The 72,089-nt window shown below is 36.1% G+C and overlaps 2 protein-coding genes across 2 annotated transcripts; one reads left to right on the top strand and one right to left on the bottom strand.

Annotated features, from left to right (window-relative positions):
- Positions 1 to 35,930: 35,930 nt before the first annotated feature.
- Positions 35,931 to 36,984, top strand: LOC132273653 (probable calcium-binding protein CML44). The gene has a single exon (XM_059774638.1). It carries the CDS (start codon positions 36,257 to 36,259, stop codon positions 36,728 to 36,730), a length of 474 nt encoding a protein of 157 aa, XP_059630621.1. The 5' UTR covers positions 35,931 to 36,256; the 3' UTR covers positions 36,731 to 36,984.
- A 2,267-nt stretch (positions 36,985 to 39,251) lies between these two features.
- LOC132273652 (BTB/POZ domain-containing protein At4g08455) lies at positions 39,252 to 57,017 on the bottom strand. The gene is made up of 2 exons (XM_059774637.1): positions 56,664 to 57,017; positions 39,252 to 39,910 (listed from the first exon to the last, which is right to left on the bottom strand). The coding sequence occupies exons 1-2, from the start codon at positions 56,967 to 56,969 to the stop codon at positions 39,443 to 39,445; spliced, it is 774 nt and encodes a 257-aa protein (XP_059630620.1). The 5' UTR covers positions 56,970 to 57,017; the 3' UTR covers positions 39,252 to 39,442.
- Positions 57,018 to 72,089: the final 15,072 nt, after the last annotated feature.

Raw genomic sequence — 72,089 nt, 5'->3', positions numbered from 1 at the left:
GGAATATAGCTCCAAAAATATCTAATCACGTACTATGTGGTAGGTGGACTTTTGGGCGCGCACGGGAATAAGACAACTCGCTGCCAGCAAAAGTTCGATCGATTAGAGAAAAAGTTCGATCGATTAGAGAAAAGTTCGATCGATCCAACTTTGATTTTCGATCGATCCAACTTTGATCGATCTTAGAAAAAGCGATCGATCTCAGAAAAAGTTGGATCGATTCAACTTGGCAGTTTTTCAGCATTAGCCTCCTTTTGCTCCAAATCAGCTTCCTTTTGCTCCGGATCCTCACTAAGACTTAGTTTGACTCCAAAAAGGCCTTAAGAAACCATTTTTAGCCCATTTTAACATTATTGACCTGAAATAGACAGAAACACAAATAAGTACTAAAACGGGAAAATAAGATAGATAAAGGTCCTAGAACACTCAAGCTTAAGGGGTTTAAATATGTACTTTTCAGCGCTCATCACACCCCCAAACTTAAATATTGCTAATCCCTAGCAATGAACTACAAAGTAAAGGAATGAAATGAACAACTAAACAACTATAAACTAGAAAGCAATAAAAGGATAACGCCACTTTCGTAGGGAACACGATTGCATTTAGCACATTCAACAAGCCTTTTAAACCCCTAGGTTACCCCTAGTAGACGAGTGAAATCTCGTGAGGGTTTCCAGAAATGATACCCACAAACATTAAGCTCATTCTTTCTAAAGAGGCACCAATATTGCAAACAAGTATTTGGAGAAAACTACCTCAAGTATGTAATTTTTCAAACATTTCTAAGCAATCTCCCAAAATTTCAACATCAAGCAAACAAGTATGGTCCTCCACACATCAAGAAAATGATCATGCAAATCAAAACAACTCTAGAATCCTTTTTGAGTGGACCGGCATCAAATATGTTGCTATGTTAGCCAACTAAAGAAATGATCACATTCTTACCCTCAAATTAGCACACAAATCTAGTACCGATCATCAAGACAAAAAATAGACCTTTTATTAAAGCTTTATTGTTCAAGGTACGCTTATTCTTTTCACTCGATTTTTTTTTTTTTTTGGATCAAAGATGGAAGCATGGTGCAATGTGTTGATCTATTAAGCTTTCTAGCGATTCAAGAGGTCGAGCGTTAGGTCAATGACTCCCAAATCAGACGGCTTTAGGGCATTAGGCGTTCAAACACCCCTACGGACTTACAAGCTCAAATCAATTAGGCTACAAATCAAGACAACCTCCATTTAATCATTTCCCACTTCTCACCATTTGGGAGAAGTCCTCACTTTTTATTACTTTTGCTTTTGCTTTTTTTTTTTTTTTTTTGGTAGCAAGTTCAATTATTAACCTAGAGTTTGGGCCCTCCACCTTTCAGCGCGAGAAGTTCAGTGCTTGATGAGGCTAGAATCCCGGCTACTTAGTGAAAATGGGTTGTTATCCACCTTTATCAAAAATGAAAGCTTTCAATGCGCTACTAGCCTAATTGGCATATAACCAATTCAATAATCAACAAAGCACGTACCCCACAAATGAATGCTAGTGTGCACCTGTGCTAGTGTAGAATCCTAGAGTGAATCTCAAAACAATCACAAAATCAAGATGATGTGGACCACAAGTGCAAGCATGATATCAATCTTTCGAAAAATTTACTCCTAAATGGCATCCACAAGGCATACACGGAGTATTGGACTCTCAAGTCAAGCAATTTTTAAATTTTAAGCAATATAGTCCTTAAAAGATCAAAATCATCGCTAAAATAGATCCCAAATCTCGATCATGCAATTAAGTCTCAACTTAAGTAGAATGCAACAAAACACCTTACCCCCAAACTTAAACCGCACATTGTCCTCAATGTGCAATGAGAACAATGGAAAAGATGGAAAGAGTATACCGTGGTGATATAGACATGAAGCCCGGTAGCGATCCAATTCGAAAGAGGTCTCCCTCAAACTTGGAATTAACAACATACTTGAATAACTACACTAGCAAACTCACATCAAATATCAAATGGGATAAGAATAATCAAATCATGCAATCTAAGGCAATATAGCACAATATGAAAGAAAGATATGAGATCAAGCCCTAGCTAAAGCATGAAAGTATGAATACATACAAGGGCACAATGGTGAAACTTTTTTTTTTTTAATATTTTCATTTAATGAAAACAAGTATATATAAAATGCAAGAAAAATAAAGAATAAAATGCATGAACAAAATATAAAAAGAAAAATAAAGATAGTAAAATGTAATGAAAGAATATATATGATGTAAGAAATGAAAAATAATATGTACAATGCAAGTATATACAAAATTTTCTTACTTTTTGTTTTTCATTTTTTTTATTATTTTTTTTTATTTTTTATTTTTTATTTTTTATGACATAACAAGTATGTACACACACACAAAAAGAAAAGAAATAAACATGCAAGGAATGAAAATACAAGGAAATAAGGGATGCAAAAAAAAAAATATTATTATTTATTATTTATTATTTATTATTTTTTTAAGAAAGTATGTACAATGAAACAAAATGCAAGAAAAATAAAGAAATAAAAATGAAAATGAACATGTATGAAACAAGAGATAAATGACACAATGTGTCATGTGGGTGCTAAGTTTAACGTCTCTAGCAAGACGGAATGCTACTTTGAAAAACCGTCTTTCTTTTTTTTTTTAAATTAAAAATGAAAAATTGAAAATATTTTTGAATTTTTGAACGATAAAACAAAATAAAGAAAAGAAAATATTTTCAGGCTCAAAATTTTTCTAAGTGTTGAAACTGTAGATCGATCGAACTTGATGTTTGGATCGATCGAAGGTCTTCTGATCGATCTAACTGAGAACTGAGATCTGAAGAATTTCTTGGATCGATGAGACAGAGAGTGATTTGGATGCAGGTTTGCTGCAGGAATGAAGTTCGATCGATCGAACTCTCATTTGAAATTGATCGAACTTATGCAAAATACTCAATTTTTAAGATGAAAGTGCAGAAAACCCTATGCTAAGCCCCAATGATGGTAACAAAAATAAAGATTGAAAAATGGATGGAAGAATGTACACAAGAACGAAAAATAAAAATAAATAATAAAAAGAAATGGGAGAGGAATAGAGTTGAAAACTCTACGAATACTAGTGTTTAACGTCTCTAACAAGACGTTAGGTCAACTCACTAATCAAATGAATCAAAAACCGGATATGAAACATCCTTATTAATCCTCTTTTCACTTTTCTCATTTAATGTCGCACTTACAACAATGAAATCATTCTCCAAAAGAATGACTTGAAAATAAATGAAAGAGATGATATTGTTCCTTTCATCTACGGTCTTGAAAACAAAATCAATCATGGTTAGCCTTGCCTCAATTTTGTGCTCTTGAAGCGTATTCAAAGAATCACTTCCTTTGTGAATTAAAAAGTCAATGTCTTTCAAAAACTCATTTGGAATATCAAGGAACACCTTCTCTTCATCATTTTTCCCCTCCTCAAAAATCATCATATCCTCACCTTCCAAGTTAGCTAAGGAGTCCATTAGAGAGTTCACTTCGTTTTTGGAGCTTTCAAGGTTAAAACCACAATTTTTATACATTTCAAAAAGGCATGTCTCAAGAGGGTCTTTGGAGATAATAGAAGGAAGGCCCTCTTCAACAAGTTCCTCCTCCTTCTCTCCTACCTCAAGTGTGGTCAACGTCTCCTCACTCTCTAGAGTAGCAATGTACGAGATAAAATCATAATCAAAACAAGGAAAGTCCTCATTAATCATGTTATACTTTATTGGATTAGCCACTAACTCACTTGCCACTTCCTCCTCTATACAAGATAGAGTGCTAGGCATTAGCTTACTTATTTCATCCTCATCTATATACATTGAAGTTCTTGTCATTTTTTTCATTTGCCTCTTCCTCCTCCTCTTGACGAGAAAGAGTACTTGCAATTTGCTTAACTTGAGCTTCAAGATTTGCTAAAGTTTGAGAATGAGAATTAATAAGTGGAGTTTGTGAAATATATACATCAAGTAAAGCTAATACTTTTTCTTCAAATCCGGGTGAGTACCTAGAAGGTGGTGGATTTGGTTCATCATAAAATGGTGGGGGAGGGTAATAGTCATAAGAAGGATTAAATGAGTGATCAAGTCCATAATAAGATGATGCATGAAATGAATTAGACGCAATCTCATAAGGATTAAAATATGATGGAGGGACATAAGGTGAAGGGATATAATTTCCTCCCAAACTTGGATCAAACAATTCTTCCATTCACAATTAATATCCAAATGCAAGAAAATATTGGCCTCAACAAGGGCCTATGCTTGGACTTAAAATAAAGCAATAAAATAAGCCTCAACAAGGGCTATCACAAGCATGCAAAGAAATGAAATAATTAAACTACAAGATTTTCAAGAAATGCTCACAAAGGTCCTTAAGTAACTTCAAATTCTAATATTAGCTTTAAGCTCCAATTATTACTTCAAGTTTCAGAGTTTGCCTTCCTTGTAGTCAAGTACCTAATTGAACAAATAATAATGAGAACAAGAGAAAAGAATATACAATGGAAAATAAAATAAAAATAGAAGTAATCAAATGAACTCTATTGTCTAGTTTAATTCCAACAAAACTGTTAATCCCCGGCAACGGCGCCAAAATTTGACGAGGCCACTTGATATACGCCAAAATAATGTAGTGAATGTGTGGTTCAAGAAAAGTCTTTGGGTCAATTTTAAATTTATAAAAACCACTACCAACACTACTACTAAAGTAGCAAGAGTGAGTAGGGATCGTCCCAAGGGATTATACGTGTTAGAATTTAACTTCAACTCTAGCGTATCACAAGATTGCAAAGAGAGAGATTGGTTGATTAAACTAAGATGCAAGGAAATTAAAATGCAATTAAAATAAACTAAGTTGAGATAGGGATTTAAGAGATATGAAGAGAGGTCTTAGGGTGTTGGAATCACCACTAAACTCATGTAATTAACCACTTGCTTTCCATTAATGGGGAATACATTGTTGTGAACAAAATGCGACTACCAATTGCAATATTAAACATGGACCATCTAATTTATATATAAATTGTCTACCTAAACTAAGTGTAGCACAATCCATCAATTTTAAGCATGACCTATCTAAGTAACAACAATTGTAGCACACATCAATCTAGAGAATCATGGAATTTGCAATAATAAGCCATAGAATATCTAAACAAGCATAGATTGTCTACCTACCTACAAGCATGAATTAAATTATAGAACAACCCATCAAGCATAAGTATAAAACATCAAATTAATTGACAAACCCATTCAATGAAGACCCATGCTTAGCCATCACTAAATCCTTAATTAATCACACATAGACATGCAACCAACATAGAGAATTTAGTGTAGAGATTAATTCCCAAATAATCACACATAAGATAACATGTAATCAAATAGAAAATCAATAGAAAGAATTAATCTATATGAATCATGTAAGAAATAATTCATAATTTAATAACACATGGACATGTAAATAAACTAGAGAATTAATAGGAAGAATTAAACCATAAAAATCATAAAAATATGCCAAGATTCATTAAATTCACAAGGGTAGAACACTAATCACAACAATATATATAAATCCCCAAAAATAGAAATAAAAGGGTTTAGATAACACAAGACTTAGGGCTCATCCAAGCCCTAAGTGTAGATCTAGCCAATCATGGAGGAGGTAGATGTGGTCATGGAACCCTCAAGGGTAAGCTCCAAACATGGCTCCGTCTTCTTCTTCCTCTTCTTCTTCTTTTTCTTTTAAGCTCTAGAGATGGAGAGATAGTGGATCTAGAGATGGGTCTTGAGATGTGCCTCTACTTCCTTCTTTTTTTCTAACCCTAATCTCTAACTTTTTAAATAGAGAAATTAAAATTACAATGTAAAAGTAAAATAATAAAAAGCTTCTTTACAAAATTGGTAACTTCCCTTTATATAGAAGGTCCTTTTCTTAGTCACTAAGTCAGGAATATAGCTCCAAAAATATCTAATCCCGTACTATGTGGTAAGTGGACTTTTGGGTGCGTACGGGAATAAGATAGCTCGCTGCCAGCAAAAGTTCGATCGATCAAAGAAAAAGTTCGATCGATCAGAGAAAAGTTCGATCGATCCAACTTTAATTTTCGATCGATCCAACTTTGATCGATCTCAAAAAAAGCGATCGATCTCAGAAAAACTTAGATCGATCCAACTTGGCAGTTTTTCAGCATTAGCCTCCTTTTGCTCCAAATCAGCTTCCTTTTGCTCCGGATCCTCACTAAGACTTAGTTTGATTCCAAAAAGACCTTAAGAAACCATTTTTAGTCCAGTTTAACATTATTGACCTAAAATAGACAAAAACCCAAATAAGTACTAAAACGGAAAATAAGATAGATAAAGGTCCTAGAACACTCAAGCTTAAGGGGTTTAAATGTGTACTTTTCAGTGCTTATCAGGCACCCCACACATTCTTGGTGGAAGAAAATGAATTGGGAAAAGAATACTCTTATTGTGTGTAAACTTGGGTGCAACTCCGATAGGTTAGGCAGGTTTGGGATATAATTTGAGTCTAATTTATCATATGAAATGTTAAATTCAAGTTCAACTCTAACCTTATCATCTAATATTAAATTTGGGCTTGCAACTCTGGCTTAGATTTCGGGTTACTTGACTAATCTTTATACCGAAAATTTAATATGATCTGAATTGGTTTTAAATTAAATTACTCTTAAATAAGAAAAAGTTTTTGTAAATTTTTAATAAATTACAAATAAATTTTTAAAAACTTAATTCTCCTAAATGTTAACATACAATAAGTTACGATTTAACAAAAAAAAAAAAAAAAAAAAAAAAAGTTGAAAAGAAAAAAAAGTAATCATAGTTTAAATATTATATATAATGTATTTAAAAGTAAAAATATATGTGAAAATAATATTAGAATTTGAGTTTGGGTTGGCTCGGGTCGCTAGCACTTCAACACAAGCCTAACCCTAATTAAATTCGGGTTGAGATTTTTCAACCCAAGCCCAACCCTAATTGTAAAAATGATTGCCCAAGTCCGTAAAAAATCGGTCTGGGCTCGGGTTGGATTCAGGTTACAAACCCAAGTTGCATCCCTAGTGTAAACACACCACGCACACATACATTCCATATCTATTACATGTATGTTCCTTTCCATCACTGCACCTTCCATGAAGCTTCTTCATTTCTTTCTCAGCCACAATTGTTTGTTGAACCGTACAAAAAAGGACAACATGAATATCGTGTGCATACCTTTACACCCTCTGTATATAGCGTTCAAATGTGTAAGGTTGGTCATATATATTGCATCACATATTTTGCGTACACATTTAGGTAATTTTTTGTTGTAGCTAGCATATCTCCTCTTAACTCCAATGACCTGCACCGGATTTTCGAGAAGCTTAACCAAAATGGCGATGGTCTGGTGAGCTTGGAGGAGCTCAATTGATCATTTCTTGTATAGGAGTATGATTAGTAACTTGTTGTATTTGGCAGCAATTAGGTCAGATATTTCATTTAGTGTAGGTATTTGTGCTAGATATCAGGCTGATCCTAGAGAACAACACATTCTTGCAGTCAAGCGCATTATTCGTTATGTCAATAGTACATTAAATTATGGATTGCATTATTCTTTTGAGTCTAACTCTGAGGTTGCAGGCTATACTGATGTTGATTGGGCTGGTAACAAGGATGATAGAAAGAGTACTTCAGGTGGTTGTTTCTATGTTAGTAGTAATCATGTTTCATGGTACAGCAAGAAAAAAAATTGCATATCTTTATCATTTTGTGAGATTGAATACATTGCTGCTAAAAATTGTTGCACACAATTGCTCTGGATGAAACAGATGCTTTTGGATTATGAAGTTGATCAATGTATTATTGCTATCTTTTGTGATAATACTAGTACAATTACTATTTGAAAAAATCCAGTTTTGCATTCTAAGACTAAGCACATTGACATTCGACATCATTTTCTTAGGGAACTTGTTGAACAAAATGACGTGTCTTTGGAAAAAGTGCATACTGATCAGAATTTGGCTGATATTCTCACTAAACCATTAAATGCTCCTAAGTTTTCTCATTTTAGGAAATCTATTCATGTCTGTTGTTTTGATTAGATGCATTGCAAAGACATAGTCTAGAAGGGATTTTCATGCATATAGTGAGTGTCCAGATTATGTTTTTGGAAAGTTCAGCAAACCATATCGATTGAGTATGTTGAACACAAGGAGTTTAATGACACATGGATTATCTGTGGAAAGCATGCAATGGCTATAAATTGATGAAATTGATTTTACTTACTTATTTTGTATAGTAAATGAATCATTGATAGTACATTTACTTGAGATATCATTGTTTTGGTCAAAGATAATGTTGATATGATTTATCATTGTCTTGAAATTTAAACTTGATTTATGTGTTTTAGACTAAAAGAGTGAAAATAAAATAAAATTGAAAAATAGTTTGGAATAAAAAGTTTTTGAAAAAGAAAGAAAAATATTTGTTGTTTTGAAAAAGGTGAGGTGGAAAATGCTACTTTTGGGATTTGTCCGAAAGCTACCTTAACTCCAAGCAAATGAGAATAAGGGAAAGAGTTGGCTGCCCATAAGCGTGAAAGCCGCCAATGTACAAAAAGAAAAATATAACACAAAGAGAGAGAGCGAGAGAAAAAATAAATAAAGAATAAAAAAATAAAAAATTGTCTTTTGCACATGTTGATTGTTTAATTTCTAAGGATTTGTGATATCATTAATTTATTATCTGAAATCTGAACAATTGATAGATTATATGTTTTTGGAACTTGGTGGTTATTTTACTACACTTACTAAGTTTGTGGAACTTAAAAAAATTGATCTTGGTTATTTTTATTGATACATATAATCTTGTGGAGTCTACATTTTCATTGGTTTCAATTTACAAGATTTATATGGTTGGTTGTTTCTTACTTCTATGATTTTTCTTCCTTGCGACCCTTGTTAATTTGTGACAAAAAGGGGGAGAGAGTTTACAGTTTTATCATTCAGGGGGAGAGATACTTTTGCATTAAGGGGGAGAACTTTTTGCATTGAGGGGGAGAACCATTGATCATTGCATGTGTTTACTTTACGTTGATATTCAGGCATTAACATTTATTATTTTATGCTTATGTTTATTTTCTTAATTAAGCTTCATGGGTAGTTGTGTTTAAGCTAATATATAGATTACAAGTTGCTACATATGTTAAAGCTTCATGAGGTTCAAAAAAAAAAAAAAAATTGTGAACAAAATTCTGCGGTTTATTTGCTTTAACAATCAATGTAATTTACTTTCCTGCTTGGGTAGATTACTCAATTGTTTTTAGACTTTGGTCACGAAATTGCCAAAGGGGAAGATTATGAGATATATATATTTGTAATTGGCTAATTTCATTGTCAAAACAAGTCCGATCAAGTTGTAATTTTTCGGTTCAAAATTTCGAAGATTAAAGATCGGATGCGGATTTGAAGAAATTCAAGTGTTCATGTTATACTACACTCCGAGATGATGAGAACAATACTCTAAGAAGTTTTGAGAGGTAGTGAGAACATTTAGGAAGGATTTTGAAAGGTTTTAAACAAGATTTTACATTTTGTCCATCTTGAACTGGTTCAAGATTTATCGAACAGGTTCAACTTCAGCAGAGTGGGGAATTTTTTAAGACTGGCAATCTTAAACCGGTTCAAGGGGGCTAAACCAGTTCAAGAATCAAAGAGAGGAATTTTGAAAATCCTCTGGTCATCTTGAACCGGTTTAGCCCCTTTGAACCGGTTCAAGAAGTCCTAGCAGTAGATGGTTTTCAGTTTCCTTTTTGTTGTTTGATTTCTTTTTGATCCCAACTTCTTTCCAAGTCCTATGCACGAAATTTTTCTTTTTTCCTGAGGATTAGGACTTTCTAAACTCTATATAAACCTTGTTAGTCTTCTAGGTTTATTCACGGCTTTAGGGAAAATCAATTCTATATTTTCAGAAAGCCTTTTAGAGAGAGAAAATTCAGAAAATCAAATCTGATTATTCTAAATTTATTTATGAGAGCACATACATATATTCATGAGTGATTTATTAGTGTTATTCTCCATCTCATTGGAATTGGAGCTATATTGAAGACTCAGAGATTCTGTATGAAGAACATGATTTAATTCTTCTACATTGAGTTCAGATCTTGAAAAACATAAGTAAAAGCGATCACACTTTGAAAGGGTGGAGCATTAGAGGAGTGTTGTCTGATCTACCTGCTACTAATCTACAAATATTAAGTATAAGCCTGAGGTCAAGTTGCTGTTGGACAGGGAGTTGCTAAGTCAGAGGATTGTCAGCAATTGGTGTTTGGTAGAATGATAGGGTGTGAGATAGAGTCAAAGTTCGGTATACTTTGTTTCAAACATAATGGATCGGTTTACTTTGGACTGAATAGTCCACGAGATTTTTTCTATGCAAATAGTTGACGTATTTTATCAACTAGAGTTTCCTCGCTAAAAATTCTAGTGCAATCTCTCTAAACTTAACTTGCTTTACTTTTCAGTATTTATATATATATGATTGTGGATGTTTAATTGATCATACAATTTAATCAATCATAAATTAAGCAGGCTGACCTAATAATCAGATCTAGGTCATTAAAAGAGTTAATCATAATTAAAAGCAACTAACTATTTTCGCACCCCGCATAACTCTATTTTCACACTTTGGTTTGAAGAATGATATACCAAAAGGATATGCCATTTTCCTCCAAAGGTTTGACCTCAAATGCGTCCACAATATATCCTTTAGTTACATCATGCCTACATTTGATTGTCGTATTTTATTTTTATTTTTCAAATAGTGTGTCTCGTTTCTTAGAACACTCTATATTTTTAACACCACACATATGCAACTCCCATCCAAGCAATTATCAACAACAAAAAAATTTTCTAAATTGGAAACATATGCTTGTGTAAGTACAAGGACGATCCCATGCGAGGTCCAATGGGGGCACTTGCCCCCACCTATGAAGCACGGACACGGACACGGGACACAGGTAAGATACAACACGGATACTGCGATACGGCAAATTTTAAAAAAATAGGACACGGACACGGTAAGGATATGGCAATAAAATATATATATATATATATATATATATATATATATATATATATATATATATATATATATATATAAATTTACTCAATTTCTAATTTATATTTAATAAACACAAATTTTAGGCCCATTATTTAATAAATTTTTTGCCCAACAATATAGCCCAAACATCATTGAGCCCAAGCCCATTCACTAAGATAAACCCAAATTGTATAGAAAAACAAAAGTCAAATGCACTAAGTCACTAACACACTTTGTATGCCACCAGAGTGTGGTGTGTGAGAGAGAAAGCGACAAAGCAGAGAGAGAAAGCGACAGAGCAAATCGATCCAAAGCATCATCTTGCCGATCATTTCCTAGAGAGATCCAAGAGCAAAGTGTTCAAGTTGATTAAACTCTGAGAGTATAATAGACTGTTAGGATATGTGTACCCTAGCATAGTAAATTCTAATTTTGGATTGTAAAAGTCATGGTTTCTTATCTGGATATTATTATTAAAGCATTATACAATTGGTGAATGGAATGTATTACTTGTTCGATTCATTATGGAATTGATTGTGTCCACTTGATTACAAAATATATTTATATGTATGTAATGGCTGTCAATACTATGTTATAAATTAGTAATCATAAATGGTTTAAAGTCGGTAATTATGGATGGACATTTAATTAGTTAAGACTTAAACCGAGTCCACGATATATTGAGATATATTGCGAGAGCTGTCATATGCAATTGCTCTCTATCACAGTCATGGCTTTTGACTCTCAAGTATGAGAGAAGTATAGACTCTTTTATTAATTAATAATTACTTTGATTTGTTCGGCGAATACCTCGGGATCCTTAGATCGACACTTTGGGTAGTTATGTAATTAATAATTAGAGGTCTATATTCTCAATATTTGCATCAGTGCTATTTGTATTTATTTTGTTTTGATTATGGTTGATCATAAATTAAATTCGAAGGCCTTCGTATGTTTTAGATAAATGTTTTCTATATATATTTATTTAATAAATTATTATTATTTTTTGTCAAATAAATATTTTATTATGATCGAGCCGGAAATAATCAAAGGTAACAAAATAATTATATTAATTATGTTGTCGGATTGATGGCTTTAATTATCCGATAAATAATTAAGCATAGAGGGGTCAAAGTGCAACATTGACTTAGAGGTTATTTACTATTTAATTGGAGTGCAATTAATTTCTTTTAGTGGAGTAGAAATTAATTTATGAATTAATTGAATTGGGTCCATGGTTTAATGGACCGGACCAATTATTAATTTATAGGAGCCAAGAAAATAGTAAGCCCAAAAGGATTCTCACCAATAACCCAAGTTGATATTGGAGTCATGTTAGAATTGAGAAAGTTGAATTAGAGATGGAGAATGATTTATTGTTTCCTTATTCTTATTTTTATTTTGCCTATATATACATGAGTTCATGTATATTTTTAGGGGGACTTGGAGAACAAGAAAAATGAATACACTTTCTCTCTCTAGATTTTAGGGTTTTGGTTTCTCTTCTAAAGAAGGCTACCACCAGCCTAGATTCCAAGGTCATTCATCAAGGCATATTGGTGATTCCTAAAGGGAAGATAATAATCAAAAAGAAGGAGAAATGATCTTGCTAAAGGGATCTACAATAAGTGAGAACATTCACTTTAGAGGAAAGTTTAAAAGGTTTACTTAAACCTTTGATGTAAGTATTCAATCTGTTTATTGAATTATGCATCATCTTTTATTTTTGCATAAAACTTGTCTCTATGTAATGAATCAAGATCTATGAGTGCAAATCCCTCAAAAAGTTTTAAAAACTTGCACGTTTCCCAACAGCGGTATCAGAGCACATGGTTTGATTCATTACTAGAGAGCATGTGTTTATAAAAATCATATTCATGGATCCAAATTATATATACAGATATAAAATTATTTATATATGTTGATATATATTAATACATGATGATGTATGTATAATTGTGAATGGATGATGATGTGTGTTTGGGCCATGGATGAAGCTTATAGGTATATAGAATGTAATTTTATTTTTCGATGAATGTAATTAAGGCTTTGTTTTAGCCATTTGAAAATTCAATGATGTAATTTAATTTTTTCCATTGTATTTCAAATTGTAAGTATTTATTAAAGCCATATAATATTCATCAAAGGATGCTATGAAGCTTCAAGAGGGTCCGAAAGGGTTAAATTATGCTTCAGTAATTTTCTGGAATTTTTCCTAATTTTTCGGGAATTTTTTGAGGCTTAATTTAATTTTCTGGGATTTTTCCAAATTTTTTGAAATTTTTTCGGCGTTTTTCTGGTGGCCGGAGCTTCGCCGGCGGTGAGAAGAGGCGTCGGAGGTGGCCCGGATCAGGTATGGCATAGATAGGGTGAGCCTGGCGCGTGTTCTACACGCGCCAGGAGAAGGCACACGCTGGTGCGTGCATTGCACGCGCCAGCCAAGGAGGTGTGACCCTCCACACGCATGAAGGCGCGTGGAGGGGCGTCCCACGCGCCCCAGGCGCGTGGGAGCGCGTGAGGCCGCGTCCCACGCGCCCCAAGCGCGTACCGGCACGTGGGGGCGCGTGGGAGCGCGTGCCGAGTCTTGCAGCCTGCCCTAGGCGCGTGCTAGTGCGTGTGGGGTCCTCCAGGCTCGTTCCAAGCGGTGTTTTGCTTTTCCTGACGCGTAAAAGCTTCCTATGGGTGTTTACAGACAGTTGAAGGACGCCCGTACAGCAAGAATAGTTTTTAAATGTTAAAAGCTGAATCCATTGGCCATTTATATTGCTTCTGTCTATTATTTGATGCATGGAATAATTTAATGCTTATTATAATTGTTCATGCATTTGATCCATGATTTTTAATTAAATGGCTTGATTTATATTAATTAAATTATGAAGATAAATTGGATTAGATTGCTAATTAATTTGAGGGCATTTATTGGGAAACAGAAAAATTATTTTTTGTAAATTATTTTTTTGCCTCAAATTAAATATTAGTGAATCATTTAAAATCCATATATTTTCTAAATTTAATTGGATTAAGATCAAGGCGTTTTGCATGCATTAAACCATGAATTGAAAACCCTAATTTTATATTATTAAAAATTGAGTGGGAGCGGGGATTTTTATACATTACCCCATGGCCTTCGTAATTATAACCATTGTGATTAGATCTTTAAAAATAAGGCTCCACGCATGATTTAAAGAGTCTAGATTACAAGAATGGTGGTCTCACGAAAATATTTATAACCATTATAGTTAGATCTTTAAAAATAAGGCCCTACGTATGATTTAAAGAGTCTAAGCTATTAATGGCAATATATTTAATATTTGATTTTTCGTTGGAGCATTAATTATGTTATACACTCAATCTAAAATCAATAGTATTAGCTCCCCAACGGAGTGGTCTATACTAGGTGATTTTAGAAAGGCTAAATCTAATCGGGAATTATTTCATATATATAGATAAGGCATTGTCTAAAGAGATATGGAAATAATGAGTTGTTCTCGTCAATAAGTAATAATGAATTCCGCCAATCGGATAAGTTATTGGCATATTGATTGTCCGATTTTTCATGCAATGTGGTTAAGGGACCCACAATTAATTAATTATTTTATACTTGCATGATTATTATTGTTCACTTTATTTATTGTATGAATGCTTTTATTTTCAGATTTATCATGACTAGTCCATTTAGTCCACTTGCAAACATACTAAAAGAAAATCGATTAACTGGACCTAATTATATCGATTGGAAAAGGCAACTAGATATTATACTCATATATGAGGGGTTGAATTATGTGCTTACTACTCCTAGACCTTCTCCACCTTTGCCTGAGGATCCTCCTGAGGAGCATGAAGTTTTTAAGAAACGGAATAAAGCAGATGAGATGATTAGGTGCTACATTCTTGCTTCACTCTCGAATGTACTCCAAAGTCAACATCTTCAATATCTCACTTCTGCAGACATCATGCTTAACCGTAAGGAAATGTTTGGGCAAATTGGTAAGAGTGCACGCCAAAATGCTATGACAAATTTGATGACCATTAAGATGGTCCAAGGTACTTCAGTTCAGGAACATGCTTTAAAAATGATTGGTTTTTTAAATGAACTGTAGATCCTTGGATGCAACTTGGATGGTGAACTTCAGGTTGACATGATTATCGCTTCATTGCCAAAATCATTTAACTCTTTTAGGGTTAATTATTATATGAATAAGCTTGAGTACACACTCGCTGAACTATTGAATGAGTTGGTAACCTTTGAAGGGATAAACAAAAGCAAGGGTGCATCTATCAACTACACTCAGTCTGCTAGACCATCCACTTCTAGGCCCAAGAGGAGGGGCAAGAAAAAGAAGAAGGATGGTGCCAAAACTGTGGTTGTGCCAAACAAAGTAATCCAAAAGGATAAGGGAAAGAAGAAAGTGCGGGTTAAAGGCGAAGGAAACTGCTTCCATTGCGGTCAACCGGGTCACTGGAAACCTAACTGCCCAATACTTCGCACACAAGGCAAAGGAAAAGGTATATTCATTGTTGAGGCATGTAATGTGGTTGAATCTATAGATTCCTGGTGCATAGATTCTGGAGCCACTAATCATGTTTGCAATTCATTACAGGGATTCCAGGAGTCCAGAAGCCTCAATGGAGGAGAGATATACTTGCATATGGGATCTAATGCCAAGGTGGAAACTAAAGTAGTGGGAGTGGTTCATATGCAATTTGATAGTGGGAGGAGTCTTATTTTAGAAGATTGTCTTTATGCGCCAAATGTTAGGCACAATTTAATTTTAGTTTCTTCGTTGGTTTGCAAAAATTATATTTTTACTTTTGAAAAAAATGTTTTAATTAAATTAAATGGTTGTGTTATAACTTCTGGTGCATTGAAAGATAATCTATATGTTTCAACTCCTAGCTCATATCAAATGCAAAATTATGAATTAAATGCAACTTCATCTAGATTGAATGTTAAAAGAAAAGCAGTTTCTCCAAACTCATTGTATCATTGGCATCTACAATTGGGTCACATCAATCAAAATAGGATTCAAAGGTTGGTTAAAGAAGGTTTATTACCTTGTGAGGCAGAGGAGCCTATGCCAACTTGTGAATCATGTATTGAAGGAAAGATGACTCGAAGGGCTTACTCAGCCAAAGGATATAAAGCCAAAGAACAATTAGAGTTGGTGCACACAGACGTGTGTGGTCCCATGAACACCCAAGCGAGAGGAGGGTTTGAGTACTTCATCACTTTCATTGATGATTATTCACGTTTTGGATATATTTACCTAATGCGACACAAATCAGAAGCTTATGGAAAATTCCGTGAGTTTCAGGCGGAAGTGGAGCGTAGATTAGGTAAACTTATCAAAACACTTCGATTTAATCGAAGAGGTGAATACCTCTTAGGGGAGTTCAAGGATCATATGGTCAATGAGGGTATTGTGCGCCAGTTATCCGCACCTGACTGCCCTCAACAGAATGGAGTAGCAGAAAGGAGAAACAGAACTTTACTTAACATGGTTAGATCTATGATGAGTTTTGCTACATTACCTCTATCATTTTGGGGATTAGCCTTAGAATCAGCGATGTATATTTTGAACTGTGTTCCATCCAAGTCTGTTTCAGGAATGCCATATGAGCTGTGGTTTGGACATAAACCTAGTTTAAATCACATGCATATATGGGGGTGTCCAGCACACGTGCGAAAGAAACAGGCAGACAAGTTGGAAGCAAGATCAGATGCATGCTTGTTTGTTGGCTATCCTAAGGGCACTAGAGGTGGATTATTTTATGATCCCAGGGACAATAAGGTTATTGTCAGCACTCATGCTGTTTACCTGGAGGAGGATTATATTATGAACCACAGACCTAGTAGCCAGATAGTGTTAGAGGAGATGGGTGGCACGTCAGATATACCCCCTGTGGACACACCTAATATAAATACTGAGAATGATGAGACACAAGAGTCCCGGTTGAATTACCATCATCTAGTACATTGATTCCTGCACCGGTCCTTCGGCGTAGTGGGAGGACTATCATCCAACCCGAAAAACTCACACTTTTGGGTGAGGTCTATGAGGCCGTCCCCGATAAGCATGAGTCGGACCCAGTAAGCTATGCGGAAGCATTGACCGATATAGATGCGAATCGTTGGCAAGGTGCCATGAAATCAGAGTTGGAATCGATGTATTCTAACAAAGTCTGGGATATTGTAGAACTTCCTAGTGGGGTTCAGCCCATTGGTTGTAAGTGGATCTACAAACGAAAGAGAGGAATGGATGGGAATGTTGAGACATTCAAAGGTAGACTGGTTGCCAAAGGCTTCACTCAACGTGAAGGTATTGATTATGAGGATACATTCTCACCAGTTGCAATGCTTAAATCTATTCGCATTCTTTTGGCCATTAGTGCTTATTATGACTATGAGATATGGCAGATGGATGTTAAGATGGCATTTTTAAATGGCCATCTTGAATAAGACATCTACATAAGGCAACCAGACGGTTTCGTGGTTAAAGGTCGTGAGGACTGTGTATGTAAGTTGAATACGTCTATTTATGGACTTAAGCAAGCTTCACGCACATGGAACATTTGTTTTGATCAGGTAGTCAAATTATTTGGCTTTGAACAAAATATGTTTGAACCTTGCGTTTACAAGAAAAAATAGGGTAATGTCATTATGATTCTCGTTTTATATGTTGATGACATCTTACTCATTGGTAATGATGTAGAGGCTTTGTCATCAGTTAAAATGTGGTTGTTCAATAAATTTGAGATGAAAGATCTTTAAGAAGCAAGCTATATTCTTGGGATCAAGCTTATACGAGATCGGGTTAAAAAAAAAATAGGCTTGTCTCAAGAGTCTTACATTGACAAAGTTCTGATCATGTTTGGAATGGAAAACTCTAAGAAAGGGTTTTTGCCATTTAGACATGGGTTGGCTCTTTCTAATGATCAGTCTCCCAAGACTGATAAGGAAATTGAGCAAATGAGGCGGGTACCATACGCTTCGGCAGTTGGTAGTCTCATTTATGCCATGGTCTGTACCAGACCGGACATCTGCTACTCTGTAGGGATTGTCAGTAGATATCAGTCCAATCCTGGACTTGATCATTGGTCAGTTGTGAAGAATATCTTAAAATACCTTAGAAGAACTAAGAATCTAATGCTCATTTATGGAGGTGATGATCTGGTTCCAGTCGGATATACGGATTCTGATTTTCAATCAGATCCTGATGCCAGGAGATTTACATCTGGATATGTGTTCAAGTTCAATGGAGGGGCAGTTAGTTGGAAGAGTGTCAAGCAGGGTTGTATTGCTGACTCAACCATGGAAGTAGAATACATTGCAGCCTCTGAGGCAGCAAAAGAAGCTGTTTGGTTGAGAAACTTTCTAATTGAACTGGAGGTTGTGGAGCACATAGATCGGCCTATGACGCTTCATTGCGACAATAGTGCAGCTATAGCCCAAACCAAGGACCCAAAATTTCATAAAGGAACAAGACACATTCAGAGGAAACATCATGTGGTTCGTGATATAGTAAAGCGGGGAGATATACTTGTGGCCAAGATTGCATCGGAACATAACTTTGCTGATCCATTCACAAAGGCTTTACCGATCAAGATGTTTGATCGTCATATGGAGAACATGGGAGTTAGATGTGATTCGAATTGGCTATAAGTGCAAGTGGGAGCTGTTAGGATATGTGTGCCCTACCATAGCAAATTCTAATTTTGGATTGTAAAAGTCATGATTTCTTATCTGGATATTATTATTAAAGCATTATACAATTGGTGAATGGAATGTATTATTTGTTCGATTTATTATGGAATTGATTGTGTCCACTTGATTACAAAATATATTTATATGTATGTAATGGCAATTAATACTATGTTATAAATTAGTAATCATAAATGGTTTAAAGTCGGTAATTATGGATGGACATTTAATTAGTTAAGACTTAAACCGAGTCCACGATAGATTGAGATATATTACGAGAGCTGTCGTATGCAATTATTCTCCATCACAGTCATGGCTTTTGACTCTCAAGCATGAGAGAAGTATAGACTCTTTTATTAATTAATAATTACTTTGATTTGTTCGGCGGATACCTCAGGATCCTTAGATCAACACTTTGGGTAGTTATGTAATTAATAATTAGAGGTCTATATTCTCAATATTTACATCAGTACTATTTGTATTTATTTTGTTTTGATTATGGTTGATCACAAATTAAATTCGAAGGCCTTCGTATGTTTTAGACAAATGTTTTCTATATATATTTATTTAATAAATTATTATTATTTTTTGTCAAATAAATATTTTATTGTGATCGAGCCGGAAATAATCAAAGGTAACAAAATAATTATATTAATTATGTTGTCAGATTGATGGCTTTAATTATCCGATAAATAATTAAGCATAGAGGAGTCAAAGTGCAACATTGACTTAGAGGTTATTTACTATTTAATTGGAGTGCAATTAATTTCTTTTAGTGGAGTAGAAATTAATTTATGAATTAATTGAATTGGGTCCATGGTTTAATGGACCGAACCAATTATTAATTTATAGGAGTCAAGAAAATAGTAAGCCCAAAAGGATTCTCACCAATAGCCCAAGTTGATATTGGAGTCATGTTAGAATTGAGAAAGTTGAATTAGAGATGGAGAATGATTTATTGTTTCCTTATTCTTATTTTTATTTTGCCTATATATACATGAGTTCATGTATATTTTTAGGGGAACTTGGAGAACAAGAAAAAGGAATACACTTTCTCTCTTTAGATTTTAGGGTTTTGGTTTCTCTTCTAAAGGAGGCTACCACCAGCCTAGATTCCAAGGTCATTCATCAAGGCATATTGGTGATTCCTAAAGGGAAGATAATAATCAAAAAGAAGGAGAAATGATCTTGCTAAAGGGATCTACAATAAGTGAGAACATTCACTTTAGAGGAAAGTTCAAAAGGTTTACTCAAACCTTTGATGTAAGTATTCAATCTGTTTATTGAATTATGCATCATCTTTTATTTTTGCATAAAACTTGTCTCTATGTAATAAATCAAGATCTATGAGTGCAAATCCCTCAAAAAGTTTTAAAAACTTGCACGTTTCCCAACATAGACACCATCAAAGTCCGGTGTGCGAAGGGGAATGAAGTAGATCTGATCTGAAACCATCTCGCTAATCAATCAATCCGGTGGCTGCGGCTGCGGCTGCGGCCGGATAAATTCAGGAAGATACCAATCGAGCTGCACTCTTCTAGCTTGTGTATATATCTTTTTATTTTATTTTTATTTTTTTTGACAAAAAATCTGAATCCCGTGTCCTTTGCATATCGTCGGCGTGTCCTTCGCTGTGTCCGGCATGAAAAATATGATAAAAAATAGGACACCTCTACAGAGGTGTCGGACACGTGTCGGAGCCTCTGACACGCGTGTCCGTGTCGAACACGTTTCCGACACCGGTACGATGACCCAATCCCATGTGTTGGTGCTTTATAGGCCACCACTGAAATCTTAAATTTTTTTATTTTTAAGTAAAAATATTAGATAATTATATAAATTCCCCTATAAATTTATCCTTTGCCTCCATAGAGATTTAAATTTTTTTATTTTTACCTAGAAAATCTTGCATAATTTTTTTATTAAAACCTATTTATCAAAACGAGACATTTAATATTCAATCAAATAATAAATACTAGAAAAATTTGTCACAATTAACCCAAATATTTTAAATAAAAAGAAAAATCGGCGTAGTCAAAGTTTATGTTAAAACGATTTAACTGTCCATAGTAATTGGGTTTAAACAGATAACATATTACATAGGTTGTATTTATGATTATAACATGTTGAGTTAAACAGGTATAAACAGGTTACATGTATTAAACCCCCTTAACCCTAACCTGACACAGTTAAGTAAACGAGTTAATCGTGTCAACCCGTTCATAACCCAAACTCGTTCAAGGTTAACCCAAACCCGCTTATCTCGTGTCGTGTTTGAATCATGTTGGTGGGTTGCATTGTAATTTGTCACCCCTGCTAGTGATAGGGTGTCAATTGTACTAATGAATCTATCTAATTTACTAAAATACCTTCAACTTTTTATCGTAAATGACTAAAGAACCGTGTGTATCTCAAACTGTTTGGGGGCATCACCTTCATCACCACCATCTACCCCCAAAAAACATATAAAGCAGTGAAAAAAAACCACCAATCACCAACCACCATGGGCGCCACCGCAACTGCCACCACCACCATCTCTATTTTTCTCCATCTTTATATATATTTCCATGAACAGTGAATGAATTCACCGGTGGGTTTGCCGGACGGTTAGTGGAATTATCAAGGTGTTCTTTACTCCACCTCCCCCCCCCCCCCCCCCCCTCTCTCTCTCTCTACAAACCCATTTTTCCTATACAAAATCTTAATTCTTCAATTGTTCTCAATCATATAGCACAGACATGGAGCCGAAGACTTCAATGATGTGCGTCTACAGAAAAGTTTCTTTGATTTTGCTGTTCCAATTATTACAATGGTAGCTTTGAAATTTGTGGAAAGTTTGTTGTATTCAATCGAATACTTCTTGGGAAAACAATAATTTCTTTAAGGATTATTACAAATAAAAGGTGCTAATGTATAATGCAAATTCAAAAATTAATAATAATAATAATAATAAAAATCTAAAGAGCCAAATATCATATATATATATCTCCAAATACATACAAATATATATACAAATTTGTATATGAATGAATATCTACGAACGTATGTAGATATTCATTCATATACAAATTTGTATATATATTTGTATGTATTTGGAGATATATATATAAACCCAATTGTATATATTATTTTATTTTTATCTTTTTTTGCTTTTTTCCTAACTTATTCCTATTGTATTATGATGTATATTAAAAAAAAATGTGGGTTACTTAATATTGAACTCATAGGGGTAGTTTTGGTATGTAAAATTATTTTCTTTTCACCTTCATACTATCCAAACTAATAAAACAATATTTTCTCACAAATTTCTCAAAATAAAATTCATACTAACCAAATACATAATCTAAACTTCACTTTCTTTTCTTTTAATTCACTTTCTTTTCTTTTCACTTTCCAACATTAATTTCAGCTAACCAAACTAACCCTTAAGAAAAACTTTTATTGAGTTTTAATACAATCCAGTAAACTCTGCATATATATATCATATTGTAGAATACTCTATAAATTTTAATACTAATCTACCCAAACAAGTACATTCTAATTTAGGATGTGTGACCTAACCTTCACAAAACTCAGTTGAATGCTTTATCAAGTTATCCAACAATATATGTCAATCTATCACGCAAAAGATTTAGGTGTTACCGGTTCTTGAGAAATCAAAACCAATAAGTTCTTTGACAATTATGATTGTAGGTTGTGTCTTGTGTGGTCAAATGGGGTTTAAATTCATCCCCGAAGAGGATATATAGTAAGCATTTCATCTCACATCTTAAAAGTTAGATGTTCGAAACTTGTTAGGGTCACTTACAAAAAAAAAGATAATAATAATAATAATTGTGTGGTCCCCTGAACTTTTAAAAAGTTGTATTTTTATATGTATAATTTTTAAAAAATTTAAAATTCCACCCCTCAACTTTTAAAAATTACATTTTAGAATGAATAATTCTTTAAAATTTTAAAACAACCCCCCTCAACTTCTTGTAAATTTCACTTTTGTATATATAATTCTTTAAAATTTTAAAATTACCCCCTAAGATTTTATTTTATTTTATTTTTTGTATTGTATTGTATTGTGCCCCTAAACATAATTTCTTGCTCTATCCTTTGGTGTATGTGAAATCGTTGGATGACATGTGTTTAATGGTTGACTATGCAGAGTACTCTAGAAGGTTGTCCCAACAGAGCATATTCAGAAAAATCTTTTTTCATTGTCCAAGTCATATGTTTCATAGAACTACCTAATAGAAGAGAAACAATACTTACTTACATACCGATAACAACAAACCTCCTTCAAATCATTTACGTAATGTAATGATAAAATGATACGTGTTTGTTTTAAATTTTAAATATATAAGTAAGAAATTTAATTTTTATTTTATTTTTTCTAAATTATTTTTAAGTCAAAAAAACAAAAATAAAATGACAACAACCATAGATATTAGTTTTTTACTTTATCACATTAATGGTTTTGAATGAAACTTTCACAAGTGCGAAAAGAAATTCCTAGCATATGATATGGAAGTGCTACCTCCCTAAATGATAAAGTCTTGTACTGTGTTGGATAGCTCCCGAAGGCAGGGGCGGAGCTAGGGGTGGGCCAGCAGTGGCCATGCCTCCCCAAACTTTTTTAAAAATTTTATTTATACCTCTAAATAGTAATTACTTTTTAAGTTTTGTCCTTAAAATTCATTAAAAATTTCAATTGTCCCCCCATTTTTTTCAAAACACTTATATAGTGATCCAAAATAGAGAATTTGAAAATAAATTTAGTTTGTGTCTCTTTGAAATTTAGTAATTTTTCAACTTGAACTCTTTTAAGTATATTTTTAAAAGTTTAAATTTAAGAATTTTTATAACTAATGTATAAAATTTTTAAACATTAACAACATAGTACAAACCTGCACCCCTCAATCTCAAATTTCTGACTCCACCCCAACCCGAAGGTCTTGAATTTAAAATTAAAGAAAATTTAAATGCAAATAAAATTATTTTATTAGAGATCTAAGGATCCAATTCTACCTTAATTTTAGTTTCTGAGGTTTGTGGCTACTCCCATTTGTGCAGTGCAATCATTGGACTAAAAGAAAATTGAAGAAGTAAAATGTAATTCAGATTTTGATTTTCCTTTTTTTATTATATGAAAAAAGACTTGCCCTAATTTTGCTATTTTTTCCATCCACAAGTTCGAAGTTTTCCAACAACAATACTAGTCCAAAGTTATAAATACTAGCCCTAATGTTGGGGTGCGAATCCTCTGCAGTGAGGTTCCCATGCGATTTCCTGTAGTAACTTTTAAGTGGTTTATATTTGGCCACATCATTCTTCAACTAACAAACACTGAGACCGTGTTTGGCCAATTACACCGTCATTTATAAATAACATTTCACCACCATTTATAAGTAACTTCATATGAGTCTAAAAAGTAACAACACCATTTGTAAAAGAACAACATCACCACTTAAATAGTAAAGATTGTTGACAGCTAAATTAAAAAAAAAACCATATTCACCCTCAAAATAAGATATGCACATAATGCAGACTTAGTAATGTCACATATAAACATAACTCAATTCAACATGTCATTTATGTTATTATTTGAAATTAAAGTATTTTAAAAACACTTTAACATGTTAATTTAAAGAATTTAAACCAAAATTAAAGTCACTTAGATTAACTTTAGACAATAAACAAAACACTTAATGTTTCCAAGAATAATAAAAAGAGCCACATTTTTTTTTTTTCTTCCAAATATTAAAAAAAATATATATACTTAAGTATAAATTATTTAGCATATCTTTGAAAAAAAATTGGCAAAATTTAATATTAATTGTCACACTCACTACCTTCACCATCAAAAGAAAAAATTTGGCAGAGTTTATGTAACGACCCAGTCATTTGCCTTCCTTTCATTTTTCTTGAAATTTTACGAATGAATTTTTTTCGTTTAATTTTCCTTTCTGAGCTCTGTTTCGTGTCGCTTAGTGTCGTCTCGAGTGTTCGGAATTGGTTTCTGAGACTCTTTCATGTAAATTGACAACTTCCTTTGAGGACCGAGTCATTTTTGCATTTTTCGTTTTTGGACACTATGCGCTATTTCGTCTTTTCCCTATTCTGTCATTTTCCCTATTTCGTCTTATCTCCGTTTGTCAGTTTTTGGCATAACCTCACTTCTCATGCTCGGAGTTGGTTTTTGACTTCACGTGCCTTCATTTTGAGTGGTTTCCTCGAAATACGTATCTTTACTTTTGCAATAAAGCACTCTGGTTGCTCCCGGTGTCCACAGGGGCATAGATGCACAATTCTTCAGAATCTTTTTCATTTCTTGTGGTGTTTTTCGTAAATATCTTTTGAAGATATTTTATTTCAGGGGCATCTAAGAAAATATCATTTGGAAAATATTTTCATTCTGGGGCAGTTTCGCAGTTAACCTTTTTTTGTAGGGGCCATTGTGCAATTAACGAAAGTTATTGCAAAATATCTCGTCTGGAGCTCGGATCCTCGTACAGGATTCATTTTCACATTTCGTTGAGTTGTGTACTCTTGGAATTTCCTCCTGGTCGATATTTTCCAGTTTCAGGGTTTCTGACCCCGGTTTGCGCCAAACTTGTTTTGGGCATAACATTCTGCTCGGGATTCGGTTTTGAACGCCGTTTCTTCCGTTATTCATATTTTATCATTTTGAATCTTTTTTGTTCATAAAGTTTTGCCATTTGAGCGCGTCTGCTCAAAGTTTACTTTTTCGGACCCGACGGGGCCCGTTCGGGGCACTTTTTGAGATTTCTATAAATAGGTTGCACTAATTTTTAAAATCAGATTTTCAGACCTTCTTCCTCCTCTTGGCTGGCAGCCATGGGAGCCCAAGGGGCTGCCTTCACTCTTTCTTCTCCTCCACTTGATTTCCTTGGTAGAAATCCTTTGGCCTTAGCATTTATTGCTTCCCTCGACGTGCTCTATCTTTTGCCCTTATTAGAATCCATTTCCGATGATTTTTTGAGTTTAGGTTTGGAGTCAAGTTGAGATTTTCATGGCGCTTTTTGCGGATTCTTGTTCACGGTGTTGTCCCCTACAAAACCTCTCGGTATCGTCGAATTCAGAGCACTTTTATTTTGGTGGGCCTTTGGGATTTTCATCTCAAATTGAGGTAGGGGATGTTCTAGGTTTAAATTCTTGTTATATAGCATGCTTGTGATGCTTATACTACTTGTTTGCATGATTAAATATAAAATCTAGAGATTTTATTATTTATTTTTCTTATACGGGATCTAATTTTCCCGGTTGCTCATGACTTGGTTTAAACATGTAGCATGATTTTATATTGCCCTTTGATATGCTCGTTGTCGTGTATTAAAATTGGAAAATTTGAATAAGTATTAAAGATTTTATTTAATATTTATCTTAGGTGAAAGATTAATTCACATGACCTTAACTAGCTTGAAATCAATATGTGTTAGCATATTAAATTAGGCCTTAGCATGCTCTTCAACATAGTTGAATTTGAAAGTAATTGGAGGTGTTTTGAAAATTAGTAATTATTAATTAATTTGCCCCGAGTGCACTATTCACTCTATTTAAATTCCGACTTGATATTCTTGATTTACATGCCACATAGCTTCACATATATTTGATTTAGAATATTCGGTTAGGTTTTGAAATCTTTTATTTAATTAAATTTCATGTTTAAGATTTAATCCTCATGGTGATATACAATTTGGAATTGTATTGTGGCATGCTAGAAAATTAAGTTTAGGTTTAGTTGTTCACATATATTAAATTAGGATTAATTGCATGAGAATTGCAACTTTTAATTTATGTTTAACTTTAGTGAAAGTTTAATTCGCATGGTCGTAAATTGCATGAAATAAGCTTGTAATGTGATATTACATTAGTCATTGGCATGTTCTCTAAGATATTTTAAATTGAGAGCATTTGGTTAAGTTTGAAAATCTAGAAATTTTAATTAAAAGAATTAATTAAAATCTATTTTGTGGTCCCATTAGCTTAATTAAGATTTTAACTTGATATTTGTATTGGCCATGATTTGTTTACTAGTATATATTAATTGTGGACCATTTAAAGTTGCTTTAGAACCTTGGTAATTAAATTAGCATGATTTAATTAGAGTTATACTTTATTGTTCCAATAACCTAATTGAGTTTTAGAATGGATATAGGTGACGACCTTGCCATGCCCTTTAACATGTATTAAATTGAGGTTAATTGAAATTGAATTGGAAATCTATAGAACTTAATTGTGTTTATCTATTTAAATTCTATCAATTTGCTCCATGATCTAGTTGTGTTTTAGAAGTGGTTTCTATATTCAAATCATGGACTTAGACTTGTTGTATATTAATTTGGTTATGTTTTGAACATTGAATAACATATTTGCTATGTTTGTACTCATGAGAATATGTTTTTCTTATTGAATATATTGTTACCTTGTGTAATGATTTGCACACTTCGTATTTAACATCATTCATGCATAGTGTGTATCGAATCGCACACTGAAGATTCGACATTCATCACATCATATTAGTTGTGGACTTAGAGCATGTATTGTATAGGTTTCCAAATTTGGTTGTGCTTGGTAGATAGTTGATTATCTTGCATATTCTTGTTGATATATGCGTTGTTGCACAACTTGTTGATTTTGAAAACTTGAGGATGTCGTTGTTTGACTATGGCTAGGACGTGGTTCTAGTACGGGGGATAGTCCCTTTATATGGTCTAGTGCGCACGTAGGGAGGTTACCCATGGGCTAGTAACCCTAAAGTAACTATGTTGTCAGTCTGATCCGGCGTGACGTCCGAGTATCCACTTTATTTGATTTCGCATTTCATTTTCAAGTTGATAACTAGATGATGTTGTAACTTGTTGTTTCTTATCTGTCGTTCCATTTTAAGTTACAGGATGTTAACTTTGCGAAATTGTGCTTTATGCGTTGTATTGGAAGTTCCAATGTTGGTTAAATTGCATCGATATTGAAAATTGTGTTTTGACGTTCTAACATAGCTTAGGAATGATCCTATTGGTTCATTTAGAACTTAGATGTTAGGTGGCATGACCCACTACTGTTATTTTGTGCTTCAGATTCTAAGTTGATGGTTTTGAGAACTTATACCTTGTTACATTGTATAACATGCTCTTTTGTTGTTGAATTGCATGGATAATGTAATTCTTGTTAACTTGTATTCAAATATGCTTTTGTCATGTTGTATGGATTTCTCTAGACTTTGTTCAATTACATTGATAATGTGATCCGTGGTAACTATAAACTCGTTGTATTAATCGGATTACTCCAACTTTGATCTGTTTCATTCATGTATTTATATTATGATTCTTGTTGCTTTGTATAACATGTTTCTATGTTGTTGAAATGCATGGATGATGTGATTTATGGTAGAAACACTTTAAGGTAGTTTAGGATGCTCCTTAAGTCTCATTTCGATATAAACGTTAGGTGGCATGAACCCCTTTAACATGTTTCACCTTAAGGTGATAAATTTGTAAAATGCTAGGTCGATGCATGCTCATCTCCTACGAGTAGCTTTATGTTACTCACCCCTACGATACTAGGACATATTTCAGGTACGAAGACTTGGTTCGTGAAGCCTAGCATTCCTTGGATGTCGTGTAGCTTTCAAGTTTCCATTTCACGCAAATGTTACCATGAAATGTCATTTTGTAGACTTATATGTCAAAATATGTATATTTGATGCCATGTATGTAATGTGTACTTAAGTATACTCCTTTCAATGTATTTGATATTTATGAGATGAGGCCGGAGGCCAATGACCATCATATTGTGTTCTATGTACTTTTTAACTTCATGAAATATTATGAAAATCTTGAAAAATCGCAAGTCATTGCTTCACCATAGTTGCATCGGGTGTGGGAATTCCATTCTCATTCTTTCATAGGGTCTTATTAATCTTGTATGAAGTGTGGCCAAGGGCCAAACGGTCATTTGACCCCGTTTTGTATTTTTGGATTCCGAGTTTTCATTCCAAGTTCCATTTTTGCCTTTTTGCCCGTTGGGGGGTCGGATTTTGTATCGGTGGTATATTTAAGTCATGGACCATTGTAGCACGTCCAAATAGGTAAGTTACGTTTGCGTGCATAGTCGTTTCCGGGCAAAACCTTATCGTTTGTGTTTTGAGCCTCTTGTGAATTCATTTCTCATTTTTTTTGTATATTATGATCTAGGGGCATTATGGACCTTTCACGGTGGTTTTATTTTCTTCTTTCAATATGGTTGAATAGAAAACATAATTTTAGGGGGGGTTTCTTTTCCGTGTTTTTCCAAAAAATGTCATCTTGGCATCGGAAATCGCATCCGAAGTTCAGCTCTCAGTTTTTAAATTTAGCAGCTTTTTGGACCCTTTGGACCAGTTTTCTTGGGAGGGCAATTTGGGCATTTTACAGTAAGTTTTTTTCGATTTTCTTCACGAGTCACGTAAAAAACTCGATTTTGAGGGGGGTTTCTTCTTTGTGTTTTTGCAAAAAAATTCATCTAAGCCTCCAAATTCAGTCTCTGATCTGGATTTTTCTGGAAAATAACCCCATAGCAGCTTTTGGGCTGCTGCTGCCAGCCATGGTGCACTTAGCGCGCGCGGCGTGCATGGGCGCGCACATGGGCATGCGCATGAGGCTGTCATGGCCCCTCGTCGGGCCGCCGCGACATCAATTCTTCTTTTGGGCTTTTCTCCTTCGTCCGGACTCCGATTTGAGTGAATTTTTTTTTTGAACTTGACTAATTTTTCGCTGTCTTTCCAACGGTGTGCTCGATTGCACCCGGTTCTTCTTGGATAATTACCAGTTTACCCTTTTTGCCTTAAGTGCTCGTTTTTCTTCGTCATGCCGTTTCTTCTTCGTCCGGACTCCGAATCATGCGATTCTTGAGTCCATCTTGATTAGTTTTTCGTTGTCTTTCTAGTGGTGTGCTCGGTGGCACCCGAATCTACAGTTTTCAGAAATGACCATTTTGCCCTAGGGGGCCTGTTCGGTCTTTTTCTGATCATTCATTCCCGCATTAGTTCTTATTGAGTTCCACGACCTCATGGAAGGTCACTTTGACTTCTTAGAGTCTTGTTTTTTATTTTCGCTTTCGCATTCAATCCGTTGTCGGGTCAACCTTCGGTTCATCACAGGACACGCTGGCCTAAAAACCAAGGTCGTCACAGTTTAATATTAATTACCACACTCACCACCTTCACCATCAGAAAAAGGTATTTACATAATATTAAAAAACTAATAGTCACACATAAATCTAACTCAATTCAACATGGTGATGTTATATATATACTTATATATATTCAGGTATTTTAGTCTCAAAGTGTTCTTGTATATGTATATATATACACTTCTATATTACCTAAGTGGTGATGTTCCATTTTACAAATAGTTATGTTACTTTTTAGACTCCTATAATGTTACTTATAAATGGTGGTGAAATGTTACTTATAAATGGTAGTATAATTGTCAAACGCAAACTTAGTGTCTGTTTTATAAAGAAATATGTGGCCAAACCATGAGCAGAGGATGGCAGGAATAATTACATCAGAGGATTTGCGCCCCTAATGTTGCTATTTTTTCTATCCACAAGGTTTAAGTTTGGGCAGGTGGGTTGTTAGGCAACTTTAATACTAGTCCACATAACGTTCTTGTATATGTATGTATATATATATATATATATATACACACACACACTTATATATTACCTAAGTGGTGATGTTCTATTTTACAAATAGTGATGTTACTTTTTATATTCCTATAATGTTATTTATAAATGGTGGTGAAATATTACTTATAAATGATGGTATAATTGTCAAACACAAATTTAGTGTCTGTTTTATAAAGAAATATGTGGCCAAACCAAGGCCACAAGAAAATGAACAGCAAAAGACGGCAGGAATAATTACATCAAAGAATTTGCGCCCAGCAAGAATAATTACATCAGAGGATTTGCACCCCTAATGTTGCTATTTGTTCCATCCACAAGGTTTAAGTTTGGGCAGGTGGGTTGTTAGGCAACTTTAATACTAGTCCACAACTAGTTGACCCCACTTCGGTTATGTGCGTGCTCTGTTATTTTTTAGTAGTTGAAAAATTATTCCTCAAGCAAAGTACTATTATAATCGTGTCTTTTATATTATTTTAATGAAGGAAAGAATGTAACATTTGAGTTGGAAGTACTCCGTATTATTTATTTTTCTTTTTCCTTTTTTCATTCTTTGGTTTTTGAACACCACCACTGTGGCACAATAACAAAATGATATTTGTTTATTTTAAATTTAAAATAAATAAAGAAAAAAAAAATAATTTAGAATGTAACATTTGAGTTGGAAGTACTCCGTATTATTTATTTTTCTTTTTTCTTTTTTCTTTTTTCATTCTTTGGTTTTTGATCACCACCACTGTGGCACAATAACAAAATGATATTTATTTATTTTAAATTTAAAATAAATAAAGAAAAAAAAAATTAGTTTTAATTTTTTTCTCTTATATTCAAAATTCAAAGTATTTTATTACTACGTGATATTAGTGGCATGGAGGAGGTTCCTTCTTTTTGGTGAATAAGTATTGTTGTTGTTTTTTTTTTTTTTTTTTTTTTTTTTTTTTTTTTTTTTTTTTTTGGTGGATATATTACATTGCCATTTAGCGTTTATTATTTTGACATTTCTCTAAACCTGATTTTCAGCGGTCGGAAAGTAATTTTGATTGTAAACAGTCAATAATACCTTTATATTATAATTGAAACAAGTACAGAAAACATCCCTAAAGTATACTCTGCACCCCCTATTTAAAAAAGTGTGCAAAAAATACCTCTAATCTTTCACATGGTGCAAAAATACCCCTTTGACATAAATTAGTGTTGTAATACCCGTTTTGCCCTTTTACTCTTCCAAAAATGTTTAAGGGGATATATGTGCTACTAATTCATTGTATAAGGGTATTATGTGCATATTACCTTATATATATATATATATATTAAAAAACTTTTTTCTCTATATATATCTCTAAACATTTTTTTTTTATTTAAATTTTGAAAATTTGCAGAATAAGGATTTGAATTTTTTGAAATTCCAGTTTACACTTTTCTACTAATTTTTTTTTCATACCAACACTATTTAAATAATAATAAATTCCAATATCAATATGCACTGATTTTTAGAGTTTGGAAAAAATTTGTTTTCTTTAGTTTACACTTTATTTTTATTTTTTATTTTCTATTTTTATCTTTACTTTTTTTTATACTTTTTTTTTATTTTATATTTTTATCTTTACTTGTCCATTGTCAGCATCCTTCAATAGTATCATTTTCGGTCATTTTATAAATTTATTTATTTTTATATATTTTATAAAATGGTTCAGTAATTAAGGGTAATTTAGTCAACTTAAGGTTTAAATTTTTCAGAGGGACCTATTTGCACTAGATTGAAACTTTAGGGGTATTTTTTGCACGAGAGGGACATCCTCCAATAGTGACATTTTTAGTCATTTTATAAAATTATTTATTTTTATATATTTTATAAAATGGTTCAGTAAGGGTAATTTAGTCAATTTAGGGTTTAAATTTGTCAGAAGGACCTATTTGCACCAATTTGAAACTTTAGGGGTGTTTTTTGCACATGAGGTGTGTGATATGCACTATAAGCATACTTTAGAGGTGTTTTCTATACTTGACCCTATTATAATTATATGATATTATATTTTATATAAGAGAAGGGAAAATTATCATTTTAAAAACTTGATAAAAAATTCTACGGAAAAGAAAATCTAGAGGTGTTGTTTGAGTACTCGGGTCAAATCTCGAGAAAATCAAACTATTAAAGTGTGTAATTTGTCCAAAACTCAAGAGCGATCTGTGTAATTTTCTTTTTTTAAAAAAACTGGCTGTTTGTGTGGTGTGTTGTGCTTAATCACTTGAGAGATTAATTAATTTTATAGAAACATACCAAACTTACAATATTAAATGGTTAATTAATGACATGTAATTACAATTTGGTCCTTTCTTGTACCTCAAGAAGAATTTCATTTCCTTGTTACTAAATCGTCTATCATCTTATTTTGGTTTTTATTGATTTTTAAGGATTTTATTTTTTTTTATTTTTATTTTCCTGGCAAACAAAAGAAAAAAACTAGCAGAGAAAAGGACAGTAGTCCAAATCCACAAACTTAAGCACCTCCTCCGGAAGTCAAGAGATGACAAAATCAGCACGCAAGCAAGATGAGGACAGTGATGCAAGGGCATGGGCTCCTCGATTTCCTTGCCGCTGCACATGAGAAACCTTAACTCACGAGAAGAGGTCTAAATCAGTGCGAATATTATAGATACATGGGGTGATGACAGAAGGGCACCAAGAACCCACTTGTAGAGCTTCCACAAGATTTTTAACATCACATTCAAACCATACATTCTGAAAATCAAAAGCACGAGCCCACATGACAGCAAGTCTAAAAGCGAATGCTTCAGCCACCAATGGAGATGAAGCCGAAAATTGCTTTAAAAGTATTGCCTTAAGAACCAAACCTTTTGAAGCTCTGAAAATAGCTCCCCCACCCCCAAGGCCGGCTGAATAGAAAAAAGATGCATCAACATTGCACTTGATTTTGCCTAAAGGGGGAGGAGACCAAGAAAGAGGGGAAACAGAAGGTTTGGGAGTCAAATGCACATTCAAACAACATTACTACGAATGAAAAAACTCCTAGAAACTTTGGAATGCCTTGGAGGCCACAATTGAAAGATTCCAAAGTTCACCCTAAAAAATCAACCTGTTTCGAGCTTTCCATAAAAACCAACAGCAAAAGGAAATCAAGCTCATCAAAGAAACTCGCGTCGTACGGCCAAAAGCAATATTATGAAGGCTCAACCACCACTCTGAAAAAGAATTCACAATCAAATTAGAAAAATCCAAGCGAAGGGGAGTTAGCTTCCAAGTCTGCAAGGAGTGAGGACATTTAAAAAAGAAATGGAGAATATTCTCCTCCTCCACACCACAACGAGGGCACACCGCATCATCAATGAGACGTCTATGAAGACGTGTGGAACCCAATGGAAGAACATCACAATAACAGTGCCACAAGAAATGACTAATTTTAGGAAGAATTTTATAGTGCCAAATCTCTTTCCAAATTTCCCCCTCACCAACTGGAGTATGACAATGCTAAGACATAGCTAAGTGGTAAGCAGATTTAACTGTGAAACAACCTGATGTCTCAGGAGCCCAAATATAAGAATCATCTTTTTTTTTTTCATTCTTTGGTTTTTGAACACCGCCACTGTGGCACAATAACAAAATGATATTTGTTTATTTTAAATTTAAAATAAATAAAGATAATTTTTTTTTCTCTTATATTCAAAATTCAAAACCGATACATGTATTTTATTACTATGGCATATTAGTGGTGTGAAGGAGGTTCATACTCACTAGTGAAGAAATATTGTTGTATTTTTTTTTTTTTTTTCATTTGATATATTATATTGCCATTTAGCATTTATTATTTTGATCTCTCTCTAGACCTCAGTGGATGCCTGTGTGTGTAAGTAACAATTAAAAAAAAAAAAAAAAAAAAAAAACTTTTTTTCAGCGACTGAAAAGTAATTTTTGGTGTGAAAAATTAGTAATTCCCTTATATTATAATTATATTATATTTCATTTTATATAAAGAAGGAAAAAAAAATATCATTTTATAAAACTTGATAAAAAAATTCTACCGAAAAGAAAACCTAGTGGTGTCGTTGAGTACCCAGGTCAAAGTATTAAAGTGTGTAATTTGTTCAAAACACAAAGGAGACCGGTGTAATTTTTTTATTTTATTTTTATTTTTATTTTATTTTATGAGGAGGAGGAAGGGGCTGGCTGTTTGTGCTGTGCTTAATCACTCTAGAGATTAATTAATTTTATAAAAACATACCAAACTTATAATATTAAATGGTTAATTAGTGACATGTAATTACATTTTGGTCCTTTCTTATACCTCAAGAAGAATTTCATTTTCTTGTTACTAAATCGTCTATCATCTTATTTTGGTTTATTGATTTTTAAGAATTTTTTTTTGTCCCCGCCCATAGGAAATTAGCCGAAGGGTTCCCAACAACTTCACTTTCATTGACTTCGCTAAAATCAAGTAAAAAATGTACGGGTTACTATATGGCAAATTCAACATAAGACAAGTCAACAGCCAATCAAAATGTATTTAACATGTAAGTTCATTATACTACTCAAATGTATATAAATGTGGTCATAATAACTTTTGGTTTGAGGAATGATATACCAAAAGGATATGCCATTTTCCTCCGAAGGTTTGACCTCAAACGCGTCCACAATATGTCCTTTAGTTACATCATGCCAAGATTTGATTGCCGTATTTTGTTTTTATTTTTCAAATGGTGTGTCATTTCTATTCGAGCAATTATGAAAAAAAAAATTCTGAGTCAGAAGTCCAATACATGTGAGGGTTAAGGGGGGCACTTGACCCCACTAAAATTTTAAAATTTTTTTATTTTTACCTAAAAAATTAGATAATTATATAAATGCCCCCGTAAATTTATCCTTTACCATCACTGAAATTTTAAATTTTTTTATTTTTACCGATAAAACCTTGCATAATTATACAAATATCTCCATAACTTTATCCTTTGCACTCGTTGATTTTTTTCTCTCACTCACGTCCTCGTTATTGTTTAAAATCACCCCTGAAACAAATTTATGGGTCCGTCACTATATATATATATATATATATATATATATATATATATATATATAATTAATTAATAAGGAGTTGAAAATGATGAATTAGTATTAAGTTATTAACAGTGTGTGTGCATATGAGTTGTGAAATATTATCTGCACCCGAAAAAATTAATAAGGAGTTGAAAATGATGAATTAGTATTAAGTTATTAACAGTGTGTGTGCATATGAGTTGTGAAATATTATCTGGACCCGAAAAAAGGAGTTGAAAATGATGAATTAGTATTAAGTTATTAACAGTGTGTGTGCATATGAGTTGTGAAATATTATCTGCACCCGAAAAAAAAGATATATATATATATATATATATATATATATTTTGAAGATGTGGTGCTCAGTCTTACAGTCTGATGATGACAAAGGAAAAGATTAGAGAGAATACACGGAGTTATGGGCACCACACACATTCTTGGTGGAAGAAAACGAATTGGGAAAAGAATACTCTATTACATGTATGTTCCTTTCCATCACTGCACCTTCCATGAAGCTTCTTCGTTTCTTTCTCACCCACAATTGTTAATTTGTTGAACCGTACAAGAAAGGACAACATGAATATCGTGTGCATACCTCTACACCCTCTATATATAGCGTTCAAATGTGTAAGGTTGGTCATCATACATGGCATCACATATTTCGCGTACACATTTAGGTAATTTTTTGTTGCAGCTAGCATGTCTCCTCTCAACTCCGACGACCTGCACCGGATTTTCGAGAAGCTTGACCGAAATGGCGATGGTCTGGTGAGCTTGGAGGAGCTCAATTGGTTGCTGGAGAAGATCGGGATCCATGTCCACACGAACCTGGATGACCTCCAAGCTCTGGTGGGCAAAACGAGCCTGGACCTCCATGACTTCTTGTCCTTTTACGAAATTGTGATTAAGGAAAACATTGGCGAAAGCACGTCCGAGAATCATGAGAATGGTGGCTTGGAGGGTGATCTTGCTAAGGCCTTTGGGGTGTTCGATTTGAATGGCGACGGCTTCATTTCTTGCGACGAGCTCCAGAGTGTGCTATCCAGATTAGGGTTGTGGGACGAGCACAGCGGACATGATTGTAGGACTATGATCCATGTCTACGATACGAATTCCGACGGATTGCTCGATTTTGAAGAGTTCAAGAGCATGATGTTGGTTACCAATTCTTAGTTTGTTAAAGGGCATTTCATTGCACGAGGCTCCCGTCCTACGAGTCTGAGGAGAGTTTTCCAATCTCGAAGTGTAACCTTCATTATACAATGGTGTAACCTTAGGATGTGTCTAGGGCTTCCCTCCTACCATTATTCTTCCTATTGTATTATTGCTACAATTGTTCTTAGTATTGTATTATTGTTGTAAATATTATTATATATAGCAATTTTCATGAAAAGATGCTTATTTTTATAGAACAATTTGGTTTATAAGCTGCCTATTTTTATATTTTTAGAATAAATAAATAAATAAAATTGTACCTCAAGCCAAAGCATATGAGTTCAAGAATTAAATATTTGGCAACTGCTTTATTTTTGGAGTCCTTTAGCAGGGAAATTGGTTGATTTTATCTAAATAATAATAAATTAAATAAATATAAAAATAAAAATAAAAAGATGATTTTAGTACTCTTTGGCACAGAAGAAGATTGAGACAAAAACTATAGTGCCAAACATGTGTGTTTCTAACCATAGAATTTATAACAACATATATGTATGAATATTTTTTCTTGATTGGAATTTATTAATATATAAACATGAATATGAGAATATATATATATATATATAAGTAAACTACAATAACAAAATTAATTTTCCAAAAAGTAACTCTTACTGGCAAAATAAATAAATAAAAATAATTTCAAGTTCCAACTGGTCAGAGACTCAAAATGGAGCCTTTAGTTTCTGGCCCATTGCATAGGACTATCTATGGGTTGAATTTTCTTGGTAACTTGCGCTGAATTTAAACACATACAATTTCTTCTTGGTAAATTGGAGTTTAAAGGTTGTTGAGGTTTAATAATTGACCATATTAAACAATGACCTTTTGATTTGTAAAGTGACATCGAATCTCACCAAAGTCTAAAGCTGAAAATACTGTGAAGTCTTTAATAGAAACAAACGAACAAAAAAATTGTGGAATTGTTAAAGTTAAGGGAAGACTTGGAATTGTCATTTCAGAGCATTCTAATACTCGTTTTGGTCATAAGATACGAAACACGTGAATTTGTGTTTGACTAGTAACATAACTCAAATGGTATGAACTCTAATTTTTTAAAGGAGATATAGAGTATTTCAATTATGTTTGGGACAATATTATAAATTTGTGGTGTTAGTAGTTTTTTTAAAGATCTTTTAATCGACGGACTCCCCACTTGTACCAGTCACATAGCACTAGTAAGATTTAAGTCGCAAACTTGCGTAGCGGAGGGGATTTGAACCCACACTCGGTATACTGAATACGGTTCGTCTGGGGACTTGAACCCACACTCGGTACACTGAATACGATTCGGCTAAGTACAGAAGGTCCATCATACCATCCAAAAAAAAAAAAAATTCGGAATTGTTAAAGTTAAAGAAAGACTTGGAATTGTCATTTTAGATGATTCTAATACTTGTTTTGGTCAAAATATACAAAACACGTTAATTTGTACTTGGTTGATGATATGATCTATACTTTTTAAAGGAGAGGTAGAGTGCTCGAACTATGTTTGGGACAATATTGTGAATTTGTGGTGTTAGTGTTGTTTAAAAGGTCTTCTAAGTGGAGGACTCCCTATCCGTACCAATCTCACGACACTGGTGAGATTTAAGTAGCAAACTTGCGTAGCGGAGGGGATTTGAACCCACACTCAGTACTGAATACCACACTCGGTTCGTCCGAGTACAGAAGGTCCATCCTACCATCCAAATGGGCTACGTTTTTGACAATTATGTGTATGGTTTGGGCTTTGTGAATTAAACCCATACTAGTTATTTGTTTATTAATAAACACAGGCTAGGCCCAGATATCCTCCCAAACTTGCACATCTCTGTTTTCATCCCAAGCATGGATAACCTAAGTATATAAAGTAGGAACAAGAGTGGGAGAGCGTCAAAATTAAGTCAAAAATAGTGAGAACAAAAATAAGAAAGTGTGCAGAGCGTGACAGCGCTCAGAGCGGCATCACCAATTGAGAAAAATTGATGACTTAGTGCACAACATTCTCTCCGGCTCTCTTCTCAACTAAAACCAATGATTTTTTTTTGGATGGTCTTAGACATTTTAAGTCTATAACTAATTACTTACCCCAAATCTCTGTTACTTGCTAAAAGTGTATTAAAGACATTTCTGGTCATTATTTGTTACAATTCAAGTGAGATTACACTTTTGTCCACGTAACCAATCTCCCTAATTTTTATTTTCAAAGCTCTCCCTAATCATCTTTTTGGAAACAAGAGTTTGGTACCATGTTAAACAACTATTTGTCTCAAGTTTAAACTGTTGAGGAATGGACTACACAATATATATCAAACCATCCACAAAAACTTCTACCAGTACTGGTTTATGGTTTATAAATGCAATGTAGCTTATGAATTTATCTTGAATCCAAATCTTTTGGCTCAACTTTATCCAAGCTCGCAATGGAGCATTCGGGTTTTCACCTTGAGTTGGTTGAAGTACGCGGAATAAATAAATGCCTTTAAGTAGAACCAAACACTTCTTGAAAACCATTAAGCCTTTTTAAACAGGTAATCTGGAACTAAAACATCATTTACATTCAGAGTTAACCTGCTCATGAACACTAAGTAGATGAGGATTGCATCCAATGAAAAACTCAAAAAAACCAAAATGGAGGATAATCTTGCCTCAGATTAACATATATAGCCCAAAAATCATAACTTCACTAGCCTATGTCTTCATGGAAGAATCCTTTGGAGCAGCAGTATTAACCTGCTTGGAGAGATAAGCTTCGTAGATTTCTACCACAAGCCGGGGATCCTTTTCCACGAGTTCTATATACTCCTCTCGCTTACTTAGCTTGTCCATGTTGCCCATGATCAATGCCAAGGATGCATCAAGCAAGTCCTTTGCATTGTGCTGGTAAGCGAAGGCATAGGTCATGAGTGAATTCTCCCAGTCCAATTTGGACACCAAGAAATTCTCGCAGTAGGTCTTGAGATGCTTCACTTCATATTTTTCAGCCAAGACTAGAAGGTCACAAGCCATTTGCTCGTCAAGCCATGTTTCTGCAGTGTACAAATAGTTGACAAAGGAGCGAAGAGCATCGTATGATACTTCACTGATCTTGATGGTGCCACTCAGGCTTTCCTCCATTTCACTTTCAAGCATGGCTCTGAATACAGGGGAACGGCTGGCCTGATTACTCAGTAAAACGATCAGAGAAATAAAAATGTAAGAAGGTAATAACAAGAAATAAAGGGATTGTTTGCTTTGTTATGGAACAGGTTTTTCAGTGTTAGAAAATCCAATACTAAATGTACAAAACTCCAACTCTAACTAAGAAAAAAAAAAATGTACAAAACTCCCTTTAGTGCACAGTTTAAAGTTACATTCACGATACAACACGACACAGCATGACTGCGTGTTCAACATTACTAACAGAATAGAAGTGGCGGCAAATTTTTGAGTTTTTAAAAATCCGCGCCTTCTGGAAACTCCGGTATGCCACTCCTGTTCATTCTAAAAGAATGAACTATAAATTACCAATATATAGGAGGAGATAATTTTTTCATATTTAGTACATGTTATCTAATCCATAGGTCGCCAAACATGGATGATTAATAATTTGATTGCTGTGTTTGATTGTAAAACAGGAAAAGCTAAGATCTCTTGTGCCTTCAATAAGGGAGGGGGTTATAAATAAAAAGGTAGTAATCAGATATCCATAATGAACTTTTGACAAACCCAAATACCCAATTAATGCAACACGTCGCATTGGTCGTATTACATTATACTAGAACTATCCAGAATTGCGTAAGACAAAATAACAACAAAACTTTGACTATATGGATCAACTATATAACCAAACAAGTACGCTAAATTCCGTAAGGCTTGTTTGCAGAATAAAAAAAACTTGAAGTGCATTGTGTTACACTACAGTGGTTCATCAATGATTGTAGTGAAAAAGCAGTGATATGACATTAAACTAATACCACCACCTCAAATCAAAAGCTTTGTGCGATTGATAATGTGACATGTGACACAAAAATGCACCACTTTTTCGCTCAGTTGCATATAAATCAAAATATTATCATTTTGCTAATGATAGGATTCAAATGTACTTGCATTTTTTGTATATAAATGTACTTGCATTTATATTTTTATGGATGATTAGTAACATTTTGCTAATGATAAGATTCAAATGACAAAAATTGCACATCTCAAGTGCAAGTAAATACATATTATACACTTGCATTTTTAATTTGAATCTTATCATTAGCAAATTTTGCATAAAAATAACTTATTCCTACAAAAGAAAACTTTATTTCATGCCTATTATTATTGTCTACAGAACCATATCCTAACAATTTGGGGTGGGCAACACAAATCCTGTTCCACGATAGAGTTCTACCTACCTATCATGTGATGGGTTCCTATATTTGCACATGCATTAAAATTCAAAGTGACAACTGATGGACCTATATGAGAGAGAGAGAGAGAGAGAGAGAGAGAGAGAGAGAGAGAATTCTTAAAGTGAATAGACAAAACGAAATAGCTAGCCAATTATGTTGACATCATCAAATGCATTTGTGTGCATGCAAATACATCCTACAGCTATAGACACAGACTCGTTTAGGTATTTCAACTGTTTTGTTCGGCCCTAGTAGCACTAAGAGAAAAAAGATTAGTTATCATAGAAGATAAGAGATAAAGAGGTCGTCCAAAACAAAAAATGTGATGAAGTAATTAAAAATGATTTTAGAAAATTAAATATAATAGGAAGCATGGTTTGTAATAGAGAGAAAAAAATAAAATAAAATAAAATAAAATGAAGAATTCATGTGGTCGACCGATGAAGACAGACCCATGGTTCGCCAAGCTGGCCACTTCACAACTGAGAAAGGGACCCTCGTCTCCTATACTCGCCAATTTATCGATGAGTCCCAAATTCACCACCAAACTGGCCGGTTCTCCAGAGAAACGGCTAGAACCAGCCAATTCTTTGTAAAGCCGGTTAGGGCAACCACCCAGCATGGCTTTATTTAAAATATTGAACCTGGGAACTCTATGAGCAAGGTAAGAGTCTTTGCCACTCGGTCAACCTTCACTTTTGATACACCATAACGGCTACTTATTATTTAATTAGTTTGACATTCAACACATCCTTTAAAAATGTCAGAAGCACCGATTTGAGAATTGAAATTAACCATATTTAAGAATTCTAGTACCTTTGCCACTAAACCCAGCTTCATCTTGTATGACTATTAGTTCTTATTTATTTTTTAATTGATACAAAACCCTTTAGCTAGTAACTCATTATTGTAGACAAATATAATATTTATTTCATGTGTAAAAAATATTAATTTTTTCTAATTTTTTTAATTTTAGATTTGATCTTCCATTTTTTTAATTCTCGGCATGTTATAAATGGCATGAATTTTCATTTATTTTATTATTAAGTTTACTTTTATTCATTGATTTTGTTAAAAGAATTAGACGATGACTTAGAATTCATAAATAAATCATTACTTTTGTTAAATGGTCTTAAAAAATTCAATAAAAATCGCTAAAATTCATTTTATTGAATTATGTTATAAAAAGTTGGGGAGTAAAATGATTTCAAGGTATTCACAATATAATTTCAAGCTATCAACAAGATCAAAAGAACAAAGAATGAACTCATGTTGGACAGTGGAAGGCTGGCATTTCATTTGGGGAGTATTCTCAAACTTCAAATAAGATATGGTTCAATCCTTATTCATCCACCAATCCCAATTACACAATCGCATTAGGCCTTTGGTACGCAGGAATGGAATAAGCATTCCATTCCAACCATTCCCTTGTTTGGTATGACATTTAAAGTGGGAATGACTAGGGCTGCAACTTGGGCTGGCTAACCCAGCCCAACCCAACCCCAACCCAAAAATTTTAAAATTTGGGCTTAAAATTCACAAATCGGGCTCATGTTCGGCTTAGGCTCGGGCTCAACCCGAACCCAACCCAAAAGACAAAAAAAAAAAAAATTAATAAAAAAATTTCTCCTCTCTCTTCTTTCTCTTTCTCTTGCCGCCGCTGTCCTTTGCCCTCAGCCGCCGCCACCACCGCCGTCCCTCCGCCTCTGCCGCTGCCTCCGCCGCCGTCACTTCCAAAAATTAAAACAAAACCCATACATATAAGTTAGCAGTTGCAGAGAGAGAGGGGGGCAAGCTTGAGAGTTGAGAGACAACGGCTAAAGCTTGCGAACGGCGAACCCGAACTGGAACAGCGGGCGATGCAAACTGAAAGATATGGGTTTTGATTTTTTGAACAATCTGAAATGATATGCCGATGTGGGTTTTGATATAGTTAGCAGGTTTTGAACTTTTGATTCTTGCAGACTAATAGATAAACTGAAATATATGGGTTTTGAACTTCTGATTCTTGTAGATTTTGCAGTTGCAGAGAGAGAGAGAGAGAGGGCAAGTTCAGAGTTGAGAACGAGAATAGAGATGGAGGCAATTGGGAGGCAGAAATGATTTGCCCTAAAAAAAATTTTGTTTTTTAATAATAATATAATCAAATATATATAAATTTCCCAAAAAAAAAAAAAAAAAACAAACACTCAACCCATCAACTCGCCCGAAAATATTTGGGCTAAGTTTTTTACCATAACCCATGTTTGGTACAATTCAGACTGGCCCAACCCAACCCGATTCGGGTTGAGGTTGGATTGGGACTGGGCTGGATTAGGCCAACCCAACTTGCAGCCCTAGGAATGACCATTTCCTTGGAATGAAAATCCATTCTACTTCCAAAACGGATGGAATGAAATTCTTGGCCTTCAACACCACCACCACAATCCACCACAACAACCACCACCACAACCACCACCACCACCACCGCCTTCCCCCACCACCACCACCACAACCACCGTCGCCTTTCGCCACCACCACCACCACCTTCCTCAACCGCCGTTGCCGCCTTCCGCCACCACCTTCCCCCACCGCCACCAACTTCCTCCACCACCATCGTTGTCGCCACTGCCACCGCCTTCCGCCACTGCTGCCGCCATCTTCCACTACCACGCCGCCACCGCCTTCCACCACCACCGCTTCCTTCCACCACCACCGTCGCCTTTCTTCACCACCTTCCGCCACCACTGCTGCCGTCTTCCACCTGCCTTCCACCACCACCAACGCTGTCCATCACCATCACCGCCTTTCGCCGCCACCACCACTTAGAATTGTGATTATCAATTCATTCCCACATCATTTCATATTTGCAACAAAACAAGAGAATGAGAATGGCCATTCCATTCCATTCCCAGCTTCATTACATTCCATTCAATTTCATTCCTGCGTACCAAACTAGGCCTAAAGTTCTTGTAATAATAGCTAGTTCGCTACTACTTACAAACTAATTACACAACTAAGGTCTTAATTCATGCATTTTTGCCCCAAATTGCACCTTCAATGCCATATGGATTGAATAAAAGTGGATATATTGGGTAAAATGGTTCATCACCGGATTATTTAATCCAAGATAATCCTCCGTCAACTTATTGACGTTTTAATATAAACGTTTGACTCTAGCTACCAGTGACACATTTTCAAATACCATAGCAACTCAAATTTACATCAACAATTTACACATGGCAAGAAGTGAAAACACAAAGAAAGTATTGTCACTACTGGACTCACAGTAAATTAACACATTTCAGCAAAATTAATGTTCACGGCAAACAAAAAAATTAAGACAATATTATCATGAGTTATCAAAGAACGTAAGGTGAGGCTTAAGAAAGAAAGGCAAGTTCTTTCCACACACAATCAACCACATATCTCGAATCATTATTTAAGAAGTATAAAATGTTTGAAGTGGCCACTTGAAATAGCATAACATTGTTTGATATTTTCCAGATTGAAGTGCATGCTGGAGAGGATTGAAGTGGACTGAGGTGCCCTTATATATTCACTCATAATTTGTTTGCTACTGACTGGTCTAAGTTTGAATATATTTAGTTTCTCGATTTCCTAACATTATGTACATTATATAGATTCAAGTTTCAAAGTTCTTCCATTAAGGTTGGTTGCAAATACTTTACAAACTCGAACAAAGTATTTTTTTTCTTTTTCATTTTGGTAAAAATATATAACAATCTTTTAATGTTACTTGAAAATATTTCCTCATCTAAAAGATTGCAGCCTACAACAATCATAAATTTCTCTCATTTCCCCACATGATGACAGTTGTAGTTCTTTCAATTTCTTTTAGTAAAGCTCTCATATCGTTTAAGAGGAAAAAAAATCTCAAAAAATATTAAACAATTACATTTGGATGGCTTCATAATTTTTTTTGGTGTGTGTGGGGGGAAAATGCCCAAATTGTTTTGAGTAAAGTGCCCAAAATTTATGAGTAGTGATTTAGAGACCGAATTTGGTAGTTACCGAATTCAATTTATGTGAGGGGAGATGAGTCTCATCACATAACGTCATGGTGACCCCCCCACCCCACCCCCCCAAACACATAAATTGAATTCAGTAACTACCAAATTCGGTCCCCCCCAACACATAAATTGAATTCGGTAACTACCAAATTCGGTCCTTAAATCATTATTCAAATTTTATTCTTTTTTTTTTTTTTTCTAATGAGTTGAATAGGAATGGGTTCACCAAAGAATTATAATGCATATATATATTTTCTCATTTTGCAATGAAATTCACAACCTGATAACTCATGCTTTCAATGGGGTAACTATGCCACGTTGTTAGAATAGCTTTGAGATTTGCAAATTATTACACAAAATGGGTATATAACATTAGAAATATATATATTTATACATAGATGTGACAATAAACACATATACTATAACCTTTAGTCCTTTACGACTAGAGTTTATGCTTAGAAGATCCACCGTGAAGTCATTTACATAATAAGACAATTAATAGAAGATTGTAAAAGTAAACAAAAAGATCTTCACATGGTTTTATAGATCTAGAGAAGACATGATAAGTTTATGATTTGGTGGTTTCACTTATAAAAATTATTCAGAATTTGCACAGTGAAACAATGACAAGAATTCATACTATATGAGGAGAAACTAGTGATTATTCTATAAAGTATGATTATACCAATGATCAGTGATAAGCTCATATATATTTCCAATAATTTAGATGACATAACACAAGAAAAACAAGGAGCCATTTCATGATGCATATTATTTGATGACGACAATGCTATTGGATACTTTTAAGAATGCCCTAGCAATCAAATAAGAAACATAGATAAATGCATAGAAGATAAAGAATTAAAAATTAGTGAGAAAAAATATATATATATATATATGGAATGTAAATTTAATAACGTATCATTTATTGATAATATCACTATAATAATTCAAGACCAAGTTATACTTAACAAAAACCTATCTGACATTGAAGATCAATGATACAAAGGGACGGATACAGATGATGATATAAATAGTATGATTGTAGAAAGCTCAGATTGATTTGCAACATGATCCTTTTAATGATCAGATCATTCATAGAGAACATAGTTGCAGAGGGAAGTTGGAGAATGCTTTGTCAAATGAAGAACTCTTGATCTCTCAGAAAGCTAGAGTGGCTTGGCTCAAGGATAATGATAGGTGGACAACATACTTCTATCAGAAACTGACTCGCCATAGAAATACAAATGTTATAAATGCTACCCAAAATGAGACTTGAGAGTTGATTACAGATCCAAAAAACATCTCATATGGGTTGGTTGTTTATTTTACTAAATTTTTTGGGGTATCCATTAATCAGAGTTCTGAAGAGTTATTTCATCCCAGGAGAAGACTCCACGTAGTTGATGCTCAGTTGCTTTAATATGATGTTACAGAGATGGAGATTAAGTATGTTGTGATGAGTTTTCCTCCGGGTAAGGCTCCAGGCCCTGATGGTTTCCCTGCTAGATTCTATCACAGGTACTGGAGAATTGTTGGCGGAGATGTGTGCAAGACTGTCATTTTTTCTTCAAGAATTGCAAGCTCACTAGGAGTATTAATAATTCTTTTGTTACCCTTATTCCTAAGAAAGAATGTGTTGTAAAATGTGGAGATTTTAGACGTATATCTTTGTGCAATATTACATATAAAATCATCACTAAGGTGCTTGCTAATAAATTGTCTATGGTGTTGCCTTCTTTGGTAGGACTGGATCAATCTGCTTTTAGTAAAGGAAGAAGGTGAGTTGCTCAGAAATTTCACTGTAGCTTCTTACTCTGCCATTGCATTGAGGATTGATCTCACCAAAGCTTATGACTCAATCTCTTGGGACTTTACGTTTCTTCTCTAGCGAAAGTTTGGCTTTGGTCAAATTTGGATAAATTGGATCAAGGAATGCCTTCATGTTATGTCTGGGAGCACCAAATTGGTGCCTTGGATTTGGGATTGAAAGAAGTTTAGTTCAAAATTTGTACTAAATTTTCTCCAATCCCAAATCCAAAACGTCAATTCGGTGCCGCCAAACATAGCATCAATAATCTTGGTTTTCTGTGATGATTAATGGATCCCTAAAGGGTTTCTTTCAACCAACTAGAGGTTTGAGGCAAGGCTGTCATGTCTCCCCTCTGTTGTTTACTCTGGTGGATGAGTATCTATCTACTTTACTTCATGGACAGGTTCTTGCAGGTGTTGTTGAACTGTCCAAAGCTGCAGTGAAGGCCAATTCTGGTGTGAGCCATTTGCTTTTTCCAAATGACTTAATGATTGTTATAAATGTTGACTACAGATCTGCTGTCACTGTCAAAGATGTCCTAAGCAAATTTCAGGGGGTTTCTGGGTTAGTGGCAAATGTTGACAAGTCAGTGGTTTTCTACTCAAAAGCAGTGCGGAGGAAGAGGATATTACAAAGGTTTGAGCAAGGCTGTCATGTCTCCCCTCTGTTGTTTACTCTGGTGGATGAGTATTTATCTACTCTCTCTTTTTGATAAATAAGCAAATTCATTATAAAAAAAAAAACATTCAAAAGAGGAACGTGTCCCATAAACAACAAAGGGAGCCTAAGGTCCCAAAGAAGAAATAAAATCAATCATCTCCTCTGGTGAGGAGCAAAACCTACCCGAACCCCAAAAACATAAAGATGAAATAAAAACCTACTTAAGAATAGCAATTAAGGATTCCTTTCCTTCAAAGGATCTATTTTTCCGCTCCCTCCACAAACACCACCAAAAACACAAGGGTGCCATCCTCCAAAACCCACAAGCATGACCTCCCACATAGCACCCTCTCCAAGCCTCCATCAAACCTCTCGTAGATCAAGGCATAACCCACGAAACCCCAAACATTCCTAGCAAAAGACACCAACAATCCAAACCCACAGGACAATGCAACAAAAGATAATCTACCGATTCCCCATTGCACTTGCACATACAACACCAATTAACTGTGATATGTCTTCGCCGCCTCAAATTATCAAGCATCAAAATCTTGCCCCACACCACCATCCAAGTAAAGAACGCCACTTTGAGCGGCACCTTAGATCTCCACACTGATTTCCACGGAAACATAATCCCTATATTGTCTGATAGGCATCGGAAATATGATCTCACTTCAAACATTCCCCGAGAAGCAGGCACCCAAACAAGCGAATCTCTATCCATGCCACGAATCTCATGCCGATACTACCGATCTAGCAACCCACAAATGTCATCCAACTCCCAATCCTGAAACGCCCACACAAACCGCACATCCCAAGTAACCCTCCCACTATCAAGCCGATAACAGTCAACAACCAAAACATGCCTATTAACAGCAATCCTAACCAATCTAGGAAATGCACAAGCAAGAGTACAATCACCACACCAAAGATCCTCCCAAAACCGCACATCCCTACTCTCCTGAACACTGAATCTGATGTGTTTTGAAAACTCATTCCAACCTTTCCTAATGAATTTCCAAACTTTGAAACCAGTAGGAATTCTCACCAAACACGAGCACCATCCCCCCATTTCTTCCCCAAACCGGCACAAAATAACCCTCCTCCACAACCTATGACGTTCCACTCCGAATCTCCACAACCACTTGCCAAGAAAAGCCCTGTTAAACGGCACTAACCTCCTTATCCCAAAGCTTCCAACCTGAATCAGCCTACAAACCTGCTCCCACCGAACAAGATGATATTTAAATTCTCCTTGAAGTCCACCCCATAGAAAATTCCTCTGAAGCCTCTCAATCGAACTAGCAACCCCAGCTGGTATCTGGAAGAGGGATAAAAAATAAGTAGGAAGGCTTGATAACATGCTTTTCAAAAGAGTGACCTTCCCCCTTTCGATAAATACCGCTTCTTCCACCCTGCAAGTCTCCTCTGAACCCTCTCAATCACTGGATCCCAAACACCCACATTCCTCGAAGAAACTCCCAAAGGTAACCCCAAATATGTAATCGGAAAACTACTGATTCCACATTCAAGCATAGAAGCTAACTCACCAATATTCTGCACCTCCCCTACTGGAATCAAGGCACTCTTCCCTACATTCACTTTCAATCTTGACACCGCCTGAAAACAAATCAGCACTGATCTCAGATACCTCATCTGGGAGACCCCAGCCTCACAAAACACCAACGTGTCATCCACAAACAATAAGTAAGATATCTCCATATGATGAACATCACCCCCACCCACCATGAACCCCTTAATATTACCCAACATCACCGCCCTCCCCATCAACCTACTTAGAGCGTCCATAACAATAATGAACAAGAAAGGAGACAAAGGATCCCCGTGGCACAAGCCTCACGAGCTACCAAAGAACCCGGTCGGAGACCTATTAACCATCACAAAAAATCTAGCTGAAGATATGCAGGCCTCAATCCAACACCTCCATTTATCCCCAAAACCCATTCTATCCATCAAATATGACAAGAACTTCCAACTCACATGATGATAAGCTTTCTCAACATCGAGCTTACACAGAACCCCTGGGACACCACTCCCCAACCTCGTGTCTACACATTCACTAGCAATAAGAGTTGAATCAAGAATCTGACGCCCACCTATAAAAGCGTTCTGGGATTCCGATATGATATCATCCAGAACAACCCTCAAACTTAATGCTAGAACTTTAGCTATTAATTAATAAATGCAGCCAGCAAACTAATAGGTCTAAAGTCCTTTACATCCGAAGTTGAATGAGTGCAATAAACGATGCATTCAAAGAGTTCTCAAACCTCCCCTGAATATGGAAGGCATGAAACGTAGTCATCACCTCCCCTAACCACCTCCCAACTCTCCAATAGAAAGCTCATAGTAAAACCATCCAGCCCCGGAGCTTTGTCCCCGTTACAAATCATCTCTATTAATTTCATAAATAGCGTCAAAATGCAGACCATCAAGCCGGGGTCTCCATAAACAAACCCTGATAAAAAGAGACAATCCCCCTGCATACATCCTCCTCCCCAACCAGGACCTCCCCATCAATAGTAATCCTCCCAATGTGATTGCCTCTCCTATGAGCATTAGCAAGCCGATGAAAAAACTTACTGTTCTAATCACCTTCTTTAAGCCATATAGCTCTAGATTTCTGCCTCCAAGAGATTTCTTCCGCCACTGCAATCTCAGCAATCTCCTTCTGATCCCTCCTACTTTTCTGGCCCTCATCAATACCACCCAAACCTTCCCGCCTATCAATCTCAACAATCTGCACAAAAGCCCTATTCTTCCTCCACGCCAAATTCCCAAACACCTCCTTATTCCACCTTTTAATCTCATGTTTCAACCCCTTAAGCTTTTTTGCAAGAATAAAGCTCAGATTACCATCCACCCTGATACCCTCCCACCAAGTCCTCACAAATCCCTAAAATTCCTCAGCTCGTAACCACATATTTTCAAAACGAAAAGGAGTACTCCTCGTTCTCAATCCACCACAGTCTAACACCATAGGGGATATGATCAGATGTTGATCTAGCCAAAGCTGCCGGTACCACATTCGGAAACTTCTCTTCCCAGTCTCCCGAAAGAAGAAACCGATCCAGTCGGGACAACGTAGGAGACTCTCTACCACTCCCCCATGTAAACTTAGCTCCCTCCAGCAGTAAATCATACAGGTGGTGACCGTCAATGAACTCAGAAAACTGCTCCATAGCCTATGTCTATCTTCCTCCTGTTGACCTCTTCATCGGGGATTTGACAACATTGAAGCCCCAAACCCCCAGAAAACTGCTCCATAGCCTTTGTCTATCTTCCTCCTGTTGACCTCTTCATCAGGGATTTGACAACATTAAAGTCCCACCCCCCCCCAACGGTAGACCCCACTGCTCCTTCACTGCCCCCAACTCCTCCCACAAAATGTGTCTCTCTCCATCCTCAACTGGGCCATACATACCACAAAACATCCAGCAGAACCCATCCTCCTCCATGGAAAAAGCACACGAAATAGAAAATCTCCCTCTCCACACCTTCGTTTTCGAGACCCATCTCCTATCCCACATCAACAAAATACCCCCAGACGTCCCCAAAGCATTCAACACCTTCCACTCAACAGAGATTCCCCCCCTCCCCCCTCCCCCCCAAAACAAAACTACTCCACCCTATCTGTCATGGAAGCCATCTTTGTCTCCTACAAGCAAACCACATGCACACCCCACTTCTTCACAGTCATCTTCACCACTTTTCTTTTGTCCGGGTTTTTCAATCCTCAGACATTCCAAGAAATAATTCGGCACTTCATCAATAACAAATAGATAATCCTTCCCCTTTCCTTCTCCCTCTACCCCTTTCATGGCTCCTCTTCATCCCAGCCCCATTACTCCCCCCATAATTCACACCGGAAAACAAAATGTGGACCTCCCCTTCCCCCTTTCCACGAAGTCAAACTATTTTCCCTACTCCCAGTCTGTTTCCTGCTACCCCTCTCCTCCCCAGTCTTCCCCTCAACAACTGAATGCAAAACCATACGAGCCTCCTTCTCCTTTGGCTCAAAGGAAACCCCCAACAAACTACTCACACCCTCAATATTCTCCTTTACCCAATCCACCCCACTATCCTCATGAGCTGCAATAGGAAAACCCCCCAACTCCCCTCCGGTCGTATCTTCGACAGTGGCTGAATACACCCTAGAACCTCGGCCTCCTCCCATGAAACCAACTCCCTGTCAAAAAGCGCATTGTCCTTTGTATCCCTACCTCTGTCATCCTCAGCAATGCTACCCACTCCAATACAAGTAGGAGTACCTACGTTATCATCCAAAACCTCCCCAATTGCATCTGAACCAAAATCCAAAATTCGGTTCAATCCATTCAGTGCCTTATATGCGTGTAGCTCCTTCACCAGAACCGAAGCAGCTTCATGACCAAGCTTGAACCTCACATTTCTTCCCACACATCACCCCATCAACCTCTTCTACAGTCAGACCTCTAAACTCATCCTCCCCGAGCGTCGCATCCCCTTCTGACAACCCAAGGCACCCATCTCCGTTCATCCTCCCATCGTTCTCCTCGTCATCAGCCACCCCTTCCATTACAGGCGTTAGTCTCCGATTCTTCTCCCCCACCGCCCCCCTCAACACCCAACAAGGAGTAGAAGAAAAAGAAGGGGTAGAAAGAATGTTTTGAGATTGCAGAGACTGAGACATACCAGGTCCACCTTCTATATGATTGTAAATAGCCCATTTTTGTTTTTCATGCTGTGACCATCACCTTTCATGACTCCACTGTGAAGCATTAGCCTGACCGTTACCCTCAGAAAGCTCAACCACTGAAAAGAGAGGCCCGAACATGTTCTCTGAAGCACTCTAACAACACTTATCATGCCGAAAAGTCTTCCCTCTTGCACCCAACCCAGTATATCTTCTGCTAACCTTCACCAAGTTGCTCTTCTCTGCCGCCGACCATTGTCTCCCCTCAGAACCATGATGCAGCGGAGGTGCCGAGGTCCTCATGTCTCTCTGTGATGCTGAAAACACATTATCCTTCACACCTCGCATTTTTCTATCCTTCGTATTAGTAATAGGGGTGGGCAGGCCTATTAAAGAAATGGATAGCCCATATAATTGGACTGGACCACCCTCTTTCTACCTTGCAAGTCATTAACTCCAGTCTGGCCCAACCATCCTTTAACCTTGGGCCTATTGAGCCCACCACCAGCATCATACGCTGAAGGAGCCACCCCTGGCCTAGCTTGTCTGTAGGCTGCCCCAAGCCCAAATACTTGTTGTGAAAAGGCCCCCCCTCTACCCACAGAATTAGATGGACCAAGCCCATACACCAGCCCATCATCAACAATCATATTTGACTGAATCTTATCTCCTCTGATATGCCCACGTGGCCTCGCACGCGTACCAACCCTCTCTTCCACAGTTGCGCTCCGTGTCATAAATCTGACGCGTCTCTTTCCTTGCCCTAAAACCTGAACTTGGAGCTTCGTTCTGTCCATGGCTATACGGTGCTTTCCTCCCCTCATCTCTCATCCCGACATAGATCAGTACACTTCGGGAAAATCAATGGTGTTGCTTCTTCTGTCAGTACAACCTTAAAGGCCACCCGTTGATCCTCGACGAACACCACCTCTGGAATTACACCGCCGTCAGAGACAAGGAGGACAACTCTATCTCCGGCAGCCGAAACATCTGCCTCCACTTCACTAAATCCGCCACACAGATCGCCTTTGGCATTGAAGAGCTTGTGCCACCATAAATGTAAAGGGAGCCCATACAACACCACTCTTCTATTTCTGTTCCACAACCTCACCGCCGAACAACCAACCACGAAATACCACACATCCATTAACAAACAAGCATCACCCACGTCCTTTTTCCATAGACCAGAGCCCGTAAGGCCTCGGATTCCGATGGAAGCCTAAACAGGATCAAACCATCGGGCAGAAATGACACCCTCACCCCACAAGAAATCCTCCAAGTTTTTGATGCCCGCTCCTCAATCCTCCCAAGACAACCTACGTCCTTGTTGAATCGTCCAACCAGACACGAATTGAGCATGTCTTCGCAAGCCGCCGTACTGTCCACATCAACCCTAAAAACATGCCCCTCTGTGATTCGGAAGGAATCAATATCCCCATTTGTCGTGACGCGAGGCAAGTTAGCCGTATCAAGAAAGGACTTACCCCCCCCTCGCCATCCAAAGAAATCTGAGCCTCGATCTGTGTGTCTACAGATCAGTGCTCCGGATGAGTATTTATCTACTTTACTTCATGGACAGGTTCTTGCAGGTGTTGTTGAACTGTCCAAAGCTGCAGTGAAGGCCAATTCTGGTGTGAGAGATTTGCTTTTTCCAAATGACTTAATGATTGTTATAAATGTTGACTACAGATCTACTGTCACTGTCATAGATGTCCTATGAAAATTTCAGAGGGTTTCTGGGTTAAAGGCAAATGTTGACAAGTCAGTGGTTTTCTTCTCAAAAGCAGTGAGGAGGAAGAAGTTATTACAAAGACTGCTTGGCTTCAAAGAAGCGCAACTCCCAGTGAAGTATTTAGGGCTACCTCTGCATCACTTGAACCTCAAGAATAAGTTTTGTGGTCCTTTGATTGATGGAATCAATGCAAAGTTACTATGATGGTCAAATAGGATACTATATCTTGCTGGGAGAATTGAACTGGTTAGGTCTGTGATTACTCCTCTTCTTGGTTATTGATGCTCTGTCTTCCATTTGCCCAGGTCAATTTGTCATGTTGTTAAAAGGAAGATTAAAAATTTATTTGGGGTGGGAGAGAGACTATGGCTAAAACTCATTATCTCTCTTGGAAGAAGGTTGCTAGGCCAGACTGAGGAAATTCCATGCAACAAGTCACTCGGCTGTTTGGAAACGGATGCTTTCTGTTAGAGATATTATGTTGCAAATTATATCATTTAGTGACTTTTTGTATTAGCTTATTTAATGATCCATGGTGTAATGGAGCTACTCGGCAGCAAAGGTTTGGTCATAGAGTTGTGAGATACTTTCCTTTTCCTAGAGAAGCTACTTTGCAGGTTCTTATATAGAATGGGAGCTGGAATCTTAACTTTCTGGTGCAGGATCAAATTCAGTTGAAACGATTCATTTATGGTTTTCGAATTTATGCTGGAACTGAGAGATTGTTATGGAATGGTGGTCAGTTTTCTTTTTAAAAGGCATGGAATTGTTGCAGACACCATCATCCTTTAGTTCCTTGGAGAAACTTATGTTGGAACACGGGCAGGCCAAGAACGTGTGTTGCTACTTGCTTAATTGCTCAAGATGAACATTCATCTCTTGTTGATCTCCAGAAAACGGGGATCCACCTAGCATCTGCTTGCTCCATATGTTTCTCTGCAATGGATTCTAGAGATCATTTGTTCTTGAACTGCCATTTTGGCTAGACAGGTCTGGGCTTGGTTTAATGACATCCTAAACTTGGCTATGCCTTTGTTGGACAGGTTTGATCAACTTATTGATTGGTTTATTTTGCTTACAAAGGGTAATTTGCTATGGGCTATATGGGGCGAGAGGAATGCTAGACTCCACCAAGGAAGCTGTCATTCTGCTATTGATGTTGCTAAAGGGACATGGTTTCAGATCACTGATGTTGGTTTCAATTAGAGTGCCCTTTTTTGTGTGGACTGCAGCTTGGAGTAAGATTTTGACTTTGGACAATTTGAGGAAGCGAAGGCATATCATTATTAATAGGTGTTGTCTTTGCAAGATTAATGGGGAGTCGGTGGATCATCTTTTGTTGCACTGTCCTGTGGCTCATGATTGTTGGAGTTTGATGTTTGGCCTGTTTGGTATTCATTGGGTCATGCCTCGGTCATCTCGGGAGTTGTTAGATATGTGGAGGGGCCAATGGGTGGGGGCTCAGGCCAGAGTTTTTTGGAGGTGACCCCTTTTTGTATTTGGTGGAGCCTTTAGAGAGAGCGTAATGGAAGATCTTTTGAGGGAAAGGAATCCTCCATTGGGGTGTTAAAATTTCCTATCATTTGTAATTTGTTTTGTTGGGGTCGGGGGAGAGACTACTCCTCTCTTGAGGATATTGTTGATTTTATGGGCTCTTTGAGTTCATAGGCTCCGTTTTGTCTTTGTATAGTTTGGGACGCGTTTCCCTTTTGATGCTTTTAATACAATTTACTTATCAAAAAAAAAAAAAAAAAAAACCAAGGAAGCTGTCATTTTGTTTTATTTTTGTTTCCTCGTGTACTGGAAGTGGTATTTGTCTATCTTTCCAGTCTTGATTGGAGTGTGAGGGTATGCCCTCATTGTGATCATCTTGTACTGATTGTATTATCCTTTGGTGATCTTATAAAATACCTACTTATGAAAAAAAACAAGTTTAACAAATCCGAAAAATGTTAGTGGTGTCTTATGTAATAAACAAATATCAAATTAGTTAAAAGGAAAATTCTATTTGATAGTTAGACCAACTATCTTATATGGAGTACATGCTAGGTATTAAAGTCTTAAAGAAGAATAAGGAACAATGCATTCAAGAAGATGACATAAAAATGTTGAGATGGATGATAGGAGTGACTAGAAGAGGTAGGGTCAACAATTAACATGTGAAAGACAAAATTAAAAGTGATGCCTATCAGTGATAAAATAAGAGAAAGTTGCCTAAAACTAACATGGGTTAAAGTAATTAGGAATAACTTTAATAATTAAATGTAACTGGAGATAAATATAGGAAATTTAAGAAATTCCCAAGTTCATTCTACTAAATTGGGAAAATACAATTGAATCTAAATGAAATGCCTAGGATAAAGAATAATAGGAAGCTATAATCTAGAATTAGAGTTTAACAGCTTATGAAATGCTTAATGCTGTTGATACATTCTATACAATTTTCAATCCTCTGCTTTATAAGTAATTCAAATTAAACAGCATTATATCATTCCTTTCACTGCCTATTTTGTTCTTGTTTGTGGCTTACCCAATCAACTTGCACATACATCAAACAAATTCAAACCACACAAAAGATTCAACAAATCATATACAAGGCAGTTTGGAGAAATGGGTACTCACTAGAACGGCCTTATGGGCCGGGACGGGAACATGGTTGGTCGCCGGACTACCGGAATCGTGATCGGAGGCGACCAGAACGACGTCGGTGAAGCAAGGACGGGACCTGTGGTCGAGTGGGGCCCAGAAACGGAGGAAGGCGACTTTGGCCTTCAAGTCCTCGATCTCACCCTTGAGCTCTTCCTCGGTCTCGCTGGCCTCCTCGTAGCACTCCCTGCACGTGCCGGCGTCACGTGCCTCGTACTCCTCCTTGCACGACACGCACTTCATCATCGTCGCCGCCGCCTCCCTTTCCCCCGATCGCACCATTTGTTCTTTTCTTGGTCCTGTGTTGTCAAATAAATTGTTCTGACCTCATCCGTCATTGTGCTGACTTTATCCGTCAAACAGTAGTTTTTTACTCTTACACTTATAGTGATGTATTGCTGACATAATAATAATAATATGGGCAGAGAATATTCATTTGAGAGCCAAATTAGTAATTTTAAATTAAAATTTTAAATTAAATAAAAAAAAATTTCCTAAATGGAGGAAATTTTATAAATATAAACAATAAATACAAGAGACACATGGGACATACCCCACATGGAACAACAGCCTAATCAAGGCAAATCAAGACATAAAACAAAACAATTTCAAGCAAACCTCTAGATGAAAAACTAATGTGAAGAGCTGAAATAACATCTTAGAGGCAAACCCCCAAGATATCCATTACTTCCCACAAAATACTCTTAGCCACTTCAACCGGAGAAACAAAAGTTCCATTATACATTCTATCATTCCTTTCTTTCCAAAGATTATACAATGTGGCAGTGAACAGCATCCTATAAAGCTTTGTTCTCTAAGATCTATTCTGAAACTTAAAATAAATAAAATAATTGTAATGATTGGTGCGTCGATCGTCGCACTCCGAACCCAAAGTTTATGCAATGTGGCCAAGTTTTACAATTTAAAATTGCCACTACTACCTTTCACTAAAAATATAGTTAGGGTGAGTAGGGATCATCCCAAGGGATTAAGGGTCGCACTAGGTTGAGGAATCTTGAATATATTGTTATCTTGCGTAATGATTTGCATACTTCATATTTAACATCATTCATGCATAGCGTATAACGAATCGCATACTGAAGATTCGACATTTATCATATCATATTAGTTGTGGACTTAAAGCATATATTGTATACGTTTCCAAATTTGGTTGTGCTTGGTAGAGAGTTGATTATCTTGCATATTCTTGGTTATATATGCGTTGTTGCACAACTTGTTGATTTTGGAAACTTGGGGATGTCGTTGTTTGGCTATGGCTAGGACGTGGTTCTAATATGGGGGATAGTCCCTCTATGTAGTCTAGTGCGCACATAGGGAGGTTACCCATGGGCTAGTAACCCTAAAGTAACTATGTTGTCGGTCTGATCCGGCGTGACGTCTGAGTATCCACTTTGTTTGATTTCATATTTCATTTTCAAGTTGATAACTAGATGATGTTGTAACTTGTTGTTTCTTATTTGTCGTTCCATTTTAAGTTACATGATGTTAACTTTGCGAAATTGTGCTTTATGCGTTGTATTGGAAGTTCTAATGTTGGTTAAATTGCATCGATATTGAAAATTGTGTTTTGACGTTCTAACAAAGCTTAGGATTGATCCTATTGATTCATTTATAACTTAGACGTTAGGTGGCATGACTAACTTCTGTTGTTTTCGTGCTTTAGATTTCAAGCTGATAGCTTTAAGAAATTGTATTTTGTTGTCTTGTATAATATGCTTTTATATGGTTAGATTGCACTGAAGTTGTAATTTGTGTTTTGATTGTTCAGCATGGCCTAGGACGACCCCTTAGACTTATTTAGAACATAGACGTTAGGTGACATGATCACTTTAGTTGTTTCTGTATTCGAGATTGCAAGTTAATACCTTTAAGAACCTATATCTTGTTGCTTTGTATAACGTGCTTCCATATTATTTAAATGGCATAGATGATGTGATTTATGCTAGAAACACTCTAAGGTAGCTTAGGATGCTCTCTGAGTCTCATTTTGATATAGACGTTAGGTGGCATGAACCCCTTTAACATGTTTCACCTTAAGGTGATAAATTTGTAAAATGTTAGGTCGATGCATGCTCATCTCCTACGAGTAGCTTTATGTTACTCACCCCTACGATACTGGGGCATATTTTAGGTACGAAGACTTGGTTCGTGAAGCCTAGCATTCCTTGGATGTCGTGTAGCTTTCAAGTTTCCATTTCATGCAAATGTTAGCATGAAATGTCATTTTGTAGACTTATATGTCAAAATATGTATATTTGATTCCATGTATGTAATGTGTACTTAAGTACACTCTTTTCAATGTATTTGATATGTAAGAGATGAGGCCGGAGGTCAATAACCATTATATTGTATTCTATGTACTTTTTAACTTCATGAAATATTGTGAAAATCTTGAAAAATCGCAAGTCATTGCTTCACCATGGTTGCATCGAGTGTGGGAATTCCGTTCTCATTTTTTCATAGGGTCTCATAAATCATGTTTGAAGTGTGACCAAGGGCCAAACGGTCATTTGATCCCGTTTTGTATTTTTGGATTCCGAATTTTCATTCCAAGTTCCATTTATGCCTTTTTGCCCGTTGGGGGGTCGGATTTTGCATCGGTGGTATTTTTAAGTCGTGGACCATTGTAGCATGTCCTAATAGGTAAGTTACGTTTGCGTGCATGGTCGTTTCCGGGTAAAACCTCATCCTTGGTGATTTGAGCCTCTTGTGAATTCATTTCGCACTTTTTTTGCATATTCTGATCTAGGGGCATTATAGACTTTCCACTGTGGTTTTATTTTCTTCTTTCGATATGGTTGAATATAAAACATGATTTTAGGGGGGGTTTCTTTTCCGTATTTTTCCAGAAAATGTCTTCTTGATATCGGAAATCGCTTACGAAGTTCAGCTCTCAGTTTTTCAATTTAGCAGCTTTTTGGACCTCCATGACCAGATTTCATGGAAGGGCATTTTGGATATTCTACATTGCGTTTTTTTTCTAATTCTCTTGCGAGTCATTTAGAAAACCCAATTTGAGGGGGGTTTTTTCTTTGTGTTTTTGCAAAAAAATTCAGCTAGGCCTCCAAATTCATCCTCTGTTCTATTTTTTTTTTTTTTGAAAAAAAAACACATAGCAGCTTTTGGGCTGCTGGCAGCCGTGTGTGAGACCAGCGCGCGCGCAGCGTGCATGGGTGTGCGCATGGGCGCGCATTGGGGCTGTCATGGCCCCCTCGTCGGGCCACCGCAACGTCAATTCTTCTTTTGGGCTTTTCTTCTTCGTCCGGACTCCGATTCAAGTGAATTTTTTTTTGAACTTGACTAATTTTTCGCTGTCTTTCCAACGGCGTGCTCGGTTGCACCCGGTTTGTCCTGGATAATTACCAATTTACCCTTTTTACCTTAAGTGCTTGTTTTTCTTCGTCATGCCGTTTCTCCTTCGTCCGGACTCCGAATCATGCGATTCTAGAGTCCATCTTAATTATTTTTTTGTTGTCCTTCTAGCGGTGTGCTCGGTGGCACCCGAATCTACAGTTTTCAGAAATGACTATTTTGCCCCTGGGGGCTTATTTGTCATATTTTTGATCTTTTGCTTCCGCATCAGTTCTCATTGAGTTCTACGACCTCATGGAAGGTCACTTTGACTTTTTAGAGTTTTATTTTCTGTTTTCGCTTCCGCATTTCGGATCCGTTATTGGATCATCCTTACGGTTCATCACATGACACGCTGGCCTAAAAACCAGGGTTGTCACAGGTGGTATCAGAGCGTCCGGGTTCGAAAACCTTAGGACGACGGGTTTTGGGTGCATATCATGCTTTTGTTGGTGTACCTTGATTTATTTATATGCCTATGATAACATGTTTTGGTATTATAACATGTTTACGTGCTTTGTTTTATAACATGCTCGGTGTGATAACATGTTTTCTGTACTTAAATGCTTATATGTTTAAAAGCATTTTTGTTTGACATGTTTGCTTATGTGGCACCTTGAGTAGATAGTCCGTTGCTATGCTGCTTGCTAGCTACTTCCTTTATGTCAGGTTTTGACATTGTCTCATAGGATTTGTCGTATTCCTTGGATGCATTCTTGTTTCACGAGTTTCTTCCTTAGATAGGAGAAATTCATTCTGTAAGGACCATTGTCGGGAACCTTCTTGTCTGTTTTGTTGATGCGAGTAAGGCTCATGTGAACGTAGAATCGCAATCCTAGTCTTGTGGAGTGAGACGTGTGCCAGGGAGACACCATTTCATTTCCTTTTCCTTTGTGGCTTCTAGATCTAAGGCCTTAAGCGTAGCGGTGCCTAGGGCATTGTTGTCAGAGTTTTGGGATTGGCGAAGATGGTCTGGCCAGATATTATTTGACCATACCCCACTCTCGCAGATGCCTAGTTCTCGCAGTGCTTTTGGTAATGATCATTCTGACATTGATGTCATCCATATCAAAAGTTTTCTCATAGTTGACCTGGTTTGGGGTATGTTACGAACTAGTGCCTTATACCGTCATGCTACCTTGCTAACGAGTAAGTGTGGGCGGGTTCTAGTTGCTGTTTGTACTGCCTTGTCACTCTCTCATTTCATCGTGATTCAACGTTCCTTTGTCTTGCGATTCTCTCGGTGGTTGACGTTGAGTTAACGTGCCGGTTCGTATGAGGTGTGTCTCAGTTCATGGTTTCGCATTCCTTCAGTTGATCTTTAGACTTCAGGATTTGTCCTTCAGTGCGTTGTTAGCTGTCCTTTGATTTGACCCTTTGTTCGGACATTATTCTGTTCTCTCTAGTATGTTCCTAATTTTAGGGACAAAATTCCTTTAAGGAGGGTAGGTTATAACGACCCGGTCATTTGCCTTCCTTTCCTTTTTCCTGAAATTTTACGAATGAATTTTTTTCGTTTAATTTTCTTTTCTGAGCTCTGTTTCATGTTGCTTAGTGTCATCTCGAGTGCTCAAAATTGGTTCCTGAGACTCTTTTCCGTGGATTGACAACTTCCTTTGAGGACCGATTCATTTTCACATTTTTCGTTTTTTGACACTATGCGCTATTTCGTCCTTTTCCCTATTCTGTCTTATCTGCGTTTGTCAGTTTTTGGCACAACCTCACTTCTCATGCTCGGAGTTGGTTTTTGACTTCACGTGCCTTCATCTTGAGTGGTTTTCTCGAAATACGTATCTTTACTTTTGCAAGAAAGTACTCTGGTTGCTCCCGGTGCCCACAGGGGCATGGATGCACAATTCTTTAGAATCTTTTTCATTTCTTGGGGTATTTTTCGTAAATATCTTTTGAAGATATTTTATTTCAGGGGTATCTAAGAAAATATCTTTTGGAATATATTTTCATTCTGGGGTAGTTTCGCAGTTAACCCTTTTTTGTAGGGGTCATTGTGCAATTAATAAAAGTTATTGCAAAATTTCTCGTCTGGAGCCTGGAACCTTGTACGGGATTCATTTTCTCATTTCATCGAGTCGTGGACTCTTATAATTCCGTTCTGGTCATTTTTCTCCAGTTTCAGAGTTTCTGGACCCAGTTGCCGCCGAACTTGTTCGGGGCATAACTTTCTGCTCGGGACTCAGTTTTTGACGCCGTTTTTTCCGTTTTTCATATTTTCTCATTTTGAATCTTTTTCGTTAATAGAGTTTTGCGATTTGAGCGCGTCTGCTCAAAATCCACTTTTCCAGACCCGGCGGGGCCCTTTTGGGGCACTTTTTGTGATTTTCTATAAATAGGGGGTTTGAAAAATTAAAACAGAATTTTCCTCTTCTTCCCCACATGTTCTGGACCAGATCCCATGGCCTTCCATGGCTTCCATCTTCTCTCTCCTCTTTTGGTTCACTTTTCTTTGATGAAAAATCTTCGGCCTTAACGTTTAATGTTTGTCTTGACGCCGCGCATCTTATGCCCTTGTTAGAATCCATTTTCGATGATTTTTTAAGTTCGGTTTTGGAGTCAAGTTGAGATTTTCATTGGGCTTCTTGCGGATTTTTGTTCACAGTGTTGTCCCCGACAAAACCTCTCGGTATCATCGGATTCGGAGCACTTTCGTTTCGGTGGGGATTTGAGACTTTCATCTCAAATTGAGGTAAGGGATGTTCTAGGTTTAAATTATTGTTATATAGCATGCTTGTGATGCTTATACTACTTGTTTACATGATTAAATATAAATTCTATTGATTTTATTATTTATTTTTCTTGTACGAGATCTAATTTTCCCGATTGCTCGTGACTTAGTTTAAACATGTAGAATGAAATTATATTGCCCCATGATATGCTCATTGTCATGTATTAAAATTAGAGCATTTAAATAAGTACTAAAGCTTTTATTTAATATTTATCTTAGGTGAAAGATTAATTCACATGGCCTTAACTAGCTTGAAATCAATATGTGTTAGCATATTAAATTAGACCTTAGCATGCTCTCCAACATAGTTGAATTTGAAAGTAATTGGAAGTGTTTTGAAAATTAGTAATTATTAATTAATTTGCCCTGAGTACACTATTCACTCTATTTGAATTCCGACTTGATATTCTTGATTTACATATCATATAGCTTCACATATATTTGATTAAGAATATTCGGTTAAGTTTTGAAACCTTTTATTTAATTAAATTCCATGTTTAAGATTTAATCCTGATTGCGATATACAACTTGGAATTGTATTGTGGCATGCTAGAAAATTAAGTTTTGGTATGGTTGTTCACATGTATTAAATTGGGATTTATTGCATGAGAATTGCAACTTTTGTTTATATTTAACTTTAGTGAAAGTTTAATTCGCATGGTCGTAAATTGAATGAAATAAACTTGTAATGTGATATTACATTAGTCCTTGGCATGTTTTCCAACATAGGTTAATTTGAGAGCATTTGGTTAAGTTTGAAAATCTAGAAATTTTAATTAAAAGAATTAATTAAAATCTATTTTGTGATCCCATCAGCTTAATTAAGGTTTTAACTTGATATTTGTATTGGCCATGACTTGTTTGCTAGTATATATTAATTTGGGACTATTTGAAGTTGTTTTAGAACCTCGGGATTTAAATTAGTATGATTTAATTAAAGTTCTACCTTGTTGTTGTATTTAAACTCTTGAGCTTATGTTTTCAATATTGAATATATTGTTATCTTGCGTAATGATTTGCACACTTCATATTTTACATCATTCATGCATAGCATGTAACGAATCGCACACTGAAGATTCGACATTTATCATATCATATTAGTTGTGGACTTAGAGCATGTATTGTATAGGTTTCCAAATTTGGTTGTGCTTGGTAGAGAGTTGATTATCTTGCATATTCCTGTTGATATATGCGTTGTTGCACAACTTGTTGATTTTGGAAACTTGGGGATGTTGTTGTTTGGTTATGGCTAGGACGTGGTTCTAGTACGGGGGATAGTCCCTCTATGTAGTCTAGTGCGCACATAGGGAGGTTACCCATGGGCTAGTAACCCTAAAGTAACTATGTTGTCGGTCTGATCCGACGTGACGTCCGAGTATCCACTTTGTTTGATTTCGCATTTCATTTTCAAGTTGATGACTAGATGATGTTGTAACTTATTGTTTCTTATTTGTCATTCCATTTTAAGTTACATGATGTTAACTTTGCGAAATTGTGCTTTATGCGTTGTATTGAAAGTTCTAATGTTGGTTAAATTGCATCGATATTGAAAATTGTGTTTTGAGGTTCTAACAAAACTTAGGATTGATCCTATTGATAAATTTATAACGTAGACGTTAGGTGGCATGACCCACTTCTGTTGTTTCCGTGCTTTAGATTTCAAGCTGATAGTTTTAAGAAATTGTATTTTGTTGCCTTGTATAATATGCTTTTATGTGGTTAGATTGCATTGACGTTGTAATTTGCGTTTTGATTGTTCAGCATGGCCTAGGACAATCCCTTAGACTTATTTATAACATAGACGTTAGGTGACATGATCACTTTAGTTGTTTCTGTATTCGAGATTGCAAGTTAATACCTTTAAGAACCTATATCTTGTTGCCTTATATAACGTGCTTCCATATTATTTAAATGGCATAGATGATGTGATTTATGCTAGAAACACTCTAAGGTAGCTTAGGATGCTCCCTGAGTCTCATTTCGATATAAACGTTAGGTGGCATGAACCCCTTTAACATGTCTCACCTTAAGGTGATAAATTTGTAAAATGCTAGGTCGATGCATGCTCATCTCCTACGAGTAGCTTTATATTACTCACCCCTACGATACTGGGGCATATTTATGGTACGAAGACTTGGTTTGTGAAGCCTAGCATTCCTTGGATGTCGTGTAGCTTTCAAGTTTCCATTTCATGCAAATGTTAGCATGAAATGTCATTTTGTAAACTTATATGTCAAAATATGTATATTTGATTCCATGTATGTAATGTGTACTTAAGTACACTCTTTTCAATGTATTTGATATGTAAGAAATGAGGCCGGAGGCCAATGACCATTATATTGTATTCTATGTACTTTTTAACTTCATAAAATATTGTGAAAATCTTGAAATATCGCAAGTCATTGCTTCACCATGGTTGCATCGGGTGTGAAAATTCCGTTCTCATTCTTTCATAGGGTCTCATAAATCATGTTTGAAGTGTGGCCAAGGGCCAAACGGTCATTTGATCCCGTTTTGTATTTTTGGATTCCGAGTTTTCATTCCAAGTTCCATTTTTGCCTTTTTGCCCATTAGGGGGTTGGATTTTGCATCGGTGGTATTTTTAAGTCGTGGACCATTGTAGCACGTCCTAATAGGTAAGTTACGTTTGCGTGCATGGTTGTTTCCTGGGAAAACCTCATCCTTGGTGATTTGAGCCTCTTGTGAATTCATTTCGCACTTTTTTTGTATATTCTAATCTAGGGGCATTATAGACTTTTCACTATAATTTTATTTTTTGCTTTCAACATGGTTGAATATAAAACATGATTTTAGGGGGGGTTTCTTTTCCGTGTTTTTCCAGAAAATGTCGTCTTGATATCGGAAATCGCTTACGAAGTTCAGATCTCAGTTTTTTAATTTAGCAGCTTTTTGGACCTCCATGACCAGATTTCATGGAGGGGCATTTCGGGCTTTTTACATTGCATTTTTTTTTAATTCTTTTGCAAGTCATGTAGAAAACCCAATTTTAAGGGGGGTTTCTTCTTTGTGTTTTTGCAAAAAAATTCATCTAGGCCTCCAAATTCAGCCTCTGTTCTGTTTTTTTTTTTTGAAAAAAAAAACACATAGTAGCTTTTGGGCTGCTGGCAGCCGTGTGTGCGCCCAGCGCGCGCGCGGTACGCATGGTTGTGCGCATGGGGGCTGTCATGGCCCCCTCGTTGGGCCGCCGCGACGTCATTTCTTCTTTTGGGCTTTTCTTCTTCGTCCGGACCCCGATTCAAGTGAATTTATTTCTGAACTTGACTAATTTTTCACTGTCTTTCCAACGGTGTGCTCGGTTGCACCCGGTTCTTCCTAGATAATTACCAGTTTACCCTTTTTGCCTTAAGTGCTTGTTTTTCTTCATCATGCCGTTCTCCTTCGTCCGGACTCCAAATCATGCGATTCTTGAGTCCATCTTGATTAGTTTTTTCTTATCCTTCCAGCGGTGTGCTCGGTCGCACCCGAATCTACAGTTTCATAAATGACTATTTTGCCCCTGGGGGCTTATTTGTCATATTTTTGATCTTTTGCTTCCGCATCAGTTCTCATTGAGTTCCACGACCTCATAGAAGGTCACTTTGACTTCTTAGAGTCTTGTTTTCTGTTTTTGCTTCCGCAGTTCGGATCCGTTATCGGATCATCCTTACGGTTCATCACAGGACACGATGGCCTAAAAACCAAGGTCGTCACCGGTGGTATCAGAGCGTCCGGGTTCGAAAACCTTAGGACGACGGGTTTTGTGTGCATATCATGCTTTTGTTGGTGTACCTTGATTTATTTATATGCCTATGATAACATGTTTTGGTATTATAACATGTTTACGTGCTTTGTTTGATAACATGCTCGGTGTGATGACATGTTTTCTGTACTTATATGCTTAAGTGTTTAAAAACATCTTTGTTTGACATGTTTGCTTATGTGGCACCTTGAGTAGATAGTCTGTTGCTATGTTGCATGCTAGCTACTTCCTTTATGTCAGGTTTTGACATTGTCTCATAGGATTTGTTGTATTCCTTGGATTCATTCTTGTTTCACGAGTTTCTTCCTTGGATAGGAGAAATTCATTCTATAAGGACCCATGTCGGGAACCTTCTTGTCTGTTTTGTTGATGCGAGTAAGGCTCATGTGAGCGTAGAATCACAATCCTTGTCTGGTGGAGTGAGACGTGTGCCAGGGAGACACCGTTTCATTTCATTTTCCTTTGTGGCTTCTAGATTTAAGGCCTTAAGCGTAGCGGTGCCTAGGGCGTTGTTGTCAGAGTTTTGGGATTGGCCAAGATAGTCTGGCCAGACATTATTGGACCATACCCCACTCTCGCAGATGCCTGGTTCTCGTAGTGCTTTTGGTAATGATCATTCTGACATTGATGTCATCTATATCAAAAGTTTTCTCAGAGTTGACCTGGTTTGGGGTATGTTACGGACTAGTGCCTTATACCGTCATGCTACCTTGCTGACGAGTAAGTGTGGGTGGGTTCTGGTTGCTGTTCGTACTGCCCTGTCACTCTCTCCTTTCATCGTGATTCAACGTTCCTTTGTCTTGGGATTCTCTCGGTGGTTGACGTTGAGTTAACGTGCCGGTTCGTATGAGGTGTTGTCTCAGTTCATGGTTTCGCGTTCCTTCAGTTGATCTTTCGACTTCAGGATTTTTCCTTCAGTGCGTTATGAGCTGTCCTTTGATTTGACCTTTTGTTCGGGCAATATTCTGTTCTCTCTGGTATGTTCCTAATTTTGGGGATGAAATTCCTTTAAGGAGGGTAGGTTGTAACGACCCGGTCATTTGCCTTCCTTTCCTTTTTCCTGAAATTTTACGAATGAATTTTTTTCGTTTAATTTTCTTTTCTGAGCTCTGTTTCGTGTTGCTTAGTGTCATCTCGAGTGCTCAAAATTGGTTCCTGAGACTCTTTTCCGTGGATTGACAACTTCCTTTGAGGACCGAGTCATTTTCACATTTTTCGTTTTTCGACACTATGCGTTATTTCGTTCTTTTCCCTATTTTGTCTTATCTCTGTTTGTCAGTTTTTGGCACAACCTCACTTCTCATGCTCAGAGTTGGTTTTTGACTTCACGTGCCTTCATCTTGAGTGGTTTCCTCGAAATACGTATCTTTACTTTTGCAAGAAAGTACTCTGGTTGCTCCCGGTGCCTATGGGGCATGGATGCACAATTCTTTAGAATTTTTTTCATTTCTTGGGGTGTTTTTCGTAAATATCTTTTGTAGATATTTTATTTTAGGGGTATCTAAGAAAATATCTTTTGGAAGATATTTTCATTTTGGGGTAGTTTCGCAGTTAACCCTTTTTGTAGGGGTCATTGTGCAATTAACGAAAGTTATTGCAAAATTTCTCATCTAGAGCCTGGATCCTCGTACGGGATTCATTTTCACATTTCGTTGAGTCGTGGACTCTTAGAATTCCGTTCTGGTCATTTTTCTCCAATTTCAGAGTTTTTAGACCTAGTTGCCGCCGAACTTGTTTGGGGCATAACTTTCTGCTCGGGACCCAGTTTTCAACTCCGTTTTTTCCGTTGTTCAAATTTTCTCATTTTGAATCTTTTTTGTTCTTGGAGTTTTGCTATTTGAGCGCGTCTGCTCAAAATCCACTTTTCCAGACCCGGCGGGGTCCTCTCGGGGCACTTTTTGTGATTTTCTATAAATAGGGGGTTTGAAAAATTAAAACAGAATTTTCCTCTTCTTCCCCACACGTTCTAGACCAAATCCCATGGTCGTCCATGGCTGCCATCTTCTCTCTCCTCTTTTGGTTCACTTTTCTTTGATGAAAAGTCTTCGGCCTTAACGTTTAATGTTTGTCTTGACGCTGCGCATCTTATGCCCTTGTTAGAATCCATTTTCGACGATTTTTCGAGTTCGGGTTTGGAGTTAAGTTGAGATTTTCATGGGGCTTCTTGCGGATTCTTGTTCACAGTGTTGTCCCCGACAAAACCTCTCGGTATCATCGGATTCAGAGCACTTTCGTTTTGGTGGGGATTTGAGATTTTCATCTCAAATTAAGGTAGGGGATGTTCTAGGTTTAAATTTTTGTTATATAGCATGCTTGTGATGCTTATACTACTTATTTGTATGATTAAATATAAATTCTATTGATTTTATTATTTATTTTTCTTGTACGGGATCTAATTTTCCCGGTTGTTCGTGACTTGGTTTAAACATGTAGCATAATATTATTTTGCCCCATGGTATACTCATTGTCGTGTATTAAAATTAGAGCATTTAAATAAGTACTAAAGCTTTTATTTAATATTTATCTTAGGTGAAAGATTAATTCATATGGCCTTAACTAGTTTGAAATCAATATGTGTTAGCATATTAAATTAGGCCTTAGCATGCACTCCAACATAGTTGAATTTGAAAGTAATTGGAGGTGTTTTAAAAATTAGTAATTATTAATTAATTTAATTAATTAATTTGCCCCAAGTGCACTATTCACTCTATTTGAATTTCGACTTGATATTCTTAATTTACATGCCATATAGCTTCACAACTATTTGATTTAGAATATTCGGTTAGGTTTTGAAACCTTTTATTTAATTAAATTCCATGTTTAAGATTTAATCCTGATGGTGATATACAACTTGGAATTGTATTGTGGCATGCTAGAAAATTAAGTTTTGGTATGGTTGTTCACATGTATTAAGTTGGGATTTATTGCATGAGAATTGCAACTTTTGTTTTATATTTAACTTTAGTGAAATTTAATTCACATGGTCATAAATTTAATGAAATAAATTTGTAATGTGATATTACATTAGTCCTTGGCACGTTTTTCAACATAGATTAATTTGAGAGCATTTGGTTAAGTTTGAAAATCTAGAGATTTTAATTAAAAGAATTAGTTAAAATCTATTTTGTGGTCCCATTAGCTTAATTAAGGTTTTAACTTGATATTTGTATTGGCCATGACTTGTTTGCTAGTATATATTAATTTGGGACTATTTGAAGTTATTTTAGAACCTTGGGATTTAAATTAGCATGATTTAATTAAAGGTCTACCTTGTTGTTGTATTTAAACTCTTGAGCTTATGTTTTCAATATTGAATATATTGTTATCTTGCGTAATGATTTGCACACTTCATATTTAACATCATTCATACATAGCGTGTAACGAATCGCACACTGAAGATTCGACATTTATCATATCATATTAGTTGTGGACTTAGAGCATGTATTGTATAGGTTTCCAAATTTTGTTGTGCTTGGTAGAGAGTTGATTATCTTGCATATTTCTGTTGATATATGCGTTGTTGCACAACTTGTTGATTTTGGAAACTTGGGGATGTTGTTGTTTGGCTATGGCTAGGACGTGGTTCTAGTACGGGGGATAGTCCCTCTATGTAGTCTAGTGCGCACATAGGGAGGTTACCCATGGGCTAATAACCCTAAAGTAACTATGTTGTCGGTCTGATCTGGCGTGACGTCCGGGTATCCACTTTGTTTGATTTCGCATTTCATTTTTAAGTTAATAACTAGATGATGTTGTAACTTGTTGTTTCTTATTTGTCATTTCATTTTAAGTTACGTGATGTTAACTTTGCGAAATTGTGCTTTATGCGTTGTATTGAAAGTTCCAATGTTGGTTAAATTGCATCGATATTGAAAATTGTGTTTTGACGTTCTAACAAAGCTTAGGATTGATCCTATTGATTCATTTATAACTTAGACGTTAGGTGGCATGACCCACTTCTGTTGTTTTCGTGCTTTAGATTTCAAGCTGATAGCTTTAAGAAATTGTATTTTGTTGCCTTGTATAATATGCTTTTATGTGGTTAGATTGCATTGAAGTTGTAATTTATGTTTTGATTGTTCAGCATGGCCTAGGACGATCCCTTAGACTTATTTTGAACATAGACGTTAGGTGACATGATCACTTTAGTTGTTTTTGTATTTGAGATTGCAAGTTAATACCTTTAAGAACCTATATCTTGTTGCTTTGTATAATGTGCTTCCATATTATTTAAATGGCATAGATGATGTAATTTATGTTAGAAACACTCTAAGGTAGCTTAGGATGCTCTCTGAGTTTCATTTCGATATAGACGTTAGGTGGCATGAACCCCTTTAACATGTTTCACCTTAAGGTGATAAATTTGTAAAATACTAGGTTGATGCATGCTCATCTCCTACGAGTAACTTTATGTTACTCACCCCTACGATACTGGGGCATATTTCAGGTACGAAGACTTGGTTCGTGAAGCCTAGCATTCCTTGGATGTCGTGTAGCTTTTAAGTTTCCATTTCATGCAAATGTTAGCATGAAATGTCATTTTGTAGACTTATATGTCAAAATATGTATATTTGATTCCATGTATGTAATGTGTACTTAAGTACACTCCTTTCAATGTATTTGATATGTAAGAGATGAGGCCGGAGGCCAATGACCATTATATTGTATTCTATGTACTTTTTAACTTCATGAAATATTGTGAAAATCTTGAAAAATCGCAAGTCATTACTTCACCATGGTTACATCGGGTGTGAAAATTCCGTTCTCATTCTTTCATAGGGTCTCATAAATCATGTTTGAAGTGTGGCCAAGGGCCAAACAGTCATTTGATCCCGTTTTGTATTTTTGGATTCCGAGTTTTCATTCCAAGTTCCATTTTTGCCTTTTTGCCCGTTGGGGGGTCGGATTTTGCATTGGTGGTATTTTGAAGTCGTGGACCATTGTAGCACGTCCTAATAGGTAAGTTACGTATCGGTGACATGATTTTAGGGGGGTTTCTTTTCCGTGTTTTTCCAGAAAATGTCGTCTTGATATCGGAAATCGCTTACGAAGTTCAGATCTCAGTTTTTCAATTTAGCAGCTTTTTGGACCTCCATGACTAGATTTCATGGAGGGGCATTACGGGCATTCTACATTGCTTTTTTTTTTTTTTTTTTTTTTTTTGTTTTTAATTCTCTCGCTAGTCATGTAGAAAACCCAATTTTGAGGGGGGTTTCTTCTTTGTGTTTTTGCAAAAAAATTCATCTAGGCCTCCAAATTCAGCCTCTGTTCTGTTTTTTTTTTTTTTTTTTTTTTTTTTTTTTTTTTTTTTTCTGGACTCCAAATCATTCGATTCTTGAGTCCATCTTGATTAGTTTTTTGTTGTGCTTCCAGCGGTGTGCTCGGTGGCACCCGAATCTACAATTTTCATAAATGACTATTTTGCCCCTAGGGGCTTATTTGTCATATTTTTGATCTTTTGCTTCCGTATCAGTTCTCATTGAGTTCCACGACCTCATGGAAGGTCACTTTGACTTCTTAGAGTTTTGTT

This window comes from Cornus florida, unplaced genomic scaffold (assembly GCF_030987335.1).
Source record: "Cornus florida cultivar Cherokee Brave unplaced genomic scaffold, ASM3098733v1 CherokeeBrave_3.0.0_Hap2_Chr09, whole genome shotgun sequence".
Lineage (NCBI taxonomy): Eukaryota > Viridiplantae > Streptophyta > Magnoliopsida > Cornales > Cornaceae > Cornus > Cornus florida.
This window is presented reverse-complemented; position numbering and strand designations above follow the sequence as displayed.

What these genes read in the sequence shown, in the direction of transcription:
- LOC132273653 (XM_059774638.1), top strand. Translation starts at nt 36,257, where the DNA reads ATGTCTCCTCTCAACTCCGACGACCTGCACCGGATTTTCGAGAAGCTT.
- LOC132273652 (XM_059774637.1), bottom strand. Translation starts at nt 56,969, where the DNA reads ATGGTGCGATCGGGGGAAAGGGAGGCGGCGGCGACGATGATGAAGTGC. An exon ending in CGGCCCATAAGGCCGTTCTA is followed by an intron (nt 39,911 to 56,663) that starts GTGAGTACCCAT and finishes CTGAGTAATCAG; the next exon opens with GCCAGCCGTTCCCCTGTATT.